The sequence below is a fragment of the Toxorhynchites rutilus genome, chromosome 3 (assembly GCF_029784135.1).
Source record: "Toxorhynchites rutilus septentrionalis strain SRP chromosome 3, ASM2978413v1, whole genome shotgun sequence".
Taxonomy (NCBI): domain Eukaryota; kingdom Metazoa; phylum Arthropoda; class Insecta; order Diptera; family Culicidae; genus Toxorhynchites; species Toxorhynchites rutilus.
Genome location: NC_073746.1, coordinates 298,785,621 through 298,857,709, shown reverse-complemented (window position 1 = coordinate 298,857,709; position 72,089 = coordinate 298,785,621). Strand labels below are relative to the sequence as shown.

The window sequence follows — 72,089 nt, the reverse complement described above, 5'->3', positions numbered from 1 at the left end:
TTGTGGAGTTGTTAAAGTACTTCATTTTAATCGATAGAAATAATCTAGTTTTATATAATTTTTCAGGATAAAATTAATAATAACACATTAAAAATCATTAACTTTTAAGTGTTTCCCTTCCAAAATGTTATTAAAACTCACTAATTTAGTTGTTTCACTATCATATCCTGTATTAAATTTTCTCATCTTTCAAATTAAAGCATCAGAATCGTCTTCCGTAGCGTACTTTTTAATGTAGAGCCAGTTTGAAGCAACAGAGTCCGAAACAAAAAAAAATGTTCTGTAACTCTGTCATTGTTGAAATTCGAACATATGCGTAGGAGGATTTTTTTCATCAAATATGATCGTCTATTCTGAAAGAATCTGAATATTTTTTTTTTCATTCCAGAAAGGTGTTTTCTGACTTTAAGGGGATGAATCAAAAATCAAATTCCTCTTTTATTTTCAAAAAACCAAAGATACATGCAAAAAAAACAAATAAATAAAAAAATTGTTTTGACTCGATTATCCGGAGTGAAAAAAAAATCAATACTCCGGATAATCGAGTCTGACCTGTATTCTGATTTGACCGTTCGCGAAAAAAACCAAAAAAAAAGAAGACTGCAATTTTTTCCAAATGTTCGGATATACAACAAATTGTACAAGAAAATAAAATTCCTGAGAAACGAAAAAAACGGAAAACAGAAACAAAACAGCAAACAGACAAAACGAGCATCCAAAAAAAATCGGACACGAAAGCCAAATAAAAAATTGAATGAATAAAATAAATAAAAAAATACACACGGGTTTCTCGCATCGTATCGTATCGTTAAACGTATGATACAAATTCAAAACAATATACAAAAACAAATACAAAAAACCATTTTTAGTCGATCTATCAATGTTTTGAGTAAATTAGAGAAGCAATCCATCGCAAATTATTGCAGAAGTATAAAATGCTATGCGTACCCTCGGCATGAGCGATTCGTAACTTTTTCGTGAGTTTAAATTCTCTTCCAATCGCAGATTCCACATTCAGAATTAATTTCCTCTCTGGTAAGCCCTCTCATTTCATACTTGCGAGGACCAATGGCTTGTACATTCGAAATACACAATAATCTAAAATGAACAACTGACAAAAAATAGCCATACCGACACGCTCATTCACTCTCCAATCTTCTGTGACTTCAATCAATACCGCTTTGACTCGAATTGGAACCATAGATCCAGCCCCACTCACCCCAAAAAAAACAACACGGTCAAACAGTTAATTCCACTTGAGTCCCCAAAAATTCCTGACGCAAACAGTGGGAAAATAAACACACCAAACCCCCCAATTGGTGGAGTACCTGCAATACCCTCGAAAATGATGGGTCTAACGGTGCTGGCGTGAATAAACAAATCCAGCTCCCCTCCTCTTGAGTGACAGCTGTTATGACAAATCTACAAAATATCAATTCCAAAAAATAGCAACAGAACAGCTAAGAAAACAAAGTAAATAATCTTGAGACACAGTTCGCCACAAACGTGCCGCTTATGGCACTTAAGGCCTCCCAAAACAAGGAAAAAATCCACCATGTCATCGACCGTCACAGGTTCGAGGCATAAGCTGATTGCCAGTTAATCGGCAGCATTCTCGCGGATTCATCTTCAATCGTCGATGGTGTTGTGACCTTGTACAATTGACCTGTGCGTCTCTTAACTGTGCCTAGCGCAATCAATTTTAAGACCTCCGAAAATGTGAGAAGTTGAACCACAAACACACACGGCCACAATCGAGCGGTACCAGCAGCAGCAAATCGGAACAAATTTCGGCCAGTCATGCCCGTGCCCATTGCCGTCCATTTCCCGCGTGTGATATATTAATCTTATATTGCTTTGTGGAATTTTATTGCTAGGTGCAAGCAGTGTCGTAATTACCGCCTCCGTCCAACAGCGGACAGCTCTATCGCGCCCCGCATCTGTTGCCCCTTTTCTCGGTGTGGACCTCCTCCAGCTGTCCAGGATGGCCCGAAAAATAGCCCCACCGAAAATTTACTGCTCCGTTGGCTTCCAGGTGAGATTTACTGGCGGTGGCCGCGCCAATATCTGCACACTGATCTTAATTATTATTTTCTCTACGGTTCTTGGATTTTCAATATCCCCCGGGACAGCACAACAGTGGCCCCCATGATTCGGAGGGCTATTGTTCGGGTAATAGTGTGGCCGTGTGGTCGCACCCGTGAAGTGGCTCGATCATCCCGTACCGTTGTCCATATGGTTCCGCCGCTGGCTTCCAACACCTGTGGTCCAAGCATCCGGTGACCGGCGAGCGTGAAATTGATTGGTTTTCTTCTTGAGCGCCGAGATGAGATTACGTGAATGCAGAGAGGTTTCTGGAGAACACAACTGTCACACATGACAGCGAGAAGTTTTTTGTTGTTGCTGATAGTGTCAACGATGTAAGTGTTTACAGTGTTACAACCAGCAGTGTCTGAATTTTCAGATGGGATCCGTTATTTTGATCGGACATGATCGAAGTTTTTGGAAATTCAAACAAAAAACTTGAATAGTTAATAATCAAGACTATAATAAAAAAAACTCACACCGTCAAATATGTGTTTTTGTACTCGTAAATATTCACACCATCCATGCCAAGTAAGGTAAATGATGTTGGTTTGTCCGATTGTAGGTGTTTCCACGCAACAAGCAAAGATTTTTTTTCATGAAAAACACATGTAATAAAGACGAGTTTGGATTTGTTGAAAAGCTAGTCTCTAGTTGCTAATAATACCAAAAGGCGTTCAAATTGTTCATTTTCTTATGTTTTTAAACAATTTTCTTCAAAGAGAAATTATAATCATGGTTTGTCCGAAAAAGCACAGAGAAACTTTATTTCTACCTTGCGCGAAGGACAACAAAACAAAACAAACAAACTGCTTCGCGCCAAGCGGTTGCCATAGAAATCATGTGGACACATCATGATCAGAATTGAGATCATCGAGATGCATTAATTACATGATTTAGATATATAAATCTGGTACAAATGGTGTGCAAGCATGATGTTTACAATATTAGTAAGTGTTATAATCCAGAAAAGGTCTGAATACGTACCAAATAATCATTAAAAAAATTTTGATTAATTTTGATTGATTAAAAGTTAGCTCAAATGAGGGGCGCATTGAAACCAACAGGAGGTGGACTTTATAAGCCTTGAAAACATGTGAATCCGTTAAAATGGCATATATAACTACTGTGAGTCATGAAAAAGACAATTTTATTTATACGCTTTGAAACATTTGAATACCTGATTTGACCAGGTGCGCAGAGCTAGAGCATTCAAAATGTGTACAAACCAAGATCATATTTTCGACAGGACAAACCAACATCGTTTACCTCACTTGAAATTTTCAGAAAACAATATTTCCTGCAAAAAAAATTGTGTCAGTAACTATAAAGCTGCTTTCGATAAAATAGATCATCGTATTGTAGTGGCTAAATTACAAAGACTAGGTTTCTAGTTGGACGCAAAATGTCTGTCAAAATAGGCAATCATATATCCAATCCATTCGACGTAACGTCCGGTGTACCCCAAGGCAGCCACCTCGGTCCGTATATTTTTCTTTTGTATTTAAATGATGTACATCTCTCCATCCGTTGTTCGAAATTATCGTATGCAGATGACTTGAAGCTTTTCAATTTAGTCAGATGTCAGGCTGATGCTCTGTACCTGCAATCTCAGTTGAACATTTTTGCTGACTGGTGCGTCACTAATCGCATGGTTTTGAATGCTTCTAAGTGCTCGGTAATCACTTTTGCCCGCAAACGCTCCGTTGTTCATTTTAATTATTCAATTTTCGAAACTACATTACGGAAAGATAATACTGTCAAAGACTTGGGAGTCATGCTTGATTCTAAGCTTACTTTTAAAGATCACATCGCATACATCTCAGCAATAGCGTCAAAAAGCTTAGGATTTCTCTTCCGAGTTACTAAGCATTTCAATGATATACACTGTTTAAAGGCATTGTATTGCTCTCTTGTTCGATCAACACTGGAATATGCTGCCGTTGTCTGGTCCCCACACTATCAGAACGAAATACAACGGATTGAAAACATTCAAAAAAAATTGTGCGATTTGCTCTTCGTGGTCTGCCTTGGAGGAACCCTCTGAACCTTCCTAGATACGAAGATCGTTGTAATCTTATAGGGCTTGAACGGTTATCCTTGCATCGTGATGTAGCTAAAGTGATATTTATTTCCGATCTACTGCTCTCGAATATCGATTGCTGCAATCTACTCAGTAGTCTTAATATAGACATTCGCCATCGTAATTTTCGCTTCCATAACTTTCTTCGTCTCTCTGTTGCTCGGATTAATTATGGTAGGAATGAACCTGTCAATAGTATGTGTAGGATTTTTAATCAGTGTTACAGTGTTTTGATTTTCATTTATCTCGCTCAGTCCTCAGAAAATTGTACTCTCGTTTATGTTAAGTTATTATCATTTTGTTACTTTGAAGTGCATTGTAGTTGGTCGTATTGTTATTATAATAAAGGGACTAGCCTCGAATTCAGTAGTACTGATTCACTAATAACCCATATATGTTTCGCGACTGTACTTTAATATAGAAGTGTAAAATGGCTCCTGAAAAAGACACAACGACAGGAACAAAATTCGAAAAATCATAACGAAAAAGACACATCTTTGAGTTCTAGACATGTTATGAAAAAAAAACCTCAGCTTTCAAGAAAAATATAGCGCCCTCTATCTTTGACCGAGAAAACTATGAAAAACTAATACAATCAATAATTACTTAAACGAAAATCCAAATTTTTCGAAAATGTAATATTTTTTAAAGAATACTAGATCATTGGCTTCAATTTGATATGTCGATAATCAAAAAACAAATACAATCAATAATTACTAAAAAAAAATCTTTTTTTTGGCAAGCATTTTTTTTTTTTAAAAAGAATACTAAATCATTGGCTTCAATTTGATATGTCGATAATCTGAATCGGTCTAGTTGTTCAAAAGTTATGAATTTTTCAAAAAAGTCTTTTTTGGAAAAAAAATTGATTTTTTTAACCATCGATTAAATTTTAAAATTCATAAGTTAAAAACGGAAGAAAAACACATATCTGATTTTTGGATATGTTAGGTAAAAAAATCCTCAGCTTTCAAGAAAAAATATTAAAAAATATAGCGTCCTCTAGTCCATTCGTGGCTTTGGACAACGCTATATACAACAAAAACAAATACAATCAATAATTACTAAAAAAAAATCAAATTTTTTTGGCGAGCATTTTTTGAAAACAGAGTAATTGGCTTTAATTTCATATGTCGATCATCTGGATCGGTCCAGTAGTTCAAAAGTTATGAATTTTCGAAAAAAGTTTTTGTTTTGGAAAAAAGGCGATAAAATTGATTTTTCGAACAACCCTGAAAATACAGGTCCAATATTTTGCGATAAAGACAAATCTAGCACTTTTCACGGAAATCTGGGAACCGGTATATCGGTTTGGCATGGAATGGCCGTATATATAAATGGATTTTCGTCTTTCTGTCTTTCTGTTTATCTGTTTTTCTGTCTTTCTGTTTTTCTGTTTTTCTGTCTTTCTGTCTTTCTGTCTTTCTGTCTTTCTGTCTTTCTTTCTTTCTGTTTTTCTGTCTTTCTGTCTTTCTGTCTTTCTGTCTTTCTGTCTGTCTAATTATTATGGACTTAGAAATTACTGAACCGATCGGCGTGAAAATTTGTGTATAGGGGTTTGTGGAGTCGCGGAAGGTTCGTATGATGGTTCGAGACTACTATCTCCTCTCTAAGGGTTGCCATCAGTGTTTGCCAAATGATCCATTCACTGAAAAAATCGCTTTCGATTCGAGATCCTGATTTTTAAGTCTCAGAGGGTGCAAACTATATGATTATTTAGCTAGATAGAGGCCAAGGGAAGGGTGGTTAGATTATATTTTACATTTTTAACGCTGCTATCATATATATTTTTATATAGACCGCATAGTTTTACTAGCAACACCGCTCTAGTGAGAAACAAAAACTCTCTCGTTTTATCTCTTTTCCGCAAATGGTGACCGAATGATGAAGTAATTTTTCTTGTATCATTTATTGCTTTGCACTTGTTTGTGCAGTGGGTTTCGCTTTAGTAGAACGGGACGATATATGCGGTTCAAACTTGTATGCTTCGAAAATGGTGTGCGATGTTTGAAACAGCTCGCATATGCAAACAACAGTCTTCGTTCCTCTCTTGGTTTAATCATTTAGTGTAACACAAGTGATTACTGTCATTCATACAACTATCTGAATGATCCACTCATATTTGGTTATATGTTCGTGAGAGGTTACTTGTATGACACATTGTGTATCATTCGATTTTGATCGAAATCCAAACACTGGTTGCCAAGCAAATGAAACACCACTTTCTGCATATCTCGAGAACTAATCAAGCAAATGGAACCAAATCTGACATGTGGACGTTTTAGGTGGCAAAAAATGTTTCTATGGTGGTTCGAGATTCCCCATCCTCTCTAAGGGGGACATGCCATATAAATGGAACACAAATTTCTGCATAACTCAAGAACTAATCAAGCAAACGATGCCAAAGTTGACAGTTGGGGGTTTAAGGAGGCAATAAACGTTTCTGTGGTGGTTCGACACTCCTAACCACTCTCCAAGAAGGATACAAACAAAACCCAAATGTCTGCATAACTCCTCTAGAAGAGGGGGTATCCCATACAAAGATCAAACGATTGTGTCACATTTACCCGAAACCCACTCACCCGAATGACAGTTACTCGAAAGACATTCACCCGAATTCCACTCACCCGAATGTAACAAATACCGGAAAGCGACAGCTACCCGAATGTAACATCTACCCGAATTGACACTTACCCGAATGCGACATTTACCCGAATGCAACAATTACCCGAATGTAACATTTACCCGAATGTAACATTTACCCGAATGCGACTGTTACCCGAATGTAACATCTACCCGAAAGCGACACTTACCCAAAAGAAGGATATATTCAAATAATACACAAATTTTACTATATTTGTATTTGTATTTGTGTATTTAATTCTCATTAGTGTTATATAAAGATCATATTTGTCCCATACTTTCATTTCGATTCAAAAAGTATTTTTCGTGGGAAGTACAATTCGAGAAATACTGACATTGAATAAAATCCTTTTCAAAATAATGAAAAGTGAAAGAATGCAGTTTTATAACGTATTATTAAGTCCATCCATTCTTATGGATGACGCAGCCCGTTTACGAGCGTCGGACGGCATACGTTTATCTGGTGCATCACGTTTGCAACCAAGCAATCAAAATGCATGACATGCATAATTAACCAGGCAAACGTAATGCACCAGGTAAACGTATGCAGTCCGACGCTCGCTAACGCTCGGTCGGACCTGACTTAACGGATCGTCTCCTATGTTTCAAACAAACGGGGCAATCGATGGAACACAGGTTTGCTTGCGAGAGGCCGCCGCTTCCGACGCGGGTCGGCGGCCTACTCGGATTGCGTCACCTCGGCGGCTTGGTGCCGCCTCAATTCCTTATCTTCGTTAAATGGGGACTTCGCCCCCATTACATTGATCTCAAAATAAATTTCATCACGAAATAATAAACTCATGATAAAAATTGCGCTGGGGCGGCAAATACGTAAGTACCATTTTTTCTTATCTATTCTTTTCACATTTTCATTAATTTTTTTTATGTTAAAGTTACCTGTTTAATTACCGGAATATTTCATAACCCATGCTCATTTCTGAATGATCTCTTGGTCTTAAAGAGTAATACGGAAAGGAAAGAAGACAGCATGTCAATTGTGCCTACACCAATTTCTAAAAATTACACAGCGAAGCTTTCAACATCTTTTTCGAATTTCCTAATTACTATTTCTCAGTTTACTTCGTAACTTCCTAACAGCAGATTCGACAAAACTCATAAACTGATTTGTCGGAATTTTTCCTTCTTCATTCGGGTAAACATCCCATTCGGGTAAACATCCCATTCGGGTAAACATCCCATTCGGGTAAATGTCGCATTCGGGTAAACGTTGCATTCGGATAAATATTCATTCGGGTAAATGTTCATTCGGGTATTTGTTGCATTCGGGTAAGTGTTACATTCGGGTAAATGTGCTTCGGATAACGTGTTTCAGGTGAATGGAATTCGGGTGAATGGGACACAACCGATCAAACACCATCCGCTCTATGCACTCTTCGTGTTTTTATTACCGATACAAACAATGTCAAATGTACAGATTCGGATTTTAAGCATTCGACTGTTACTTCGGACGCCACTTTCCTCAGACGCTCGAAGCATCCGAAGTAACAAAGCAGTCAAATCAACAGGAAGTCGCACTTCGGTCGTTTTGAGTCTTTGCTTTTTTTCAGGTTTTGTTATCAATTTTAGTGAAATTCAACGAGTGATAACAATAATAATGTCTTTAGCACGAAATGCTGGTATTTGGATTGTTGTTTAGTCGTTATTTAAAAAAATCGTATCGTGCAACGTGATTAGTCCAATGTTCAAACGCAGTCGATCAAAACGTCCAATGTAATATTTATCGCTCCGAAGCTTCAACTTCAAACTAAGGTCACGGAACAATATTTACGATTGGTTTTTCAGAGTTGTTATTGACTGCTAGTGGTGAAGGTAATGATAAAGATCGGTTCCTTTTAAACAATTCGCGGAACAATGTTTTGGTCTTCAGCTTCGTTTTTCTCGAGTTGGAGTAAATGTTACATTGGACCTTTTCAAAAGTTACGCAAGAAATGTTTTCTGCCAAGTGATCATATCAAAAATCAATTTTGGGCGGGACGAACTTCTCCGGGTCAGCTAGTATATGAGCTTGAGCTTGGGTAGACTGTACAATTCGTAGTTGCTCTCCGTGATTGACCTGAACCAACCAAATTGCACAAAGAACACGCAGAATGACGCTTGGGACTAGCAAATCATTCCTGTTGTGCAATTTTCGGTGATTCGAGCTTTACATGGTCAATAACGACGCCGGCCACGTCCTTACAGTCACCAGGGGAAGGGAAGGAATGTTAGTATGATATTCGCCGCCCGAAGGCCAGAAGGGTCGCCTCTATAGCGTGGTTCCCTAGCGTTTATCATGGAAGGGATAGTTGTTAGTGGGAATGGTTAAGAAAAATCAAGATTCACTGCGGTAAGTGATGTGATTATGTAAACACTAGCTATTGACTACTCGACGAAAAAAAAAACTTCATCTATTACAACGCGCAGCAGATATTATCTTTATGTAGCCTGAGAAGGAAAACCCAAACAATTAATTGGACCAGCTATTGTTATTTAATTATTTAACGCATCTTTTTTGCCGAAATTTCATCGCAGAAAAATAACTTTGGGGAACCTGAGAAGGTAACCGGAACGCTTCATAGAAATTAATAGATATAGGCGAAAATAAACTTTAGGAAACCTTAGAAGGTAACCTAGAGAACTTATCTAAAATTAATCAAAATTATATATAAATAATTTATAACCTGTTAATTATCGAGCGTATTCTGTTTCGATGTTTTTGACGTGGGACTACGTCTAACCGGAATATATGGAGGGTAAAATGAAAACCTAAACACAGAACATGCAGGAAAAAATGAAAGATTTCGAATGCTTATAGCTCGAACATTTCGTACTGGATAGGAGAGATGTTTGCATCACTTGATAGGGAATATTTCTACGCATCTATCGCAACTAACAAAATGTTGTTTTTCATTAGATAAACAATTGAATAACTGTAAAATATTAGGCGTTATCTAAACGCCCTAACTGCATCGTTTTGATTGGCCCGATTTACGGTTTCCCTAACACAGCCATCAAAACCAAGCAGCCTTGGGGAAATCGGCATTGCAAATACATGAAAGTAGGGGGACTTTTGTTCTCATCGAAAAATGTTCCCTAACACAGACTTTAAAACCAAGCAGCGAAATCGGCATTGCAAGCACACGAAAGCCTAGAGGCGAGTGAACTGAAAAGTTTAAACCCTCTTAAAGCCAAAAAGAAGAAAAAGAACACACGAAAGTAGGGGGAGCTTTTGTTCCCACCGAAATGTGTTCACTAATAGAGATTTCTAAACCAAGGTGCCTGGAGAAATCGGTATTTCAAATTCATGCAAGTCGGGGGTATTTTTGTTCCGACTGGAATGTGTTTCCCTAACACAGACTTCAAATCCATGAAGCGTGGGGAAATCGGCATTGCGAATTCATACAAATCGGGGGTATTTTTGTTCCGATTGAAATGTGTTTCCCTAACACAGACTTCAAAACCGAGGTTTCTGGGGAAATCGGCTCTGCAAATAAATGCAAACTGCGAGTACTTTTGTCCTCGCTTGCCTTTGTGCAGAGTGGAATATGTCTGTCCTAACATGATCTTCTAAACTTAGGAACCTGGGAAAATCGTGCAGCAACTAGAAGCGAATGAACTTCCCAGTTTCAAGCAAATTCGAGATTCGAGAAGTATGTACACTTTTGGGATTTAAACTTCAGAGGGAAATGTAAAATAAAATAATCGTTTGATAATTTTTTTTTGTCTTTATTGGAAAGATTTTCAGCCTTAGGCTGGTTCATCAAACGTTTGATAATTCTTCCGTACATATATTTTGTTCTAGTCATCATACCAAACGTAAAAGGTCCGTCATTAAATTTACTTGTAACGAAGAACAATCAATCACAATAAATGAATTGACTTTACACGGCATTTGTTCATTTTTTTCACTCACAGAGCAAATATATTGAACTCAATTGAATTTGGAAACTGTTTCATTCAATCAAGAATTTAATCAATACAAACGAATGATTGCTAAGCTAAGGTAGTTCCACGTGAACCTTGCGGTTATATCATAGATATAACCCACTAATTTTTTTTTTTTAAAAAGATGAAAGAATTATAAAAAGTCGACAGAATCGATGACCGCGAATGAAATCTATAAATAGAAAGTAATTATTTTAGAGGTTACAAATGCGTGGGAAGAAAGTAGAATCCTATGTTCCTGGAAGTCAGCTATTCTGCAGTGTGTGGATTCTTTCCTCGGTATGGTATCACCGCAACATTTTTTTCTTTCTTCGTTCCCTCACTGTATAAAAAAATTCCTGCTGCTCTAAAACGATAAGAACTTTGTCTCCGGCATGAGAGCGGCAAATAAATAAATCTCCGCTGATTCACTGCTTGCAATAATCACCAGGGATGCCAGGTTTGAAGACATTTCTTCATTGTGAAGACATTTGACCTACTGTGAAGACATTGGATTATGTGAAAACATTTTGAAGACATTACGAAGTATGTGAAGACACTTCAGTATGCTAGCGTATGTGGATTTTTGAGAGATTTTATTTCCATAAAATTCCAACTATTGGGAGAAAATATCATCAAAAGATGTAGGGGTTTTGTCTCAGTGACATTCGCTCGCCTTTATATAAGTGTCACCCGTCTACCTTTGCTCCCAGCAATCAACGGAGACTTTTGTCGCCTTTTGTAGCAACGAATTCAACAAACGAGCGATATCCACTTCAAATTCCGGAAAACTTCATGCGGTCTGAATATACATTGTCTCTAAAAGACACCAGTTCATCGAGCGCGGATGCGAGAATTCGAATGATTGTGACACTGTATTATTATTACACTGGGAATATACTATACAACAGGCTAATCCAGATCCCTCAAACGAACACTTCACAAATCGAAGGCTTTTCGGCTACATACCATCTCAACAATAAGTCCCATGGATATGGTCTAAGTTACAACCAAAACCTCGATACTGAAACATACAAATCTAGCTATCGAAGCTCCGTCTATGGAAGAACGGGGGCTACATTCACTCAATCAACGACCCATCAAGCCAACCATCACTTCTAAACTCACAAAATCTAGTTCGTAGCTGCGCAATATATTGTTCGTTCAGATCTACTGAAACAAACCTGAAAACCCTAGCAAAATTAATGGAATGCGCCATATAACAATTCCAGCCTCCTCCGACATGACTGTGAAGACATCCCCTCGTATCATGTGAAGACACTTGAAAAAATCACCTGGCATCCCTGATAATCACCGTACACTGATATCACTCGCTAAAAAGAGCCCATAACCAATATCTATTCAACACAGAAACGTACGCATGAAAACCATACAAAAAGATCTATTTTTGGATATAATTTGGATTCCAAAAGCGGCATACAATGCATACGAAACAAACACGGAGCATAAATATGAAAATGCAACCTGGAGTTCGTTCATTTGAGCATCGGATTTTACATCTGAGGGCTGGAATTCCGAGCCAGTTATTCATATTCCAGGAGGCAACTGAAATCGCAATTTAAAGATGTTTTGTTTCACGGGTCATTTGCTCCGATATTAATGCAGCGGAACTACATGTCCATTCATGTCAAGCTCTTGAGGCGCGGCTTCATCAGGAAGCAACCGCAAGAAGCCACAGAAATGCAAGGTGAACACAGTTTGTTTACATGTTTTTTGGTTGCAGAATGTATCCCCACAAATTGAATTCAGTTCCACTTTCTCCAAATCACCCAAAATCCATGGATGAATAAGGCTAAAGAAAGTGGGACAGTTCATTCATTTCTGTTCCCGAATCACTGCGTTGACCATGAATTCCCGTGATCTCCCAGTATCTCCCAACCGAAACGCACATCTATGTTGACTTCCAGACAATTACTGCAAACATGATAATAGTGTTATTAATTCTTCCCCGTCATTTTTCAGAGTTGTCGCCCTGCTGTTGGTATATCTTTCCTAGCTGAAAAAGCTGGAAAATTAGTTCTGCTGAAAAGAGCGTATAAATCGAGATTATACTAGGAATATAGGAAGGAGAAAGAGAGGAATTGAGAGAAAGAGAGTAATGTGAGAGGACTTAGCTTTGTTTAGCTCTCCGTGTTTCTAGCGTGTGTGCGGGTCTCATTCTGCAGCCCTATATTTTCTCCGGAATCTGCTCCGCACTACAAACACAACCGCGACGATGAACGACAAAGGGAGAAATGAACTCTTCTCCAAACTAAACATAACCAAACGAAAAACTTAAACGTAACACTTTTTTCACTTTCTAAATTACCCAAGAAAACATTATAGAAAACATTCATAATCCTTGGTAATCTCTTCTATAAACTGTTTCGGACATTTTTTGAAACACCACTTTTTCTATCACCACGAACGGTTGAGAAACAGAAGCTAGCAAGAAATAAAAACGGAGTGACTGAAAAACACATCTGTACTCAATGGCTGCTTCCGTGAGACTCTCTTCTCCGGGTCAGCTAGTATATGATAAACAAACTCGCCTCTCGCTTCAGTAAACGCTGTACCAGTACAGATAGATTTTATGATATTTTGAGCTCATTTAAAGTGATGTCTAGGATGTCTAAAATGTGCTGAAAATTAGTTTTGGTTGTTGCAGACATTGTCCTTTTTTTCATATAACAAAATTTATATCTGGCTCTTTCATTCATTTTTGAAGCAAGCAATGAAATTCCAATAAAATAAAAATGCGTTAACTGAAACAATCTTCAAAACAGGAATTCCCCATTTGACACTCACGGCAGTTGTGATACCAACTGACAGTTTTGAGCAAACTAAATTCAACCCCGAAGCAGGAAAGAATTCCAACACTTCTAGTCATCAAACCATCACCAGCGGCGGTCATCGAACCGTACTCTGATTTTATATTATTCATCACTTATAATTTGGCTCCCATCAAGCGAGCGGCCGCCAGCAACAGCAGCAGCTATGGGTCCGGTCGATGGCACAGAACCCGCCGAAGAGCCACCGAAAAACCCGATCGTCCCGCAGCTTCCCTAGCTTGGACAACGCTTCATTATATCATCGAGACATGCGCGCACAACAATTGACTCTTTCTGGCGGAGCCACCCGCCACTCGTCGTCACCCCCAACGACCCGGAAAGCCTTTTAACCAACCGTCCGTGCAGCTCTGCCACAACAATAAAGAGTATCTCCGCGTAACGAAACGACCCCCGAAAATGTCGATCGATCGATCGGTCGATCCGGCCGACGACCGAAGCGGGGCAGAAAATCTTTTAATAGACAATAGACAGCAACGCGACTCTAATGATGACAAGTCATCCGCAAGGCTCCGCCGCCGAGTCATTCATTTTTTTTTTCATTTTCGTTCATTGTACCCCGCTTTGACGGATTCTCTCCGCCGGGGGAGAGTTCATGGCGAGTTCTAGGCGGAGAAGACCCGCGTCTGACGCGTCTTCGACGGCTACCATTATCTATAATTTATCATAACTATCAATTTTTCGGATGGTTTTCGAAATAGCCGCACTAAAGTGACATGACGAAACAAAAGTGTGCGCTCATCTCGACGCGATGACGCTTTGAGGTTAGGTCGCTGTCCGGTGATGCGATTTCCATTATTTCGAAGGCTAAGCCAAACGTCTCGGAGACAACCAAAATCCGTCGCCGAATTAACGTCATGTTTGTTTCGATGGCTAATCGATTAGTGGATACAAGCAACAGTTGTGCAATAAAATGCTCAAAATCTTCATTGCATATGCCTCCTGGGTGGTCACAAAGGATCATCTCTCCTTGCCACGAACAGAGACATCCACAGCATGTCCCGAAAGTAATCAAAAAACATAACGCCGAAATCACGAATGAAATAAAAAAAAACCAAACAAAGGACGCATAACCGTAAAAAGCTTAGATACATTGATATTCGAAATCATCACCCAGCGCGTCGGCTTCGTTTGGGGTGCTGGTAATACCGCAGAAACACAGCCTTATCTGGTCGTTTTTATCATCAATTATATTAATTTTTATTAACCATGCTGTCATCCTTTCTCGGGCCGAGGTCCGACGTAAGCTACTCCTGGTTTTTTAGGCAATAGTCATCCGAGCGTACAATTTGCTTTTGTGGGTGATTTCGACCTTATCCCTAGCCTCGCACAGCAGGACTCCTCTGCACGACCCGCTTCAAGAAAGCCCTTTCTCTCCCTCCTCTTGCGCTAGATATTATTTCACTTTTGCTTATTGTCTCTATTGTCCGAATGGTGTTCTCCGGAGAGATATGGTGCAAATAAATAGGAAACTATCGAAAGGAAGCGAACCGATGCCGATGCCGATGGGAAGATGATAAAATATTAACAAGCTATGGAATGTTTCGGCTCGAGACTCATCTGGTGGTCGAAACTAGATCAGGACGAAGAAAACATCACCAGAGGTCGTCCTGTTGGCCATTTTCTTCTTCTACCCAGCGGAGAGATACACATCGATGAATAATAAAACGGCAGCAGCAACGAGCTCCAGCATCGAACAAGATTCGATCCCAGCTGTTACCGGTCCAATGGTGAGAGCTAATGAAATATGCATAACGGAAATGCTAGATGGCCACCGAAATTGTGCCTGGAAAACTATCGTTTGCCCGAAATAATGACTTTTTCGGCTGCAATTGGTTTGTCTTTTTTTCACTCTTGATGATTTTTTTAGTATTTTGAGTGTTCTGTGTTAAAACAACAATTGCAACAGGTTTTGTTCACAGTTTCACAATTGAGGGGCTTAGAATGCAATGGGTGTAAGTGACTTGATCGATTTCTCTTCATCAACTATTTCTTCAGTTAATAACTCAACTGCAAAAACGTTCCAATTTGAGTTTGCTATAGAATCCGATAGATGAGGCTCTGATCTGTCTTCCGCATTGTCAAATACAGCTGGGAATGTATTTGCAGCCAAGTTATGACCAAAAGAGAGAGTCGATATAGAGAAATCGATGAAATCACTTACACCCCATATATCAATTGAGGGGCTCAGAATGAAAGGGGTGTAAGTGATTTGATCGATTTCTCTACATCGACTCTCTCTTTTGGTCATAACTTAGCTGCAAGCTCATCTATCAGATTCTATAGCAAACTCAAATTGGAACGTTTTTGCAGTTGAGTTATTAATCAAAGAAAAAGTTGACGAAGAGAAATCGATCAAGCCACTTACACCCCTTGCATTCTGAGCCCCTCATTTATATTTGGTTGTTGCATAAGTTTCTTCCCTTTTTTATGCGAGATGAATGCACGATATTGCTCGTTTAAGGTGGGTTTATTATGTTATATATGAACCGTTGTGTTCCATAACCTGCTTCCATCTCGCAGGAAGCCTCATTCTGCCCTCTTTCCAAAATTGTTGAAGCTTATGGTGTGGTACCGATAACAGGTGCAGATTTTCGAAATAAATAGTACAGATAAAAAAATATTTCAGAATAACTATGACAAAAATCATACTGCTTGATGAATACTAACTTCCGTCAAAGATTCAATGGTATAACCTCTTTTTTTTATCCAAAATATATATTTTTATTAAGGCTCATATGGCGTCAGCCTAACGTGGCCGGGAGATCAATATTTCGACAATGTTTGCTTACAACTATGTTAGTAATATGTAACCGATTACTCGCGGTCGGCTCGAGGTTAGTATTACAAGTGTTCTCGCAATTGGGATGTTGCTGTCTCTAATGCTCTTTACGTGTGCCCGACACGGGATACTTCCTGGTATAACCTCTGTTGCTTTTTTTTGAGTATTTTTCCCCAGGTCAACAGATTGAAATGTTTGTTCCAGGCTGAAAAACCTGAATCCACGATGCAACATGATTTCTTTTTGTCTTACCATTCTCACTAATATCTGCGAGGAATCTAACATTGTTTCAATGTCCAATGCTACTATCAAAACATACTTCATGCGACTTTTGACGTAGGATTACGTCTTTCGGGAACATATTGGGGTACAAATTGAAAATCGAGAATCGAGACATCGTGAAAATTGTCCAATTTCAAACGCTTATTGCTCAGTCATTTCATGAAGGATTGATGAAATTTTTGCGTCAATCGATTTCGGCACTCAACTCCTATCCTAACGGAAATACCCACTTCTGATTGGTCGAAATTGACGACACATGCGGCGGGTTCCTAACAGAGACATCAAAACCAAGCTACCTAGGGGAAATCGGCATTGCAAATAAATGAAAGTAAGGGGAACTTTTGTTCCTACTGAAATGTGTTCCCTAACAGAGACATCAAAACCAAGATGCCTGGGGGAAATCGGCATTACAAATATATGCAAGTCAGGGGCACTTTTGTATTGCAAGTAAGGTGCGCGATACGATTAATTCTAGAAAATAAAATTTTGTCTTTTGTCTGTTTTGTTGTGTTTATTTTCACCCAACGAAAGTTTATACGGCGAGAAAAATTGGAAAAGTGAGAAAATATGAGAAAAAATGATTTCCAATATGCTCTACATATCGTATTAGGTGTTGTTAGTTCAATTAAAATTTTCATTGGGTTGAACAAACACTCAGAAAGTGAAAATTATAAAAGAAAATGACCTTTTCCATTTTAAATATGTTTTCTCTTTATTAAAGTAACAAGTTATTACTGATGAGAAATATTGATAATTGTGTTCGGTATTGGTAATTATCTGATATTACATTGGTGAGTTTTTTTTTTCTTTGTTTCATCCATACATAACACAGGAGGCATCTCGTCTAGAATCACAGAGGGCGGTTTTCATCATATCTCGTTCCACTTCGGCATCTTTTATCTGATACGCACCATCCAACGACTGTTTAGCATCCTTCTATCATAATCACTCGGTAAACACTGGTGGAGTGAACAAACAATACCGGACAACTAAACAAAACGGCCCTTTTCAGGGCCGCCAAATCATTACCGATAGCCGATAGCCTAACGGATTCCTACGTCAATTATGCGGCTTTGTCTCGGATACAACCCTCCTGTGACTTTTCATTTTTTATTCGAATTTATGTTGTTCATAGTGTAGCGTATACCCAAGTCAAGGCATTCAGCCATTTTTTAGCGGCGGCCAAATTGAATTTTTCAAGATCATGAAATACGCAGTTTTATTAACGACAGTAGAATTAAAGATATGTTCAACATTTCAGATCAATCCGTCAACAGGAACGGGGTCAATTTTCTATTAATGTGGGACAACCCTACAAAACACTCAAACATACATACAAACAGCGAAAGCTAAATGGAACCATTAAAAAGTAATGCTTAATTTGAGAACTGCGGTCATTTTGGATTTGGATTTTTAATGATCTACTGTGTTCTACCAGTTGAGCATTTTCATTTGATACCCATGGGTTCTGAGAAAATATGTTATCCGCCATTTTGTAGTAGCCGCCATCTTGGATTTGCATTTTTCAAAAATAACTGCATTCCACTAGTCAAGCCCTTTCATTTGATACCCATATTAGCTATTCAATATGGAATCAAGCAAACGAAATCAAATTTGGCGTGTGGAGATTTTAGGATGCAATTAGATAGTTAAATACCCCACCCCCCTCTCTAAGGGGGGTCTGCCATACAAATGAAATGCAAATTTCTGCATTAATCGAGAATTAATCAAGCAAATGAAACGAAAATTGGCATGTGGCGGTTTTAGGGTACAATAAATGATTCTATGGTGGTTAGATACTCCTTCTCTCTCTCTCTCTGAGGGGGAGCTGCCATAGAAATGAAACACAAATTTCTGCATAACTCGAGAAGCTAATCAACATATGTAACCAAATTGGTCTTATGGAGGTTTTAGGGAGCAATAAATGTTTTTTGGATGGTCTGATACTTCCCCTCTCTAAAAAGGGAGTGGAGGGTGCTGAACAACTCGAGAACTAATCAAACAAATGGAATCAAACTTAGCATAAAGAGCTTTTAGGGATTTATAAACGTTTCTATGGTAGTTCGACACTCTCCCCCCCCTCTCTCTCTAAAGGAGGGCTCCCATCCAAATGAAACACAAATTTCTGCATAACCCGAGAACTAATCAATCAAATGGAGCCAAATTTGGGATGTAAGCGTTCTTGAGTACGAGAAATGTTTCTATGATGGTATGACACCCCTTTCTCCCCTGGAAAGGAGAGGGGGTCCTATAAAAATAATGCACATATTTCAACCAAACATATTCCAACCAAACATGACAATTGAAAATTTTCGGAAAATTTTGAAGGAAAATGGGAAAATTCGAATTGTTATGTTATTCGATGTTATTTGCAAGTGGTTGAAAAATCTTGAACGAGAATTGTGTCTGAAAATAATCTGATATTATAATGACGAGTTTTGGTAGAAGTACTAGGAATATTATAGTAAAAGGTAATTTTAAAGGGTAGATTAGAAAATCAATCAATAATCAGTTCTGCGATTGGACAACGTGGATGTGATAACGAAAAATAAATTTTGGGCGGGACGAAGTTTGCCGGGTCAGCTAGTAGTATATAGAATAGGTACGTTCGGTTGAATTTCATTTTTTATTATCATTATCATTTTATTACACTCTTATTTCTCTAGCGCACCGACAGTTGAATTTGGGCTCCGCAAGAAACTCGACCGAATCGCTCTGGGCGACGAAAGTGTTAATTGGAGTAACTTTTCTTATTCTGAATTGCCTTCAATCGAATACCGGATAACTCAAACGAAAACTATATGTATAAACAATAGTACAAGGGAAATTTAACGTCATCGATTAAATTCTGTTAAAATTACGGAACATGTTCCGATTGATTCGCAACTCCATTATCTAATGCAGAGTTTGAATGTCACTCGCAGTGCTGCCAATTTTGAGTTATGTAATTCGCAGCATTTATTTGACAGACACATTACCACATTCTCGTTCTATTGTTAAAAACGAATCTCAAATGCATTGTTTTGAATACATTATCCACTATCTGAAGCAAATCATTGAGTGGTTCTAAAATCAAGAAAACTCCTTCACGTTTTTTTCAGAAACAACTTCTGAACCAATTCCATCGCATCTTGGAATCATATTCCCACAAAAAAAAAACAAGTAGTGGGTTATATCTGTGATGTAACCGCGAGGTAGACGTAGGACCACCGTTGGCTCGGTAATCTTTGAACCGATGAAATTCGAGTGGCCTTGTGAAAACAACTGAAGATGTTTGATACATGATCCATTTTTGTTTTCGTGAGAATAACACGAGATTTTTCATGATCACTCCATGCGCAGAATAGAAACTGAGGGCGCCACTTCATGGTGAAAACGAAATAAAGTCTATATAACCTTGCAGAAAAATTCATTTCGTTTTTATCGTGATGTGGCAATTTTTCATGATTGTTCCATGCGAAAGCAGAACAGAAACTGATGCTATTGACGAATTTATGTTAGATTTACAACCAGATGAGTGAAGTAAAATGATCATGTTTTGTTTTTTTGGTCGTTCAAATTTTTTAGGAAAATCAGAATTTATCTTCAAATTTCCCGGCTTAACGTATTCTCTTACGCTAAAAAGGTTAGAGAATGTATATTTTGAAGAATGGCTTGGTATAAGTGTTGTAACTTTATTTTTTTTCAACTAGATAAACGATGAGTAGCATTTCTTACGATAAAAATACTGTAAATCCTTCTTGTATCGGCCCTTACATTATCAATGATATAATCCAACTTAATATGATATCGATTTCATCACCATTATCCACAGTATTCATAACCACCTGTATGGATTATCAAACTCAAAATTTTCGAATATTATCAATGACTTTGGTCCTGTCGCGTGTTGAAATCAACGTAAATATACAAAGCCCTAACTTTCCTACCATATACTGAAGACATTTAATGTTTGAAATGAATCTAAGCGTCACTCTCACGTTTTCGAAACTTTGAACTTACACCCCGGTACAGAAATGAAAGACGTTGTCCTACGTCAAAAGATATCCCCCCTTTCCCGATACTGTTGATGTTGTTTCCGAAACCAACTTGAGGTGCAAATTAGCCTACCCTTCGAAGCAATATCTTCCAACAAACCAAACTTCAATCCTGCAAACCCGGGATGAAAGGACAACAAATTCTGCAACCGTCCGGGAGAAAGAAAAGGGTTAAACGCAGCCACACGCATGCAGAACCAAGGTACAGAAGAAAGCGGGGGGGTGGGACCAATTTGATTAAGAAAACAAAACTTTTAAACGCCGGTGATGCTCTGCTGTATCCACCAGGTATTGTTTTGTTTCTGGCCAAAGGACTGAGAAACAAAAAAAAAAAGGTTTCTAGTTGTTCCAGTTGGTGATCGGTCGGTTGTAAAGTAATCACAATCTGACTAATTTTCCTCGAGAAGTGAGTTTGCCAACAATAACAAAGTGTCTTCTCCGAGATAATTTTTTTTTTGTTTGTTGGTTCGTTTCTTTCCTCTTGTTTCTGAATCCAATCGCTCGCAATCGATGAAAGGGTTAAGAAACGGCACAAGATTTGGGCAATAAAAAAGTTATGAATAAATTAGGCAACCGCTCCAGAGCAGAAGGTTCACAGAAGCCAGCGTTTTACTGGGTTTTTTTTCGGGATTCATCGTTTTTCTTCATTTTTTAAGAAAGCAAGAGTTGAGTTGATTGTCGTCAATAAAAAATGGCCAGAAGGAAAGGGTTGTCATCAATAAAAGCACCTCAAACGATGCGAAAGGGTTGAAGGGATACCTGTTTGGGGTGCAGTCATTCTTTTGTTGTGGAATTTATGATGCTACGAAACCACGGAGTTACCTGGCTGCTTTCTTCCGGTGATTGAATGTTGTGTTCGGAACTAACACAGAGATGAGGTAACATGGATTTGTGTTGGTGACAGGATGTTGACAGTTGACGGTTGATGGTATCAGTTGATGGAGCCTTGTTCCGAGTTTTTCCGAAAAGAAGGACTGCTTTTCTGCGTTATCAGCCGATAGCAATAGGCGTGGACAGAGAGCCGGCCCTGATGCACCCGCTGAGTGAGAACCACTTCCGACGGTGTGTATTAAAATTACCACCGTGGATAATTCGAAGCGTTTCGAAAATAAACAATCCAATGCCTTTCTCGTTGCACATTCGCGTGCCACCCACCCTCGCTCGGCACAATGATAGCATCCATGTCAGGCCTCCAAGGGGTGGACGGACGGACGACTGACTGCTCACATTCTCCGGTGCAGGGCTAGGCAAAAGTTGAAATTTGATACATTTTATTTTCGCACGTCATAACTAATTGTAGCGGCAGCTGGTGCAGTTGCAATTGCAGTTGTTGCCAGTTGCCAGTCCGGTCAGAGAGTGTGTGTTGTGTGTCTGGTTGTGCGGCTTATACATACGCATTTTCGCGTCCAGCGGGCGATGATCGCAGGGGACGCTGCGAGGGTGGTTGGGAAAAGCGAACGAAAGTGCGCCATATTTTTCGCAGTTGCACACAACACCCAGCGAAAAGCGGCGGCTGCACATGAAAATGAAAATGATTCGCTTTTATGACTCTATACTCTCGTCTGAACGAGGCAGATAGTGATAAGGCGGCAGGGGGAAAACACGAACGTGCGGAGCTCCGCAGTGGCGTGGGTGAGAAAAATAATAAAATGAGCCGATATACGGCTTAAGCCGCCACCGCTGTCATCGTTTTAAAGAGCGATTTTTTTGCGCCGTTTCGTGAAATGATGATGCCACATGATGGTTGCGCTCACAGAGCACAGGGCTTTATGAAGGGTTGCGCGGTGACTGACGGACTGGTTGAGCAGAGTTAAGCCGATGGGGTGTTATCTTTATGTGTTTATTATTGCATTAAAGTATGATCTCCCGCAGCTCCGTAAGTTACACGCTTGGGAAATTGAACTAATGGCGGATTAATTAATTGACGCAATTGTGACTGGCCCCTAGAAGTCAATTTTGTGGGGAGCGAGCAGATAGCGGGAAGCGAGCCGGTTCAAGCTTAACATGCTTCGCCTTCAAGCCTCCCATTAGTGCTATTTTTATTTAACATACTGTATCGGAGGTTATACTTTTTCAATGGTTTGTTTTTTTTTTAAATTCATAGTGACTTTATTTAAAGTCTTCATCTTGATCTGCAGAAACAAACAAGAACGACGATTCCATGAAAGTCAATGACGAATCATGATTCGGTACACTTTAACTGTGTGAAAAATTACATCGTTTTCAATCGGAAATCAATCGAACGTTTGGCTTACACTGAGCTCCGTTTTACGAGACCATGGTACAATACTTTAACTGTGATGTTTTCGTTGGCATCGTTTGGTACAAATAAAATCTGTGAGCACTTAATTGTAATCATCCTTATTGGCTGTACAAGCTTCTGTTGTCCAATAAAATGTAAACCATTGTTTTGTAAAACATTACCTACACCGAGTTCCATAGTACGAATTCGCTCACAGAATGGTTCGAAATCATTAAACTTGTAGAACAGAAACAATATGGATGCATTATTTCCGCTCTACAAGCTATACCGAATACCGTTACAGCGAATGTCTTCATTCCTTGGGAGTCCACGAATCAAGCAATTTTTTTTGTGCTCATATGAGCGAAGCTGCTGATTAGTTAAGCCATCGGATGGAACAAGTTATAATCGAACAGTGCTATTTCTGGGGAATATCACGAATGGGGTAGAACTTCCCATTTGGGTTTTTCTCAAGTAGGTTTCAACGGGTTTAGCAACATGATGCCATGCGTTGTCACCCTGTAGAATCACTTCACGGTGCCTCTGCTCGTATTGTGCTCGTTTTTCAATCGCATCATCCATCATCAATCGTATTCTATCACCCGTCACAATGCACAGAAAACTTTTCTGTTTTAATCGCTGGAGCAGTTGTTTACACACCAAAATACGAGGCTCAACGATCCTTGGGTTTGAATCATGAGAAAACCAAATTCCTTGTTTTTAAAACAATCCTAACGCATGCAATCGCTTGGAAATGTCTTGACGGATAATTCCTGAAACATGCTTTTCTTGTATTTAACGCGGATCCTCATCGAGCAATGCTTCGAATTCAGGTTTTTAATCCTTCCTTCACGTGGACGGTCCTCAAATTCGAAATCACCGATTTTGAACCAACAAGACCAATCACGACACATTGTTTCACTTAAAGTAACTTCTCCGTAAGATTTTTGGAACTCGGAATGCGTTTTGGCCACCGTTTTCTTCGAGTGAATGAAGAAAAAAATCAACACTTAACGCAAATGACGATTATTTGGTACACAACCAGATATTTTCACACGACCTGAAGTATATGACAGCAAAACAAAATCACCTATGTGTCAAAGCGCTTTGCTTATAATATGTCAAAGCTTGGTTCAAGACGTTTCGTATATGTTGAAATCGACCAGCACTTACTGCTGAGCTGCCAATTAGCTCCCGCAAATCCTCAATCAGAATCCCGCGACGATATCTCAAAACCTGCAATACTAAATCTGATACCGTATATGAATTCCAGTTTCAAACTTTTAGAGACACATGGATCTTGCTATTAAGGTGGAACTCACCGTTGAATTGCTGAGGCTCGAATTCCATCAAGCATCAAGCAGAAACGGGTTCTTTGTATGCACGGAAAAAAGCAAAGAATAACCGGATATCCGGTATCCGGCCAATATTAGCTCTCCGACCGGATACCGGATATTACAAAAAAAAAAGATAATTTCTCATGATCACAAGACAAATCATATTTTTTTTCAAAAATAAGGCACTATTCTAGTCTAGAAATTTGAAGAAAATCAAAATTTTTTTCCTTCGTATTTCTGTAGTTTTAGGCATTCAAGAATATACCCTAGAAAGGACTTATCGAAAATCCTATTATATACCGAGTTAGAGTCATTTTAGTGATGCGGTATCTAACCTGCTACGGCCATAGCAATGAACTTCAAACGCGTTTTTCCCGAAACTAGTTTTTTTTTTTCAAACTGCCGTACACGATATCTCAAGTTCCACTGAACCGATTAATGTCGAAATTGTATTTTTTTAAATTTTACTATTTAAAATAAAAGGAAATGTTGTATTTCAAACGGTCGCCATTTTGTCAAAAAAGACGTTTTCGACATGTCCGAGGTTCATACGAGAGCGGCATATTTACTGATTCAGAATCTGTCCGATTTTTTTTTTGTTTCAGATAACCAGAAGGGCTGGAATCGTGTACGGCATGGCACAACTTATTTTTGAACCCTCTCACTTCATCACTTCATCTTCAGTGAAGAGCTCACTATTCTAGTTATGATTATTTTTTCTCAGTTCAGTTTTTGTTTCATTGTTAAATGATATATTGGATATATTGGATAGTAAAAATATCCTTTATTTTATTTTTAAGGAGCTCGAAGAAACATACGAAATTCGTGGCTCTACACTAGAATACCCCCTTAAATCAATATTACCTCATAACAAAAATTCATTAACACTTTGACTTTCATTTTGATTATTTCAACCGTTCGATTATGCTTCACTTCGAATACCAGATCAGCTTCAGAGAACAGTCTTTCACTGTAAATACTACTGCTAGGGGCTGAACGATAAGCTATAGCAAACCTTGTCGATTGGGGGTAATGCCAAGATTTGAGGTCCCTCTCGATTTTATTGCCGTTACCGAATGATTATTGTATTTGTTGGAAGTCTTCAAAGCTCCCTAGCGCAAGTGATAGCAAAAGTTATCTGGCATTCTTCGCATTTTGCGAAGTTTTGGATTTTATATGTATACGATCCAGCCCTTACTAAACATAGACTTTTCTAAACATAGCGTTGTGAAACGCTGATATTATTGACAATATTACGTGTCGAAATATTAAGAATTCGGATTAAATTGACCTTGGCTTCTTCCTTCGTTTTCCTACATGCTGCTCCTGATTTCCTTCCCGCTCTGCGCTTGTGATTCAATACTAATCGTTCATTGAACATATTTCACATCCTACGGTTGACGGTTAAATATCAAAACCCCATCTTTTGCCCCCAGAGCAAGAGCAAAATTGTATCACACATCTCCACATGACTCACATCCATCTTGGTCGAAGCAAAATTCATAGCTACGCCATTCACAGGACATTCGCATGCAAAGTAGGATTCAATTCCATTTTAGAAGCGAAACAAGGATAAAATCGCCACTATGAAGGTGGAAATTTGTTGATTTGGTGAGGATACCCTCAAATTGAATTGTTGCAAATTACCTTTCAATAAACACAAATAAACTTACATAGAAACAATTGAACATCATTCACTGCTGTTTTTGGCCCAAACACACACCATAAAATTGCTCAATAAAACATATCATGATCGCTCGATTATGGTTCATTTAGCAGTAGCTTTAGATTCTAGACAAGCCAGCTTGTTTATCAAGTCGAAACCCAATCGAGAAGATTTTTTTTTTTAATTTTTTGCCCTCCACTCACCCCCATTTTTTTATTCGTTTTATTTTGCATGTATTTATGTTTTTTGAATATAAAAGAGGAATTTGATTTTCGATTCATCTCCTCAAAGTCAGGAAACGCCTCTCTCACATGAAAAAAATAAATTTATCCAGATTCTCTCAGTAGTTAATAGACGATCATATTTGATGAAAAAAATCCTTCTACGCATATGTTCGAATTTCTACAATGACAGAGTTATAGAACTTTTTTTTTTTGTTTCGGACTCTGTTAGCTCAAACTGGCTCTACATTAGAAAGTACGCTACGGAAGACGATTCTGATGCTTTCATTTGGAAGATGAGAGAATTTAGTACAGGATATAGTAGTGGAGTAACTAAATTAGTGGATTTTAATAACATTTTGGAAGTGAAGAACTTAAAAGTTAATAATTTTTAATGTGGGATTATTAATCTTATCCCAAAAATTTAAATTCAACTAGATTGTTTCTATCAATTGAATCGAAGTTCTGTATCTACTCTACAATTTGTTAATTGACATCCAACTTCTATCTTTCCTCATTTGGCTGCAATATCGATATAAACAGTTCCTGGCGAAAATTCAAACAAAATCTTCAAAAATCACGATTTTTTACCCCCCCTGTTCATGTAATAGCCACCTCAATTTTACCTTAATATTGAACATCCATGCTTTGGAATGAATCTTTACTCATCAAATGAGGAAAGCATATCAGCAGTGGAAGACTTGTTGACTTTTTCCTAATTTTTATGATATTTAGTACGGTTATAGATATAAAGGATGTGTCACATCAAATTGCATCACGGAAAAAACGCTGTAGAAATTCGCCCAGTAGACCGATCCTTTTGAAAATTTTAGACAGTAAAATAAAAACTATTAAACAACTTTTGGCATTTTCTTTTTATTCATAATTCGAGCCCAAGCCCGTATGCTCGCACCTTCCTCTTTACCCCGTCCATAAGATTCTGTACAACGTCAGGTTGTAGTTTTTTTTGAACAGAAATCCATTTTCTCTTGAAGTCCGCCTCCGATTTGACAACTTTTGGGTTCTTCCGGAGGGCCTGCTTCACTTGACAAATTCAGCTTATTGGCGACATCCCGGACCGAACTTCTCGGATCACGTCTAAACTGCTTAACTACGCGCTTGTGATCTTTTTCACTGACGGAGCATCCATTTTTGCCGTTCTTCACCTTCCGGTCGATGGTTAGGTTCTCGAAGTATCGTTTTAGTACTCTGCTAACCGTGGATTGGACGATTCCCAGCATCTTACCGATGTCCCGATGTGACAACTCCGGATTCTCGAAATGAGTGCACAGGATTAATTCACGACGCTCTTTTTCGTTCGACGACATTCTTCCAAATTTACGAAAAATTGACAGTGAAGCATGGCCAACGTGATCTATACACTCTTATCTAATTATAAGCGAAAGCTGAAGATATAATTCCTAAAAATTAAATTTCTACAGCGTTTTTCCCGTGATGCAATTTGATGTGACACACCCTTTAATAGCTTAAACGAACAATTTGAGGAACAAAATAAAAATTTCAGCATGTCGCAGCTTGGTTCAAATCATTCCAAACAGATTTCAAGACAAAGGAGAACGCCCTATTACCTTGCTGTAATTTATGCGAAATTGATGTTAATATAGTAGAAGCACAAATGCTTCTGAGGTTATGAAACAAGTGTTTTTTTTTTCGTTTGTGGAATATTTGGCGCCAGCATAAAAACAATAAAAGGTGTAAAGATCGTCTTATAAACAAAAATGGGTTCTGTATCCAACCCTATGTACATCATTTGATTTTTTTTTTATGATGCACAAAACAGCTCCTGAATCAACCATTAATGTTCTCGGAATAGAAAGTTATTCTATCATTTCAATGAAAGCAAACTCAATGCTTTCAGAATTGCTGCAGCATCAGACAGCAGTTCTGCAAATATGGCATTCGCTTCGAATCCGATTTAGTAGGGTGTAACGATGTGAGGAACCAGATTTAAACTCTACTGAGATTTTGCATCACTGTATATCATTTTAAAGCAGAGATCATATATCCATATCAACCTCATCAACAATCGTTCCCAGCTGCATTAAAGTCCACCTAACCCCTTCTTTTCTTCCGCCCAAAACAAGCCTTTCGTCGGAATATTTTCCGTACGCGTTTTAAAGATCAAAATAATCCCAGAACCAACCACTGAACTGGTTTAAATTCTGCCGCAGCAGAAGCAGGCGAAATAAAAGCAGGAATCTATTTTTATTTCCTTCCCATAAAAAGGAAGCAGAGCGGAGATGAGTACGCAAAGTACGGCAAAGTACTCTCGGGGCCCGCGCGCCTCGCAGCCCGTTCCGTGGTGTCTTCTTCCTTGGCCCCAGCGCGCGGCAAGTGCGCCTCTCTGTTCCAAGCCCCGGTCTGCCAGCCAATATGGACAAACATCACATACACACCAAAAGAGAGAGAGAGACGCAGCAGCAGCAGCAGCACCCGAGACGAGAGGAGCAAAAGAGATATCATTCCGAAAACCCTCTCCGGTGGTAATTGGGTTTCGGGGAAGAGGGAGCGAGACCCCGGAAACGGGATCTCGAGCAGAAAGAGACAGAAGTTGCCATAGAGCCCGTGACCACAGAAGTACACGACGAAACACGGGTGGGGAAGGGATATGTTAGCTAAGCTCTCGTGTTTTGTGATATATAGATATACACCGTGCATATGTGTGCTTTGCGCTTGATTCTATACACAATGTGTCGCACAGCTTCTGCGGTGACCGCAGCGCACCGATACGGGAGATCCTTCCTTATTTTTTTGCCACTATATCCTTCTGACCAAGCCGCCCGTGAGAGTGTGTGCGAGTACATAGGAGTGACAAAACAACACTCGCGCAGAACGATCCACTCCCTCCGAAGCGGAGTGTGTCACTCTGAAAATGTGTCTCTTCGGGAAATTTTAAATAAATAAACATAACGACAGAACGACCGGGAGTATATAGTAGCGCTCTGTGTGAGTGTGTCACACAAAAGTTAACGACAGCCCACAAAATTGTCACTCGCTTATATCCTTCCGCAGTCCAGTAGGCGACGCGGTGTGACTCTGTATTGGTGTCAACCGACAATCGATGTCGCACTGTCGAATGTGTCACCGCGACGCGCATATAATCCACCCCACTCCAACCCACGGCTGTATGGGTGTCGCCTAACCCAATAGGTTCATCATTGCATCAATAGCTTCCCCCACCTCTTTTTTGTTGTTGTTGTTGTTGTGGTTGTTGCTCTGTTTGAATTCTGCTTTGTGTGCTTCGCGTTCGCCGTAAGCCCATCAACACGATTATCGCAGCAGTGTCTGTCAATGTTATTATGTTGTTTCGCTTTGCTTCTGGAGCTCTAATTTGTCTCTCGGTTGCGGCGCTACGTCACCCTGTGGTGGTGTGCGTTTGTGTGGATTTGCGGGAGTGAGAGAATGAAAAGAATCTGCGTAGCTCCCTCGCCTCCTTCACTCGGTTGTTCTCCCTCGCACACTTGTCGCCTTCGACAAATGTAGTGGTGTGTATAAGGCGTATCGCACTTGCTCCTCTCATTCGTTCGGTTGCGTTCGTATGTTTGTGTGTAGGTTGCGAGCATGCTGCTGCTGCTGCTGCGACACCTGACTTCGCTCTCATCGTCACATCCGAAAGTTCAACAGTATTATTGAACCCGTCTAACGAGTGAGTCACACAATCCTCCTCTCAGTCAGGTTTTGAGCGATTGCTTGAATTGAACGGTTGTACAAAAGTCCGGAGGAGACTCCATCGAGCGAACGAGGAACCAGGAGGCAGCTCTGATCGCACACAAGCTTCTTCGCGCCGCTCTTTTGGAGTACCAGTCTAGCTACATTTTTTTTTTCCTCCACGGTGTCGAGGGTCCTCTCTCACGCTCATTTGCTCGCGCTGATCATCCGCGCGTTGTCCGTCCGTCCAAAAAAGGTGGTGCAGCAGCAGTTAGTCGCGCGGGGTCGGTACTGTGCTACGGGCCGATATTGGTTTTACTGTGTGGTACTGTGTTACTGTTTGAGAGTGTACCGCTGCACGCGAACCCGGAGACCGCTCCACACACCAGCAGCAGCAACAGCAATTGCCTTAGTGTACACACGAAGAGCGCCGCGGACGGAGTTTCAAGTGTCGCAACCCCCCAGGACGGGAAAAAAACAAGCAGGAAAAAAAAACAAATATCGATCGTGATAAGCGGTGCAGGAAACAAAGAAAAACAAACAGCCAAAAAGTAATAACAAAACAACAACCGAGAAAAAGTGTCACAAAAGAGAGTGATTTACCAAATAAAATAAATATCAAGTGCACAAGTGCGTGAAAAATTGGGCAGCTCCCTGTGTGCGTGGGTGTGCAACCAATGAAACAAACCAAAATGAGAAGAACAAATAACAATTGCCGAGTTTGAGAATATTTTTTTTCTAGTGAAAAGGTGTGACGCAATTCGGATCCGAAGGCGTCGAAAATCGTCGAGCAAAAAAAGCAAAAAAAAAAAAGTTGCGTTTTAAATTATAACAGCCACCAGTGGCAACCAGAGTTAGGAGTTAGCTTGTGGATACACCTGTGAGACACACGGCTGGCCGTTTAGCCCGAGAGAGAAAGGGCCGTTTACTGCCAGCAGTGATCGCATCCTGCAAGTGATTGTGTGCGAATGAAAGTAGCAGCGATGAGTTGCAAATCGTTGTGGTGAACATCTCAAGTCAATTGAAAAAAAAGTTTGAACAGTAGCGAAAATTGTGAGGGCTGAGCGAATTTTTCGAGTCCTGATTGCTGCGGAGTCGAACTATCCTGAAAGGTAAGCTGAATTCCGTGAACACCGTGTGTGCGTGTAGATTGCATTGGATGAAGAAGGCGTGAATCACTGATCGTTGTTTTCTGGTGAAAAAAAAATCGAAAAAGGATTTTTTTTCGGATCGGAAATATCCTTGTAATTCGCAAAATGTGATAAGAGCAAATTGCTCTCGGGTTCTGATTTGTGCAATTGTTTATGGCTGACATGCCGATTGGACTTGAACAAAAATTGTCATCGCTGATATCAGCCGGAGACCACTCTGAAGATTTGAAGATATCTAGGTGGTCTAATGGCTGCTATTGTCCCTTTTCAAAACAAATGGTCAATATGAAGACATATTTCGCTATGTTCAATTAGTGTCATTGTCAAATAACTTGAAAAAAAAAGGCCGCTGAACCTATTATAAATAGCACCCATTGAGTAAAATCATTCGAGGAAATCACATCAAAGGTTGGCCGATAATACCGATCGCGGTTAGTTTGTTTGTCGATCCCCCGATACTTGTGTTTGCATGTTCTTGTGTTATTAATATATTTTCAACTCAGCTTCAGTTCCATGTTTTATGATCACCATGGTCGCCGGTGCAGCACAGACCGTGCAGTTGCACTTCGTGGTTGACTAACAACATCCTCATTCCGAATGGCGCTCGAATCCGTGATCTTTGTTCGATAGGGTTCGATTCGGGCAATGTCGGAAAAAATTATGAAGATCACCGTCAAGCGAAAATGTACTTCTAATCAAGCCTATTTTTTAACCCTTCACAATGAAGACAAATTTACGCGAATTTTTGCGAACCTTTTTCGCCAACCAATTGGAACGAAGCGCGGAAGCACTCGCGAAAGAGCGAAAAAAGATGGAACTTCCCAAGCTTTTGCTTGAATTCGCGTTACTTTGACAGTAGCCTCTGTCCACATCAGAAAGCTGGTACAAGATAATCAAGATAGGCGCAACAAGATATAAAAATTTGCCTCGGCTTCACATCAATGGAATATTCGAGCTTGCTGCAGAATAATAAATATTTTTTCGAATTTCTGTTTATACCCTACTGAGTTTTCTAATATGGAATTGTATCCATATCGAGGTATACCGTTTTGTCTCAAATTCCGAACACTTCATTTTTAAATGTAAATTTACTCTACTCTAATATTTTAAATAATTGAACAATAAAAACCCTGACATTCTTTGTGGTATAGGCTTCATTTTAACATCATTCACAGGTATCGATACTACCTACAGCTTATAATAATAAGCATTTGCATAAAAGTGACTGTCAAAACCAGCGATAGAATGTGTGCGTTAGCAAATTCGAAATTTGAATCAAGTTTCGAAGCACAAAATCCACTTCTTTAGGAGTGTTATATTTTTCAAAGGAAGAATAGCTAATTCGCTTCAATTTCTGATTTCTTAATTTCTGAATCGGTCTAGTAGCTCAAAAGTTATGATTGAAAAAAACATACTTTTAGTTTTTCACAATGAACATGAATCTGTAAATTAATTCTATGGTGCCCAAATGAAATAAAAGGCTCTACTGTATCCAAAAACCACATTAATTTCGTGAAAAAGTACCATTTTGGGTAATGAGACACTGTTTAATGACCAACAAAGGAATTTGAGACAAAACGGTACCTGAACTCACATTTGTGAGTAATATGAATTTATTTCACCAATCTCGTACAACTTGTTTTCGTTGTAGGAACGATAGTTTTACAGATTCGCATGATTTCCTAATTCAATGTGAATGACTTTAGCGAAAACATTTCGCAGGAATCAATTCCACACCTGAAATAGTCGCTCATTCTGAAACAAACTTTATGAGAATGAGTGAGCTCGTCACGATATACACGCACATGCTGGTCAAATTGGCGATTTGAAATTTGAGCAGTCAGTGCAGAAAAATAGCCCATCTTGAACGCAAAAAGATGTAGAATCGGATATCTAAATGGCACTGAATTATATAAACAAAGTCAGAGTTGAGACTCGCATGGAGACCAGAATATTCACAATTTATTTCGTAAAGTAAAGGAATGTCTAATCAGTTCTAAATTCAAGAATGTTGAAAGAACATTCAGCTAAGATGGTGTTGAATCCTAATCTAGTGAATGTTCCGAACTCGTTACACAATCACAAGTGATCCATTCTACTATTGGAAGTCTCCCGACTGTCCCGGAAAATACTTTAAAAGACATTGCGGATGGAAAAGCATCTTCTTTGGACAAATCGTGTGATAACTTTGCACATCTGTTGTTGAGACGTTAACTGAATACTGCTTTCTCCTAAATAAAACAATACTTCTCATATTGAGTAACATGAAACAAAAAAAAACTTCATTCTTTATACATTTCACATTCTCACAAAAACTCAATTAGAAAATTCCATCATTCTTTTGAATAGCATCAAACTAATAACAATAGTAAACTTAGTTCAAGTAGAAATAAAACTCCACCAACCAATGATAAGTGGAGTACTTTGCTTAGTGCTGGGAGCTTCAAGATCAATTTCTCATTGCACTTGGCACTTGAAATACACCCAAAGCGTGTTGTTTTGCTATCAAAATATCAACGAAGCACTAATGAAAACGACATAATGAAGGGCCATTCGAGGGAAGAGTCAATTTGAACATGATGAAAATTACAGAATTGAGCTTCTTGAGGAGGAGGACTGAAATTATAACACAAACAAGTGACAGTGTAAAAACTCAAATCTTGCCGACGAATGCTGGATCAAACGCATGAACGCATACTCAGGGCAATAATTCCGATCTGCTGGTATCAGGTCGGCCCAAAAACATCTTCGTTGTCCACCAAAGTCCTGCCCCGTTAGCTTACAACGGTTCTCTCAATCAGGAGAGACATGTAGATATTCAAATAATAATTTCCGTAAAAAATCATCGACATCGACTTCGGGGCTTTGATGAGTCCAATATTATATAACACTTAAAAACTACAGTGTGTAAAAAAAGTTGTTTATGAAATCGATTCCGCACTTGTTGAGGTTTCACATGGATGGAAAACTCATTCTGTGTTTGTTTCAATATTTTAGAACATGATAAACTATCGAGGTTCAATATGCTTTGTTTTCAATATGCTCTGTCAATTCGAGTAGTCGTCTTTGTCGGACGATTTGCCGGTGGCATGTTATATTACAGGACGGACTCGATCATATACAGAGAAAAAAAATCCGAGACTTTATATAATCGAGTCGAGAAAAAAAAATCATTCGTTTTTAATGCATCTACATTTCGTTTCTCTCACGTACGTATAACTCATCATCACGGGAGAACGGCTGATCAGATCTACGTCGTCCATATATTCTGTAAGTTTGTCTTCACCCAAATCAGAATGATAGTGTACTTTGGAAAATATTTGAGATGATTAGAAAAATTCGAAAAAATTGGCTATCTTAAAATAAAAAGGGAAAATTCGAAAATAAGAGGTACGCATATATGTATGTTCCGGTGTGAAAAACATCATTTAGATCAATTTTACAGATCTGAACGACAACATACAAACTCTCTTGAAGTATATTCCTTATGTTTGCCAACCAAAATATTCTCTAGCAATACATTATATGGCAGGACAACGTTTGCCGGGTCAGCTAGTTGAATATAAAAAAAGAATTGAGAAAATTTAGTACAGGACATACTAGTGGAACATCTAAATTAGTGGATTCAAATAACATTTTGGATGTGAAAAACATAAAAGTTACTTATTTTTTAATGAGTTATTATTAAGTTTAACCCAAAAAATTAGATTAAACTTGATTGTTTCTATCAATCAAATTAAAGCTCTCTAATCGCTCTACAATTTGTTCTTTGACTCCCAACTTTTATCTTTCTAAATTTCGCTATAATATCGATATAAACAATTCCTGGTGAAAATTCAGGCAAAATTTCCAAAAATCATTATTTTTACCCCACCTGTTATTATAATAACCACTTAAACTTCACCTTAACGATGAAAGGCTACACTTTTTTTTTCTTAAAATAAGTAATATTTGAATATCAAGGAAAAAATTTCGAATTGAATCCAAAATTGTATGTAATCGAGTCCGAAGTGCATCAGTTTTCCTACATTCAGGATGTACATTTAGAAGTTAAATCGGGATTAATATGGTTCTCAGGTCAACGGGAGAATCTTTTTACATATGTTTTAACGCTGTACCACACAATAATTCAGTTCCCCCTTTTTTAGCCGCATAAAATTTGGGGTCTCCGTGGCCGTTATTCAATCCCAGAATTCTCCAATGATAGATCTTCTAATACGCCCTTTTCAAGGCATCGATTCAAAAATCAAACAATGTGCACAGAAATAATTTAAAAATTTTTACTATAAGGAAAACTCGATTGTGTTTTATTGTCTCTAGTGTTTGATTACATCTTTCTTCTTTCAAATTCATTGATACAAATGAACAAAACTTTTTTCTTGGGGTAATATATTCGTTCAGCCGCATGTTCAGTTGTGGCCTAAATATGTTGTCATATTGTCGTTCAGCTGTATAAACCAGTTCGGCTAAGAACTCGCAAAGGTTTCCTATGGTATTGGAATCTAAACTGCAAGTTGACCTCTCGAATCGAATAATAACGAATCCTTTGATCGCTTACAAATGTGAATCTCGTCATTGTCCAAAATCTCGCGCTGGCCTCACCCCGTCCTTCTGATTCAGATCATGCCAATAGATCTGAAGCAGTCCGAGTCAACCAGATTGATCTTATTTTCGTCAGAAAATACTACATTCCGCTATTTTGCCCTTCAACTTGTCCCGGTTCTGCTCCTGGTTGTTTGTAAACTTTGTCTTCCTTGCGAATTTTTTCTCTTGGTGTTGGGTGGATTGTTCAAAATGTGTGCAATGTGTCTGATTGTTACTAAAACATCTTGTTTTGTTTTCATTTACTAGCAGTGTAGCCGATAATTTCATGTTGTCTTGTCTTATTTGGTTGTCTTAATCGCAAGGATATTTTAGTGCGACCATTTGTTGAGGGTTTGATGCGATGTTTTGATATTGTTTGATATTTTTTAGACGAAAATTTCAATAGACTTTCACCAATCTTTCAGCTTTTGATGCGAAACTTTTCTCCATAAAGCGATGTTTTTATGCCTAGTCCCAGCTTTTAAAAAACAACATCAAGCCCAATTGTCCCATGTTGATATTCTATTCATAACTTTCCCACCATATATTTTTTGTAGATCCATATCAAAGAAATCGGTTGAAGCTCAAGCATGTCACGCTTTCAGCAGGGCTTATGAACTCATTTCTAGTTTGGAAGAACGAGCTAATTATCAAACAAATAAAAAAAAGTTCAACAGAACACGTGTACACCTTGTTAGCGAATGCCTAATAACAACGAGATTTATATTCTGCAAAATACTGCAGATCCCTTCTTCATAAAACGATGTTTTTATGCATAATCTTTCGGATAAACACAAAAAAAAAACTTATTGTTTGTTCCCAGTATTTAAAAAAAACATCAAGTCCAATTGTCCCATGTTGATATTCCAGGCATAACTGTCCCGCCATGAATTTTTAAGTCTGTAACCAAGATTGATTGATTCAAATGAGGGGATCTTTTCACATTTCATTAAACAATAGTTCTTTGCTTATTAAAAAACCACGTATATTGCTAAACTGAAATGCTTAAAGCATCTGGTAGACAAATATTTTTTCGGAACATGGGACAACTATACGTAGAACGGCAGTCTAACCGCCACAAATTTCAGCTTCAATTTTATCTTCTGTTTCATCTTCAATTTTATCTACTGAGAAAAGCTGATTGCAAGAATTTTGTTTGATCTTTTGCTTCAGTTTTATTTTTTATGCATTCAACATTGTTTATTTTGCAATCAATTGTTGAATCAATCATCTCTCTCTTTAAAAAGTGTATTCTCGATAACATCGAAATCGGAAAAGTTAATTAGAACATTCGAAGAATTGTGTCTAGGACACGACCGTATTTTCAACGTAGGACTACGAAATTATTTTATTCAAAGCACGTGTTCATCACTCGGGATATAATCCCAAAAAGGAGCGAAACTTGATAATTATCTCTTGAATGAATATTCTTTTTGGACCTGGGAACGGCCGAAGCAACCCTCTCATTGCTTTTTACAAAAGCCAATTTGAAAATTTTAAAACTAATTCTCAGCTTTAACGAACGCTCTTGACTTCTCGCTGGCTAGAGCGTTACTGAAATAGAAATCGCAAATGACATCCTTCATAATTTTGCCTCGTGAATTGATCCAGCTGGGAAAGGCACATGGAAGTTTCCTTTAGTTAATCATTAAATAGTTTGTTTCAGAAAATAAATACAGCGCGGACTCGATTATATACAGTTTTTGAATTCTTTTCACTGTATATAATCGAATCCTGTATATAATCGAGTCAAAAAAATTTTTTTTAATTGTTTTTTTTGCATGTGTTTTCCGTTTTTTGAAAATAAAAGAGGAAATTGATTTTTGATTCATCCCATTAAAGTCAGAAAACACCTTTCACACATGAAAAAAATATAATTTATCCAGATTCTCTCAGGAGGTGATAGGCGATCATATTTGATGAAAAAAATCCTCATTTCAACGATGGCAGAGTTATGGAACTTTTTTTTTTTTGTTTCGGTCCCTGGTGCCTCAAACTGGCTCTACATTAGAGAGTACGCTATGGAAGACGATTCTGATGCTTTCATTTGGAAGATGAGAAAATTTAGTGCAGGATATAGTAGTGGAACAACTAAATTAGTGGATTTAAATAACATTTTGGAAGTAAAAAACTTAAATGTTAATGATTTTTAATGTGTTTTTATTAATTTTATCCTAAAAAATTATATTAAACTAGATTGTTTCTATCAAATAAATTGAAGTTCTTTAACCACTCTACAATTTGTTCTTTGACTCCCAACTTCTATCTTTCCTAATTTGCCTGCAATATCGATATAAACAATTCCTGGTGAAAATTCAAGCAAAATTCTCAAAAATCACGATTTTTACCCCACTGTACATGTAAGAGCCACTTAAACTTTACCCTTACGTTGAAAGGTTACTTTCCTGCTTGAAATGAGCCATATTTGAATTAAAAAAAAATAATTTTTTTCCAAACTGTATATAATCGAGTCCAAAATTGTATATAATCGAATCACATATAATCGAGTCTGTATATAATCGAGTCCGACCTGTAATGTTCTTCATTACAATAGGTGCGTGGAAATATTTCCAATCGATTGGTGCAAACATCTATGTGATCTATCAAGTAATTTTCTAGTTATAAGCGTCCAAGATCTTTTATTTGTTTGTTACGTATTCATTTTTCAAGACTTTTATTTTACATCCTATACCTTCTTGTTGAACATAGTCTTTCATTGTAATTCGCACTGATTGATTTTTTTTCTATTACAGAGGCCTTAAACTTGAAAAAGACCTATTAGAAGATCAATCAATGGAGAGTCCTAGTATTGAACCCACGTTTGTTCGTTTAGAATGCGGACGCGTAGCCGTTATGGCTACGAAGACCCTCTATTCACACTGACCATAGGAAACATTATTATTTGTTCTTCTGTGTGGATAAGCGAATTTCATTCATTTTTATGCTTCAGGAATGTCGATCAACCGTTCTAACGTTGTAATCTGATGTTTCACAATGCGTTATTGAATTTCAAACTAATGATTCTCCCAGCTTTGAACAAACGCATCTATTGTATATCGATTTTTTTCCGATCAACACCGAAATTCGGAAACAGAATTGGAAGCATCACATAATTGTTTTCTTCTATATTTAGCCAGTTAAATTTTAGTGTTGAAGAATTTCCTAAGAATAAAACAGAGATTCAGAGTTGATCTGAAGCTTTGTCCTGACTGCAAGATACTAAAAGATGTTCTTAAGCGGGAAATCTAGATCCGCGCGATCACGACCGCGCAACGTGGTGTTATTACATGCAGCGCTACCTTCCGGTCGCCCTCCGATTCACCGTGTGTGTGTGTGTGTGTGTGTGTGTGTGTGTTACGAAAAATGTCAATTCCGCTGATTGACATATCAAGTTCGACCGCTGAGCCGCCGAGTAGAAATAACACCGATCGCACCGATTGATCGGGCCAAGACAGTGCGGCAGCGGTGGTGCAAAAGCCGGCGACGATCAGCACAGTGAAGAGAATAACACGAGAGAAAAGAGCTGTCCTGGCGTGAGATTCCCAGGGGTGAAATGGCAAGCAAAACAAACCCCAGTTTTGCTAACAATGGTAATCAGCAAACAAACAAAAAATGGGCGAAAAGAGAGCACACGGCGACGATATGTCAAACCGCTGGGTTAACGTGGATGCAATAATAATTGTCAGTGCACCAGTGGCCATCGGTAGGCGGCCAGGGATCGATGGAGGATCGCTGGAGACAGGGGTGCGTGTGTGTGTGTGTGTGTGTGGGTCGCTTCTGCTTTTGCGGCTTTAATTGCACAAACAAACGATTATATGTGGCAACAGAAAATGCGGCCGCTGGTGACTGGCGGCCACGGCGGCTAATCACTGATACAGAGAATGTATGTTTTGCACAAACAGAGCTGTCAAATTGAAAGTTTATCAGCACAGTGCACAGCGAAACAACAGCCAACAGGCACTTTACAGTTGTTTTATTAGTTGTCAATCGCCCGAGCGGTCCCCGGATCTTGTTACGTCTCCCTCGCATCGTCGCCTCCCCCACCCCCCGCACACACCCCACTGCTGATCCGGAGTGACATATTTGTTTCAGCGCGCTCTGTCTCTCTGCACTCGCGAGAGATAAGAGATGACGCCTCTTTTCAGCTTAAAGGGCATCGACAAAAAGCGGCTTATCGCGCTGGACGCGTTACGGCTGAATGCGAAAATAATAATTGAATTAAGTCCGGCGGGGCGATTATCAGCACTGGTGGTGACAGTTTCTGATGGCGAAAATCGCACACAGCACACACGATTGTGCCCGGTCGAGTGTGCAAAGTGTGCCGGTACATGATCTCATTAGTCCGAGCCAGCAGCTCGCTTCGCGGCGGCGTGCATTTGGACATAATTATAGACCAAGACCGGGTGGCGACCTTGCGGGCCGCCCTACCGTCACAAATCGTTCCCGCAAAGTTCCTTTCACACATTCTAAGCGCGCAAAGCCAGAGCGATACCGAATTGAACCGGGTACCCCCGCAGCAGCAACATATTTGAAAGTCGATCCGTACATACGCACAACCGGGTTCGATTAACCTGAACCAGTCACGACATTTTCGGTCAAATGTGAAGATGCCTAGATAAACAATAACATTCCCGCGATGATGTGACAGAAATATCCTCTCACATCTCAAACGCGGTCCAAAACGGCGGTGACAGCGCGAGAGAAGCAGACGCAGAAAAAAAATATGATGTAATGTTGTTTTGATTTGTCACCGAATGTGTGTTTCATTGTGTTTATTTACTCTTCGCTGCGTCGTCTCATCTCCCTTTCTATCTCCACTGGGCTCAGCGCAAGATATCCAACCGATTTGTTATTGTTATTACTGCTGATTTGTTATTGTTAGGGCCAGCTTTTTTTTTTCGTTGAGTCTCTTCCTCTTTCTCACCTTCTATTGCTCTAGCTAAGTCCGCAAGGAGACGCGTTCTGTTGTCACGCACAAGGGGAAAAAAATGTGTACTGTCATCTTCATCTGTTTACGAGACTCGAGGCGAAAAAGAAGGCCCCGATTTGTTAAGGTGCATTAAACGTTTTCGTTGATCTGTCGAACCCAACCCCGAGATCGGATCGGATTGGATTGGGCTGGCGTTTGGTGGTTCGCTGTCCGCGATCACCGCGGGTAGCGTTTTGGGCCGCTAAACGCACCACTCCTGAACCGCCGCGGATCGATCCCGGCCGGAATATGATTTGTCATTGCCGCTCGCTGACATTTCAGCTCTCGACTTATTCAGGTGCTCTCCCACCGAAGTTTTACGACAAACTCCCAGAAGCCCGGCTGTGGCTTCTGTGTGCTCCAGCGCGATGTTGTTTCTCGGGCGTCTTTTTTTTACGATCTAGTCTCTTCGCGCCGTATTTGGGCAAACTGTGAAATAAAATTAACCAAAACCAGCGTGTTTTCGGGGTTTCTCTTTATCGCGCCCTGGAAAGCCGTGCGCGAGGGGTGGCGGGTGTCAAATGACACTGCCGAATCGACCTTGAAGCAGTGTCTCTGCGTCAAAACAGAGATCCGTCGTGATCCATCCGAAGGGGAAGGTGCGTAATTAAAACTCTTCAGAACCCATAACACATACGGATCAAATGTGAGCTCACATAAAACCGTGGAATAATTTGAATGTTGTGAGCCGCGCTTGGGATCGCGATTGAACCTAACCAAGGTTTCAAATCGATCGCGTGGAAGATCCCCCTCAGTTGGCGGATTGTTATTAATATTTTATTGAACGCGCAAGAAAGCGTCCGTCCGTCCTGCTAGGGACGGACCAGAACCCATCTCATCGTTTTTATTGCCCACCTTCGAGTCGCGTCCGGATGCGAGAGAATGTCGTCGTTTCCATTCCGTAAGCCTTTTATGACAGTTCTGCCATTGTCCCGAAACAGACGATTCATCACGAACAAAGGTTTCCCAAAGTTTGCGCTGTCGTTGTCCCCGCGCGCCGAGATGGGAAAGACACGACACAGAGACAAAAAAAAGTTGGTGACCAATCATAAAAGGACGGAACGACGCGACGGAGGAAAATAAATGATTATAACAAAACGTCGGAATTTTTAATTTATCCCTGCTCTCAGCGCTGTGTGTCACAGCTTCTGGGGCTTTGGGCTGTTCTTGGGCAGCTTTTTTTTTAATTCCTGTCCGAGCCCCGATTCCACCGGTGGTCACCATAAAACGGTGATTTTTATTCCTTTATGGTTGCAAGCAGGGCGAGGGGACAAAGTTGCACTCACAAGGAACTGTGGGAAAAAAGAATCTTCGCTACCCCAAAGAACGAAAAGAAAAAGCCAAATCGCGCCGGTCATCATCAATTTATGACGTCGATAATAAGCGCGCTTCTTTCACTGCCCTGCTGTCAAACTTCCGCCGACGGCGGTCGATCGCCATTTTGGCTGGCCACAAAATGGTGTCCATCCGAACGCCACCCGGAGACAACAGCCGTAATCCCTGCGGCTTATCTCGTGTGGGGCGATCTGCTCTTTTCGGGTTTTGCTCTGTTAGGTGCTAGCAACAATTAATCTTTTTTGGACGTACACGACTTTGGGGATTGTCACGTTTATCGGCCGTGTTCGCACTCCTCTCGAGCGCGCACAACACCCCTCTTTGGAACCGGGTCCGAAAGACACAGCAAACAGAAAAACGGCGAGCGTCTTGATTAGTTGTCCGGTTACGGCGATTAGACAATTTATCAAATAATTAAGAGTGAACCATCGGATGACGAACGACAGCAAAGACGACGACAACGGCGCGTTGGTCACGACGCGGAACAACGTAGAAGAGATGAAAAAAAAACGCTGAAACATCATTATGGCGAGATACATATTTCGTTCTGTTCTTTTTTTTTATTATTATTTTTCATTAAAAATCCATCTTACAGTTCGGCAGTGTCAAGGCTGGCGGCAGCCGCACAGGGAATGACACACCAATTCATGGGCTCTTCCGCGTTCAATGTGCCCCCCGTCAATATGCCGTCTCACAGCCGCTGCCGTGTGGACCTCACCGCACCGATCCCATGACCAATTTCGATTGGCGACAAGATCTGATCCAACGCCACTCGCCATCGGGCGGGTTTATTGAATTACCTCCACAATGGTACGCTTCATTAATCTCGTATTAATCAAACAGACTATAGTTCTGCCACCACTCGACCGTAGCAAAACGACACCGCAAAGTCGCCTCCCCCTCCGTCCCGGAAAATTGCCCCGGTAGACGATGCCAAATTGAAATTCCAGCAAACACCATCATCCAACGAGATACGGTCACATTTTAATCATTACATGACTTAATCGACCCGAACGAATGGGAAAATGACGCTGTCAAAATGACACAACAGCCGGCGGGGTGACGCACAGCGCGAGGGGTCTCCCCGTCCTTTTCTAATAGGCATCCTCCCTCCCCCTCCACCGTTTTGCAGACACTTTTCGTTGTCACTTTTAGCGCGAGGACTTGGCGCTCTCGCATAAATATCCTATTAATTATTTTTTTTCCTTCTTCCTGCCTGCCTGCCTGCCTGCCCGTGTCCTCATCCCGTGTCCATCGTCGGCCCGATGCGATCGGCCCGGATCGGGTCGGACATTGTTTGATTACACCTCTGAAAGCGGCTCATTTGTCATAAAACAGAACCGGCTCGTAATTCATCTTTCTTGCTGCTCCTCGCCTTTCCGCCCCCGTTGCGCCTCTGCGCGGGCTCCAGAATAGGATTAAGTCAACACTGATTGAAATCGTTTACTCCAGTTTGGTTCGGACGATAGAGAGAGAGAGAGAGAGGGGGGGGGGGCGCCGATAGGAGGACCGCCGTGGTCAGACGGCGCGCGTTTATATGTATGTGATTTATTCTTTGCGACCGTTTTCCCAGAACCCATAAAAGAACCCGCGACCACAGCCGGCTGTCCCCGGCCTGTTCGAAATCGAAAGTCGAAAGCTGTTCGTTGGTGCTCTTGGTCATCTTCTGCTGCTGCTGCTGTTGCTGCAAACCGATCGCGACACCGATAGCGCTCCTGAACTCTTGGAGCCGATTGACGACGCGGTGATGGGGTCGTAAAAATGCTCATCGAAATCGATCGAGTTTTAGTGTCTCTTTTGGGTCCCGCTGAAGACTGGGCTTTATTTCTGCTGTGCTCTCGGTTAAGTTGCTTGCATCGTGCATCCAAACCGTATGATGGGTGCTGATTGCAGATTTCAGCGAGACTCGATCCGCTGTTCCCGGGAATGGGCGCTCGTAAAGGCTGCCCAGCAGACGAAGTTTGCCCCGTTGACGCGAAATCAGTATGAGAGCTTTATATCTGCAAAATAAGTAACAAAGTAGGGGCTGTCAAATCAAAGAGGAAATAGATGATACTAATAAATATTCAATGATATGTAGTTCAAAAAAAGAAAATAACTATCGATTGTTAAACAATTGATAAGTCAAATATTATTTTCTTTAGAGTCTCAAAATTAAATATAGGGGAATGTTTGAAGGTCGATTATTTTTCATATAAAATACACCCATAAAGTATCATTTGGCTCAATTCCCTCGAGGTATAAGAACTATTATTAGAGGAAATATGGGAGAAAAGGGGAATAGGGAGAAGAGTGGGAGTGAAACTATTTCGAGCAAGAGACTCAGCTGTACAGAATGAAGTGATGCCTCGGACTCCTAGAGCCAAAAAATTCTATCTATATTTTTTTTCTTATTCATACAAAATACTTAGTAATTTCAGAGGCAGAATGATAATGTTGTAATCTTTTTTTTAATTAAATTAGTAGATGAGCGTATCATTCAAGCTTCAATGAGTTTCAGAACGCAAATAAACTTGCAAGCTAAGAGCAAGCTTGCGTGTATGTATCAAATACAGATTCAGCTTGTACGAACTTAAGCGCGTTTTTGTTGATTTTTAAAAAAGTACAACAAATTTCTAGTAAAATATTTGTCATTTTTATAACAAGTTGGTTCACGTAACACAAAGGGTCGATATCGACCACTTTGAAAATCTCTGATCTAGATAGTAAACCAGTCGGCCGCAATAATAATAAAATTACACGTATTTCTATTTGAATTACTTCCTCTTGAATCGTGTTATCCGGATTCCCAGTTGTTAGTTTACAAAATTGAAATAAATGTTTAATTAAAAAAGCAATTTGACTTATGACACTAAAGATACTAAAATATACAAAACATAGAAAAATACGAAAAATATGAAAATAAACATGTCAGTTGTGAAGCATAGATGGTGCTTGTTGTTTCAATAATCATCCTATTTTATAAGTTATGTGTAATATCTCGAAATGGTGTTCGTTCCGTCATGAGTAAAATTTTCTATAACTCTTCTCGAGGGCATACTTTAGACAGTATTAGTACAGGCCGGACTCGATTATACGAATGTCACTATTTATATTTCGGGAATTGGCAACACTGATGTCATGTGAGTCCATCTGACGGTTCCATCGTAAAGTTTGACATTTTTGACGATATACGTACTCAGAACATTTTGTCATACGGACGCTATTTGTTTATTTTATATTTAGTTGAAAGTTTGGTCTCGGCAAAAAAATGGAACTGAATCGTGAACATTTTCGTGCGATGATTTTTTACGACTTTCGACGTGGATTATCACAACAGGAGTGCGTCAATCAACTTAATTTGACTTTTGGCGATGAAGCTCCATCAAAAACCACTGTGTATCGCTGGTATAGTGAATTCAATCGTGGTCGTAGTTCGCTGTCCGACGAGTTTCGTGAAGGTCGTCCAAAATCGACTGTAGTGCCAGAAAACATCGATGCTGTGCACGAAATGATTAAGCAAGATCGTCATGTAACCTATTGTGAGATTGAGGCATCCCTAAGCATTAGTTCCACCAGCATATATGCGATTTTACATGAATTTGACAATCGCAAAAAAAAGGCTCGTGTCGATTGGAATAAATGCTTTGAAAATTGGTTTAAGCGCATGTGTATCGATCATTGTGGCGAGTACTTTGAAAAACAATAAAAATATATATTCGCAGCTTAACTATTTGTTTTTGTTCCTATTCCCGAAATATAAATAGTGACCCTCGTATACAGACCCGATTATATGAGGGGTTTAGAATGAAAGGGGTGTAAGTGATTTGATCGATTTTTCTACATCGACTCTCTCTTTTGGTCATAACTTAGCTGCAAATACATTCCCAGCTGTATTTGACAATGTGGAAGATAGTTCAGAACCTCATCTACCGGATTATATAGAAAACTTAAATTGGATATTTTTGCAGTTGAGTTATCAACTAAAGAAAAAGTTGATGAAGAGAAATCGATCAAGTCACTTACACCCCTTGCATTCTAAGCCCCTCATATGTGATTCGATTATATACAATTTTGGACTCGATTATATACAGTTTGGAAAAAAAATATTTTTTTTTCATAGCTCAAATATGACTTATTTCAAGAAAAAATGTAACCTTTCAACGTTAAGGTGAAATATAAGTGGCTGTAAAACAGTGGGGTAAAAATTGCTATTTGTGAGGATTTTGCTTGAATTTTCACCAGGAACTGTTTATATCGATATTGCAGCAAAATTAGCGAAGATAGAAGTTGGGCGTCAGAGAACAAATTGTAGAATGGTTTGAGAGCTTAAATTTGATTGATAGAAACAATCAAGTTTAATATGAGTTATTGGGATAAAATTAATAATTACGCATTAAAAATTACTAACTTATATATTTTTCACTTCCAAAATGTTATTAAAATACACTAATTTTTAAGTTTCACTACTATATCCTGTACTAAATTCACTCATCTTTCAAATGAAAGCAACAAAATTGGATTTCGTAGCGTACTTTTTAGTGTAGATCCATTTTGAGGTAATAGAGTCTGAAACAAAAAAAAAGTTCTATAACTTTGTCAGTGTTGAAATTCGAACATATGCGTAAAAGGATTTTCTCCATAAAATATGATCATCTATCACCTCCTGAGAGATTCTGGAAAAAAAAAATTTTTTCATGTGAGAAAGGTGTTTTCTGACTTGAGGGGGATGAATCAAAAATCAAATTCTTATTTTCAATAAACGCAATCACCTTCTCGTTTGAATAAACTCTTTTTCCCGTCAGCCATATTTTTTTCAAGTTGGAGAACAAATGGTAGTCCGAGGTAGCCAAGTCTGGAGAATAGGGAAGATGCGAAACGAGTTGGAACCCCATTTCCATTAATGTTGAAGTGTAAGCTGATGCGTTGTCGTAATGGAAAATAATTGGGCCATTCGTGGGCGTTTTTCTTGCAGCTCGGTTTTCAAACCGTCCAATTACGATGAATAAAAAGCACCTTTAATAGTTTTACCCTTCTCCAGATAGTCGATACGGATTGTTCTCTGTACCAAAAGGCAGCCGCCATAATCTTTCCGGTCAAAGGAACGGTCTTCGCCTTTTTGGCGCAGGTTCGCCCTTTATAATTCATTGTTTAGATTGTTCTTTGGTCTCAGGAGTGTCATCCACAGTGACAAAACGGTGCTCAAAATCCTGCGGATTCTTCTGGAACACCTGCAAACCGTCCTTGCACCACTTCACACGATTTCAGTTTTGGTCGATCGTGAGCAATCGCGGCACCCATCCGCAGCTACCCGCAGCTTCTTCAAGTCCAAATGTTGATGCAAAATATGACGTGCCCGTTCGTTCGAGATGTCCGCAGCCCTAGCAGTCACACGCACATTCACCGTTCTGTCATTCATCACCATATCATGGATTTTATCATTGATTTATAGAGTAGTAACCTCAACAGCTTCACTTGTGCCGATATGGACACTCCGAAAATTTTAAAAGCATTTATAAACTGTTCTTATTGAAGAAGTTGACTCTAATGTTTATCAAGCCTAAATAGAGGCTTCTGAAACGTTTTGCCTTCCATAAAGTAATGGTCAAGTAATGTGTTCTCCCAAGAGATGTCAATAATCAGACATAACCTCGTAACGCGTCAGTAGAGTCACCGATGACACTCTTTCACTGGATATAAAAAGTTAATTCTTAGGCCACGGTGACACTGCTTGCAGCTTCTTACGAAAATGAGAGCTGCACGAAACCCATACAATCGTGAGACATTGCTTCCCCCTTGCTTCGTTGGAATTCGGCAGCTTCTATCGCACAAAATTGTTTGTTTCTCTTCGTCAGTTATCGTATAATAAAATTTTCGTGCGCACTCCGCCTTACACGAAACTGCCAGTAGAACTCGACTTTTTTTTGTTTACAGCGGCCTAGGGTATGTTTCGCTTAAAAATGACGACCCTTTCCCAATCCGCGTTGATGACATTGAGCTTCGTTTACTAGTTTAGGAGAGCGTTTACAGAACAATCGATTTTCAGGCAGAAAAAACACGTTCTTAAAATTAAAATTATGAATGAAAATCAACATTTCCGTATCAAATTAGTATTCTATTTAAATGAGAAGCACTTTTTTTGCAGGTGATGAAAAAATATCATAAGAAAATAGTTTTTGAAGAGAACTTCATATTATAATAAACTGTTTCAGTAACAATGTCGAAAATGTATAGACAAATGGTTAAATAAAAGTGAGAAATACGTGTTTCAAGTAATTAAATAACAGGTTGTAGAAAATTTTATTCAAATTTTAATTTTAACACTTTAAAAGCGGCTTCCTGTCATCTAAACCGATAGAGATTACACTAACGAGTTTGGGACCCAAATTATGGCCCCTAATTGAAAGTCGCCACCAGACGTCGACACTGTTCCACTGTTATCACAGTGTGTGTATATTTGAAACATATTGGACGTTTGCACTAGCCACGCATACAGCAATACAATGGCAGTACGACAACCCGAGTGAAAATGTTGGTTTTGATTAGACAATGGGTGCGGCTAGGCATATGTTAAGACAGCGAAGTTCGTCTAGGGACGTTTGTGTCATCTCAACAGAAATAAGAAGAACTTATAAAACAGCGGATCTGATTGAAAAAAAGAAGATCGTCTTTGAAGTAAAAAATCAAAAATACATTTATTGCTCAATCTAATCTCCCTCTAGTTGAATATAAGATACAACTTCGCCAAAGTTACTTTAATTCATCTCAACAACAAAATTTGAGTAGTTAAAATCGTAACTTTTCTTCGAATACCACACATCAAATATCTCGTCCAAATTTGCTCAACATTTTGCAGGACCTTTGTATGTTTAAATGCACAGAAGAATACTTTTTGAGTACTGTCGTTTGAATATACCCGGTGGACAAGTACCGAATTTTTTTTAACCATTTTACTTGCAATTCGGACGTAAGTTACATGCTATGCTTTCTTTCTTCGATGTTGCGTTGCATCGAGAAAGAAATAAATGGAGACAGAGGGGTAACCAATCTGAACCCCTGCTCTCCCCCTTTCTTTCGTTCGATCAATTCGAAAATTAATCACAAAATCAATGAGAATTTGGGAGTCATATTACTGCTGTGCCGATTGCTAGCGCCGCACAGCGGAAGCTTTCTGTGCAAAGAAATACGGGTTCGTTGAATAGAATAAAGGACTGTGCCATGAAATATGATCGATGTTCCTCTCTTCTGATTTAAGTGGTGATTTTGCACATGTCATGTTGCATCAAGCGAGGCTCGGTGGTTTCAATTTTTAGCAGCAATCACGATGGCGATGGCGGCGAGGGGATCCAAATTGTCTTTCCCAAGGCCGGAAGATGAGAGTTTAGGTTTATTTTCCCAAATTTGTTTTTTTCAAGACGAATGAACTGAAAAAGATCAAAAGGAATGGAGATGGAATTGAGAAATTGTGTAGAAATAACATAAAGACTCATCAGAATCCAACGAAAATCGAATCCAGCAATAACAACGCTAATAACAACATCAAAGGTTCTTTTCAGAACCACCAATATTTTTCCTGAAGAGTTCATTTTTCCCGTGAACTCATTCATTTTCCGGGTAGTGAAAGAACTTCCCAACCATATGACTCAATCGTTCCCTTGACCAGTGTGATGGAGCAATATCATGCAACAAAAGCACTTTATGTTGCCTTGATTGACACTTTTCTCGTTTTTACCCTAAGCTCGATACAAATTGATCATTTGTTGACGGTAGCGCTCAGTAACGATAGTTTTGCCAGGTTCCCCATAGTAGATTAAACTCTTCTGATCCACCAATGTTGATGGTTCCTGTGGGAATACCCATGATCTTTAATGCTAACATTACGCTGTCTAAACATTACAAAACCGTTCAAACCACTGTAAATCGAACACAGGGCCCTGCTTCCGCCTATCTCTTTCTATGTGCTCGTATGATCATCACAGCTATCAGTGGGGTTCAAAAACTATGAAAGTACCCTCAGCTGACGTAGCTGTCAGTGAAGTTCAAAATCAATCAAACCGCCTACGTCTCAGCTGTTTTGGTGCTCGAGATGTTGGCATCAAAAACATGAGCTGATCAAACTTAATCACTTGTCAATACCAAGAATCCCCAGTACAAATGTCTTTTGATAAGCCACAAAAAAGATTCATCTGCTACATTGTACTGTAATATGATTGCAGTTCTCACTCGTCGTAAGAATCGAACAGTCTATGTAAAAAAGGCGATACACTTGCCCGAAAAAATCCACAATCATTATCAGCAATCAGTTAACCGCAGCGTCCAGTGTAAGAAAAACATCGACCATCTGCTGCTCTAATCAAATGTTATGATGATCATGGCGCGCGGTGATCCAGCGTGTTAATGATTTGCAGAAGAAAAACGAATACCAACAATGAAAAACAAAGAATCGGACTCCGCGCACGGAATCAAGCGCAAGCCCTGGTAGCGGCAGCTGTACGTGATGGATGACTGTGTTTGAATTGATTTCGAAACCTCGTCTCAACGCGTAATGTCACGTTCGGGCGAAAATTACCAATCATCAAATATGACCGCGATCTCGTTTTGGTTCGATCGGCGTCCATTTTGGCGTTTTTTTTGCGCGTTTTATGTGTACTATATGGTCAATGCGGCGGCGACGGCTGCTGCGGCGGCTACAAGTCTGCTGTCAAATGTCACTGCCGACGAGGCGGCCGCTCTGCCGAAGAATGGTAATGGCGTTTAATTGGCGCGCCGCTGAATCAGGGGTCATCCCCATGCAAAGTGCTGTGCCAAAAATATCAAAGTGCAAACGCATCTTTGGCTGTCATTATCGAATAGACAGAAAAAAAAGTTCCATTTTGCTTTCGGATGCCGACAATGGATCCGAATGCAATCAGCGGGGCGCAATGATAGGTTTTTCGCTGCGCCAATGGAAAAACTTTTCCCAGTCGATACCGCGAAACGTAACGCCTAGTGCGCGCCGCCGATGGGCATACCCACTAATCACAATCATGTCGATCAGTGAGCATTTGCACGGCTAATAACATTATCATTTATCGCGAATGTGGAATTAATGCGTGGCGTGGTTGTCTCTGTTTCTACACCCCTCTCCAACATATATCTACAGTACTGGACCAAATAAAGTACGCACCTGCGGTACTTTCAAACCTTATTATTTTTGCTAGAACCTCAGGTAGATGGATATTCAAAGTGTTCTATCCAGAGATCGAAATGCTCGCCGATTTGAGACGAAAAACATCCGTTTTCATCCACAGGGAAAAATAGCTGAGAATATAGGAGGCGAGAGAATGTTATACGCTCACTTCGATTCTCGCGAGAAACGCAAAGCCGATTTTTATTTTTCGGTGAGTTATGATTGCCGAAAAATGGTTTCGTTTTCAGTGACTCCTTGATGCCGATAATGGTTTTTCACTTCTTCAGTACAGCTGAAAACATTGCATGAAAATATGCGGCAATATTGGGTTTCATCGTGAAGTGAACATGAGATGGATTAATATTTGTACAATTCAGACGCTGTCCAAATGCAGTTCGTTTGGACGCTGTCCTAACAGATTAACGTTGGTAAAGTTAGCTATGATTTTTCGCTCCATATTTTCAGTACCAAATGAGAGACGAAAAACCATTCTCGTTGAACTTCCGAGAACGAGATTTTCCACATCTCTTTCTCTCTGAAAAAGAATTTTCGGTGAAAACGAAGAGACGAAAATATCAACAATACACGGTTCATCGAAATCTAGATTGATTGATTGAATATTTATCGTGCATCCGATTGGCTACAGCGACATGAGAACGATACACAAACTAAGAAGAGAGTTTATTGGGAAATTGTTATTTTTCATCATTTGATCCAAAATGAACCACAAATTTTCTATTGGATTAAAGTCCGGGTTTTGTGTTGGCCATTCCGATAGCTTAATACAGGAAGCACGGAAGTACGCAGTGGTTTTGTTAGCGGTTTGTTTGGGACCGTTGTCTTGTTGAAAACTGAACCTCTTCTCTAAGCCATTCTACAAATCTTTACCAGATATCCTGTTTCCGGAACTCTATCAGCTTGTCGATGAAATTTTGGGGCGAATTTGAGGCTGCAGAAATAAACATCAGCCAATAATGTATGCTGAATACAAAGTAAACAAACCTGGTAACGTTTCGGATCAAGGGTTATAGATGGTTATAACCCAATTTCTGCAGTCTTCTACGCACAGTTCGTTCAGAGATATTTATGTCAGCATTTTCACGAATCACTCGGCTGGTAGCGATGGGATTTTTAGTCACTTCTCGAGAAATTCAGCGATCATCGTTGGTCGTAGCTTTCCGCTTCCTTCCTCTACCGGTCCAATCCGCTACGGTCTCGAGCTCTTCATGCTTTTTGCATATTTTTCGTGCTCCTGTTTCACTTAAACCGTATTTTCAAGCAATTTCTCTATAAGAAAGACCTTCCTGACGGGGTTTAACTATAAATTTACGGATATCTACGGAAACTTGCTTTTCCCTCATATTATCAGATTGAATCGAGCACTAATAATGATAAACAAATAATCAAGCACATTGTTCTGACGTTTCTTTCCAGGGATAGGAATCTTTTTAAATTTTGAGGGGTAGAGCACTATTAAAAAAAATCTGAGCTAGGAAATGATAATCTAATTATGTTATTAACAATGCCTATCTAATTTTGTCAAGTACTGTATCACTCGGGGCTCGGACTAAAAAGACGCGTGCAGGGGAAAAAAAGGATGCATCCGAGCACACGAACGCGAAATCACAGACCGAAAGCATCGGCAAGCACCGCCACAAACACACCAATCACGACATCTGTTATTGAAAGGTGCGCCTCTCGAAGTCTTTTTTCTCCTCGGCACTATCTCTTGTCCAGCCGACGCCACCAGACCGAACTTAATTGCCGCTCATCATCATAGGAGGCGCTGCTTTCTTTGCTAATTGTTTAGCGCGATTCCGCGCGCGCTTCCCGCCCCTCCCCAAAACGAAAACAAACCACCTCAAGCACAAGCGTGTAAACAAAACAATTTTCGGCTTACCCATTCTCTTGTCACCAACGAGCAACGCCACCAGCAGCAGCAGTAAAATTAAAAGCCTTATTAAGCACAAATTACACATAATTGGAATCCTCCAGACGCGAACGCGAATGGAAGGGAACAGAACGAATTTTGGTGGTCCATCAAGTTTTGGTTTTCCAAACTTGTTTTCGTTGGGTCAGAATTTATTTCGTCACAACAAAATTTACTCGTATCACGCTAGATACGAGTAAGTTTTGTTTCCAAAATCCATTTGTTTTACACTTCTCGATCGAAATTCAACTGCTGCTGCTGCGGGCGAAAGGGAAACAATACTAATGAAGCGCGTCGTCGCCGCCTGCTGCTGCTGCTGCCGCCGTTGATGATAATGATGCTCTAGTGAAGAACTGTCAAATGCTGACGAAAAGCGACCCGCTCGAGGAGCGAGGGGCGCTCCGCTGGATATTATGGTGGGAAAGAATCGTTTTATAATGAGCTTGCATGTGAAGTGCTTTTTAATAAACTTAATATACCTGTTTAGATTTTCTCCCGCCCGCCCGACACAGTCTTGGTTTTTTTTCTACCCGAGTATTTTGGGAGGCGCTGTCTGTCTGGACGAAAAATCCCGCCGATGGGGGGTTAGTAGTCCCTGAAAGACCCCTCTGATGATTCGGCGCACGCAAGCAGGAGTGCCAAAACGCGAGCTTCGCGAGCCGATTGAATTTGCATATCAAAGTGTTCGTTTGTTCACTGATGTTTTTTTTTTGGGTGGGTTCAGCCCGGTTTGTCGGGAGAGTGGCGCTGGAGCGACGATTTACATCACTAATGAAGCATGTGCGAATTGATTGTGGCGCGTCGGATAAATCATGGCCCGGGGATTGACACCGCAGCGCGAGCCAGAGCGCGATCTGAAGTAATCATGTTTGTCATCGGCTCTAATGGTTCTAGGATCCCGAAGAAGAAAAACCCGAGTTATCTACCGGAAATGAGTCTAAGTAAATTCCACCCGGAGATGTTCTGATGGTGGTGATGGGGCTTTGTTTCGGTAGGGTTAAGTACATCACATTCAGACAATTATCCGAAGAACAATCATCGTAATTGTTTTCAATCTTGGAAACAGAGTGAAACCCACAGACAAACGACACATCTGCCCGAGAGTTGTTCATTTTTATCGTCTTCTACTTTGCTTCCCATCGATGAGGAGGACAATTTTTGATGTCTGTGTGTATGTGTGTGTGTGTTAATCGTCGCACCGCGCAAGGTTGCTGGGCAATCAAATTATACGTAATTTCGTTACGAAATCTGGTTCTCGTCTGGGTCATAAAACATAAGCTTGAAAATTAAGGTGCACGAAAGATTATCCCAGGCGTAGAGGGAACACAGGGAACTGGCACAGCGATCTGATTTATGGACGAAGATGACACTTAATTAAGGGGTTTCGAGTGGCTCCTTTCGAGACTGTCATCCCCCGGCAGCAGACTAACGGGCGGTGGGACAAACAAGAAGGCAGGACAAACCAGGGCAGGATTTTCAGCCGTCAATGTTTGATGATTTAAGTTGGAATCGGATTGCAGGGGGCCATTGCACCGGCGAAGAGCACAAAAATACGGACGAAAAAAAAGCGATGACAGAACTTTTATCTATAAAAGTGTCTACAGGTGGAGACGAAAACAAATTCATTAGGAAGTCGCCTCTTTCCGTTTCTTGGCGGTGGTGACGACGCCGAACTGAACAGCTGTCAACAGCTGAATGGGCGCAGGAAGAAACGAGCCAAAGTGTCAAAAATTAATAAGTTAAAGAAATAATCGTTTGCAGAGTACCGTTTTTTGTGTCCATTTGCTGCAACGTGATTGACAAATTTGTCCCCCCAATAGCCCAAAAATACATTAAAAATTAATTCTTCCATCGCAACGGTTGACACCTTGCCACTTCTGGATCAGGCCACCGAATGCGGCGGTCCAATTTTATTGATTTCTTCCCCCTCCCACCAGTGATCCCGCAGCCAGAACTAGCTGGCAAGCGCTCCCACAAAAGGCCATAAAATGGTGCTCACACACATACCCACAAATACCAACGAGAACCGAGCCGTGATTGATACTTTTTGCTGCCTGTTTTCTCCTGGTTCAGATCGCCTTACTTAATGCGGCTTAAGACCGTGTCTTAAACGCGTAGCTCCTGCGGATATTTGGGAGCATAATAACTGTCAAAATAGATTTCATTACAATAGATGTCACCTCTGTCTGGCTGCTGGGCTGGGACACCATACGAAGCGCAGGAACACAGAGCTATACTAGCAAAGTCCGGGGCTCTTTTGAGTTTTATTGCTTTATGGCTTTGAATTTTTGAACTGTCCGTCAGCGTTCGCCGCGTTGACCATGACCGTCTCGATCCGACTCGATCGACGGTCGATCGATCAAATGAAAAAAAACCGCGGCGATCTTGGAGAAGGAGGAGGAAAAAATCGCGCACGCACTTTGGATAATGAGCGAGCATGAAGTAATGATCCTCCGAGCTCCGGGTAGTGAAGGAGGGGGAGAGCGAGAACGCAATGCAGAAACAGGTTTTCCTCCCCACAAGCCTGATTTTTATGAGCTTCGATAAACCTCACGATGGAGCCCGATCGCAGGAGTGAGCAATAACAAATAGTAATAATCATGCAGCTCCAGTCTACTTTGTGTCCTACCCCGTGTCGCGATGACAACAAATCAAGTGCAGCGACATCTTTCGAGTGCGGGTATTACCTTCCTTCCCCTGCCATTCGCGCGTGTCACGCCTGAATACAACTGTCATTACACACAGCACCGGACTGGTTCTGTAATTACAGACCGACAGCAGCGCCTCCTCTCACGCTGGCTCCGCATTCAATACCGATGACATGCGACACGTTGGCAGAGGAAGAGTTGTCAACCTACACGATGGCGACGAGGAAGACGAAGACCAGGCTGCTGCAGTTTGACGCGGAAAAGCAGTCACATCATTTTTATTAATAGCCACTCAATCAGCGTGCCATTTCTTGCGCGCGATCAATTTGCACCGCACACCGGTCGTGCTCTGTGGTCGTTTCGTAGAATTCCACCTCGTCCAGGTCCCGCTCTGTCTGCCAGAGACCCGGTTCTTTCTGATTATGATTACCGGTCTCCCTGCCCCGGCGTTCGACACGTCGTCGTGTCGACCGCACACCCCGCACACATGCTGTTTGTTTCGATGAAGAAAAATGATTTACTTTTAAATGTCATTACACATCATCGACGCGGCATTTCGTTTATCTTCACCCCCTTCTCCTACCTATCCCTTCCACCCGACGAAGGTTAATCTCGAAATAATTGAAAAGCACATTTGTGCTTTCCAACGGCGCAATGTCTTCTTCTGCTCGCTCGCAACAGGGAGGAACGGAACTGTCACTACTGCCTCATCAAATGCCAAGTCCCTTTCGCTAATGGCAACCAACCGATGTTGCACCGCGCGCTATTCAGCTCTTGGCCTCTCGCCGCCTTTCCTCTCGCCTCACGCCCAACACAAATTGACAGATCGACAAACGAAACCCAAATGACATCGCTCGCTCGCTCGGTACTGATTTCACGGTGTCAGCTTAACAAATGTGTGACATTACCATTATCATTATCCGCCGGTTGTCGCTTTTGTCGAAAGCAAATTGCCGCTCGAAGAAGACGACTCAATTGCCTATTTGTCATACTTGCCACTTTATTACGGGTGAGAAAACCAAAACCGAACCCGGGGACAAAATTCGATTCCGATGATGCCACCGTCTTCACTTTCAATGAGGGCCGCCCTCCCAAGTGGTGAAAGTGAATTCGGAGATCGAAAGCAAAACCAAAAATGGCGCAGTCATGCAAGCACACACCGCCATTGTTTCGCTAATTTGACAGCTCTCACACAGCCAGGCGCCGGCGAAGGACGGACCTTAACCCCTGTTGAACCATCGCTGCTAGAGCGTGTTCCCAAAGGGAGCGCGCGCGATCCACCTTCGCTAAGAGAGATGCTAATAAACAATAAATATGTGTGATTTTCTTTCTCTCCAAGATGATTATACTCGGAGGCATTGTGTGTGTCGCCCCTCGACGATCCCCCAGAGGGGCTTGGGGGTAAGGAGAAGCTCGCACGATCGCGATGGCGATGATCATATCGAGATAAATGATGCTTAAACAATAACCCAACTAAGCAGGCGCTAATCAGTGCCGAGGGTCGCTGCACTTGTCGCTTCCACGGTGCACTCAGCTTCCGCCTTCCGTTTTTGTTGTTGTTGTTATTTTCTTTCTTAATTTTGACAACCGTTCACGGTCTAATCATATTTTTTTCTCACTCTCTCTTCATGCAATGGAAAGAAAGCGTGCCCGATATCGAAAGAAGCAAACACGCCGTTGTGTTTTCTTGCTCACTCGTTAGCATTAACGGGTTAGCCGTATCCTTGCCGACGGGTAAATGCAATTATTTCTCATTACTTATTCGCCTCCGTCGAAAGGCCCCTCGTGCGCCCCGGCGAAGGAGCGGCGAATTTCGTGCGCGCCACAGCCACCCCTGATCGATTGCACTCGTTTTCGTTTTAATTTCGCTACTCGGCCCAGCCAACTCGACGGGCAAAAATCGAATAAATATTTAATTTATTCTCATTTCTCTTCATTTACCTTTCGAGTGTGAGTTAGCTCCCAAACGCGGGGCCGAATCCTTAATAGTTTCGTTCAATTAGGAGTACCCCCCCCCCCCCTCACCAATCGTATTTCTGGAAGCGAAAGTGGCATTTCTTCTGGGAGAAACGGAACCCTTTTCGGTTGGTCCCTTATTTTACAACGTTTATCCGCACAACCAATAGCCTCCAGAAATCACAGAATTACTGCCCCTACCTGGACAAGACACACAAAACGTCATCAATTATTCATCGTTCTGCGGGGCAACCATCTGTCAGAGCCGGAGCCAGAGCTCCAGTTCTTGCGATGTTTATTTCGAGCGCCGGCGGAAACTTATCATAAACATAACCTCAATATGTCTCTCTGGCGTTCACAAAACCCTCTCGTTGTGTCCCGCGCTGGCTTGGGCGATCTAAAACAAACAATCGGTAGCGAGAATGACAATCCCATTTACACAGAGCCGCGGTTTAGCGCGCGGTCGCGGCCGGGACATCTAAATCACATTAGCGCTACAATCAATCAAATTTCCGGCCGCGTGGAGACCGGAAAAGTGCAGTTTATTTTTATTGAAAATATCACTTTAATCTGGCTTATCTTCACATGCCAGCGACAGTCACCCGCCATAAACAGATCAACCGTCCATTTCCGTCTTCCTTCGAGATGACACACTCTAAAACGTTTCCACCTTTCTTCGGGTTTGCTCCCCGTCAGTTCGAAACACATCGAAAATCAAACATACGATCGGATTCAGTCAATTAGTCTGACAAAAAAAATTGAATCACGAAGCGAAAACATGTGCTTGATGTGAGCGTCTAAAAATTGCAACTCATCCCTTATGGCGCACTTTCCTTCTCTCCAAACACGATCGGCGTTTCAGCCTGAGCACGATTTCACCCGAAAACGAACAACAACAACAAAAAAACACCCCGTTGATAACCACTTCTTCTAACGCAACGAATCTCTTTTTTTTCCACTTACAGAGCGATTGAAAAATGACACCCAACACTTCGGTCGTCTCCGTCGTCGTTAGCCAGCTGTTGAACGGCTGAACAAACCAGTCGACACACGACAGTCCCAGTCCCAGTGAATCAATCGAATCGACCGCTGTTTTCCACTAAACAAAGGACAAACAAACAACGCCGCAATCGCCCGACTAAACCCCCCAAAATCGACCCAAATGGTTATGTCTCCAAGCAGACGACTATCATCGCCAGGAATCGCCACGCATCCGATGAATATGCATCTGAGCTCGCTGCAACACTCTCAGCTGCAATTGTCCTCCCAAATGCATCAGAAGTTGGCCGCCGGACTAACGCCGAACCATATGAGTGGGTTTTTCAAGAGTCCGTCTACCTCCCCGAGCAGCGCCAATGCTAATATGAGCAATAGCGGCAGCAGCAGCAATAACAACAACAATAACAACAACAACAACCACCTCCACAGCGGTAGCAAGAATCAGAGCAATAGCAACGGTGGTCACACCCAAACATCCAGCATGCCGTCGGCAACCGAACTCTCGTCCCATCCCCTGAACCGTCTGCAGTCAATGCAACCGTTCGATTTCCGCAAGCTCAGTGCGGCCGCTGCCGGACTCAGTGCATTCACGGCCGGTCTACCTCCACCAAGGCTGAGTCCAGAAGCCGCCGCAGCACATCACTTCAGCCAGCAGCATGCGGCCGCTGCGGCAGCGTACTCTCAGGCGACCGCCAAGCGTCGCGAATCGCAATCCTCCGAAGCGTCGCAAAGTGCACGCGAACACGCAGCCGCCGCGGCGAATTTCATGAATCTCTCGATGGCTGGCCACGGTCTGCCGTTCCAGATTCCACCACCACCTCCGCCCACATCGGTCGCCATGTCGCTCGCTAACTCTCTGAACCATTCGGCCGCCGCTATGGCAGCCGCCGTGTCCGGAAACCCTCTCGCCGCAAGCTTCGTTGCGCAATCCTTCCCCAATCTGCTGGCCGCGTCAGCTGCCCGTGAGCAAGCCCGCAGCAAATCTCCGCTGTCCTCGCACCATCACCATCCCCATCACCAGCAGCAACAACACCACCACCACCACCACAATCCCCATAAGAACCCCCACAAATCGGATAAACCATCGGACAAATCCGACCAGGAGAAGAACCACCATGGCAGTGGGGAGAACGTATTGAATCTCAGTCGAGATTTGGCAGCGGCAGCTGCCGCCAACCAACACCTCACCCGACAAGGTCTTCCCGGGCATGTGAGTCGCCTTGCGGCTGGTCTACCGCCGGGAGCTCACCTCAAGAAACCCCAATCACCAAACAAACGCCAGTGGGGAGCACTCCCACCCAACCTGGGCACTCAGTTCGTCAACCCAGCTACCGGCAAGAAACGCGTCCAGTGTAACGTGTGCTTCAAAACATTCTGCGACAAAGGTGCCCTGAAGATTCACTTCTCGGCGGTACATTTGCGCGAGATGCACAAGTGCACCGTGGAGGGCTGCAGCATGATGTTCAGCTCGCGCCGCTCCAGAAATCGCCACAGCGCAAATCCCAACCCCAAACTGCACTCGCCCCATCTACGCCGGAAGATTTCTCCCCACGATGGACGCAGCGCGCAGCCTCATCCCATCCTTCTGCCAACGGGTGGAATGCAGCTACCGAACGGACTCAACCCGCTGCACCACTTCGCACCCTTCCCACTGATCCCACCAGGCGATATGCGTCACCCGTCGCTTTCCGCACTCGAGTTCAAAGCCAACATGGAAGCTAGCATGCACCGGCGCCTTCAGGAGCAGGAGAAACACCGCGAGCGGCATTCGCTCAGCCCGGAGAACTACCGCTACCGTAGCCCTCTCGGTGACGCCAGTGACAAGTACCTCTCGCCTGGACAGCACCACCTCGGGGGAGGTAGCTCCATCGGAAGCCATCTTGATGACGATGACGACGATGACGATGACCCGAACGGAATCGTGATCGACGGTAACGACGATGATGACGAAATGCATGGCTTCGACATGTCGCTCAGCTCGGAATCGGAGGATGTCAAGTCGTTCCGTCACTCGGGTACCCCCGAGACCGAACACGCGGAGTACGAAAACGAACGGCTAGCCGAGGAGCGCCACGATTCGCACGAGAACGAACCGCAAGATTTCAGTCTGTCGAAGATGAAATCGGAGAAGTTGTCGATTTCGTCGGACGGAGATGACGCTGCGAGCAACGTGGATAGCAACGAAGATTCGTCGGTTAACGAGTCGTCGCATGCGACGCGGGATGACATGAACGCCTTCCTGTCGATCAACAAACGCAAGCGGAAAAGTACGAACCCGACCCGATGTGCGATTCCGTCCGAGCGATTGTCCGCCGGTTCGGGACATTTGTCCGATGAGAACGATGAGCGGGAAGTGGAGGAAGATCAACCGGAGCCGTTGATCAAGAAGATCAAGATGGAGCAGCAGAGTGATAAACAAGAGTGCGAGGATTCGTCACGATCCAATGGTCCGAGCAGTCACCCAGAGCAGGAGCCTCTGGTGCGGATCAAAACCGAACCCAGTGAGCATCAGGACGAGGCCGAGAATCTATCACTGGATTTGTCGAAGAAGCGTTCAACGCCCGATGTGAATGCAAATGAAAAATTCACCAAATATTCGATAGATGTGAAACCCGCGTCGGAACTGATGGAGAATCCGATGTCGTTGGTGCATCCGAAGCGGGAAAACGAATCGGGTGACCAGGAAGCGGAGGATTTGCGACGCCCGGGCTCCGCCGATAGTAAAAAGAGCAGTGGGAGTTTGGATTCGGCGAACACTTTGCGGCGGTTGGAAAATCTGTCCCAAGGGCCGCTGAATGAGATGATGCTGCAACGGGGTGGACTACCACAGTTTCCTCCGCTGAGTTATCTCATGAACGCTGCACCACCCAGTCCTGCAAGATCGCGAAGTCCTTCACCAAATCCGAGGTCCAGCCCCCACCAGGACGTTGACTCCGATGACAATGTCGACTACTGCGAAGAGGGCAACTGCTTCAGCGATCCCAACGTACCTCTCGACAAAGATAACCCAAAGAAATGTTCCGCCTGTGGTCGGATGTTCCAGAATCACTTCGCGGTAAAGACTCACTATCAAAATGTGCATCTAAAACTGCTGCACAAGTGCAATATCGATGGCTGCAATGCGGCCTTCCCATCGAAACGAAGTCGCGATCGCCACGCATCGAACCTAAATCTTCACCGCAAGCTACTGTCCACTAGCTCCGACAGCAGCGAAACCATGCTTCCTATGGAGAAACAATTCACCGCATTCCCGGGACCACTTCAGACGGAATTCCTCGCCAGACTGTACGCCGACTCGCAAAAGTTCCCGATGAACTTGGAGGCCTTCAAGAGTCACCTCCCGAATGCGGGTGCTTACGCCGATCACTTCCTCAACGGGTCCGGCCAACGCTTCCCTCCAGCCGCAGCCAATCCCTTTCTGTTCCCCCCACTGGGTGGACTCGCTGGCTTCCCTGGACTCTCGCAGTTCTCACATCTCCTCCCCCACCCACTGAACGGTATCTCGTCCCAGCTAGCCGGCGGTCGCATGTCCCGTTCCGACTCCCCCATCTCGGCCTGTTCGCCACCCACAGCCACCAACATTCCATCGCCTATGTCCCAGCATCAGGATGCGGAACAGGATCGGCCCACGGCGAGCACCTTCCTAAGCCACAGCCGTTCGCCGGCGGCCACACCTGCCGAGGAGGCCCGCCGGAGCCAACAGACGCCGGATTCCTTCTCGTCGTGACCGTCGCCAGCGGTAAGATCCGTGGCGGAAACGGACAGCTGGCAATAAACCCCCATCGGAAAACGAAACACAAAAAAAAAGAACAAAAATCGTCTTTCCGCTAATCTCTATTAGATTTAATTGAGGCGCAACCACGCCAAGCAATGTTATCTCAGCAATGAAGCAATTCAAGAGAGAAAAAAAAGCACTCGAACAGCAGAAGTTTGTTCAATCTAGGACCGATCGAGGATGATGATGATGATGGTGATGGAGGAAGTCTCTCCTCTAAAAAAAAAACGTGATCTCGTTTGACTCTCTGTTTTTTTTTTTCAATTATTGTGTAATTTAACGTTATCGTAAATTAGTTTCCGTCTATCCAGCGAACTTTCGGCGCGGAGGCGTTGTGGAAAACTATAAAAACAAACGCGGTAGCCGCTTGACCTGATAGCGAGTTCAGACGTAAATCACACTTTACTGAAGTGACCAGTGATATATCTATAATTACTAGAATTCCGGAGGCGTCTGCCCGGCTCCGAAATTTTGGAGCAACCGCTTTCGAGAGCGGTGAAGAAGTAGGACAAAATAAAATACTGATTTCGAATTTCTTACGGTTAGGATTTTAGCAAACTTTAGCAAACATACAAAAAAAAGTGGTATAAATGAAAAGCAAACCGAACAAATAAACAAAAATGTAGCTTTCATAAGGTCGTAATTGTAAGCTTCTCCAGTTCCTAAAACTCTTCAAGTAGTTTTTTGTTGTGTAATTTATTTACTTGAAATGGAAAACTTTCCCAAAAACCAACAACGAACAAACTGATCAACGGAATATGATATTGATTTTATTAGGGTTTTATATATACGAGTACAGTACTTTTCCTGTCAAGAGTGTATTATTTCATCGAGCTGTCACCAACACCAAATTCTTGCACGAATGCACCCCGCCGCCGCCGCGAGCGGTGGAACGGGGCTAATTCAAAGCAGAAGAAAACATCAAAGAATCTTAACGAAATGAGAACGAAACTCTAGCTTAAGTATTTTGTAGGAATATATTGATAAATGGTGGAACGAACTTTTCATTTATGGTACCTTCATTATATTTTAAACATGAATATTATTTTTTATTTGCTTTAAGTCGCACTGACACTGACAAAACGGTGAACAATGAGAAAAAAAGAGAGAAAAGGCGAATGAATCAATAAAAATGTGCAATATTTTTGTCCTCTTTTGTGCTCTAGATAAATAATAGTCTCTTAGGGTAATTGATGACGCAAGCATAGTTACAATACTAATTGTAGTAAGTAAAAAATAAAAACAAACAAAAAAGCAAAAACATGTTAGATTTAATCAGTCTGAAATAAGAAAGAGAAGAAAAGCATGCATGAAATATCATAAACAAGTTTTTACCGCCTAGGGAAAATTATCGCAACAAATACAAAGCATTGTAAATAGTCTATAAATATTGGTCTATGAAGGCGTAGATAATTACTACAATTGATATTACCGGATAAGCGAACTTCATTCTAAATGAAGACCACGAACATGGCAACAAACAAATGAAAGAATAAAAAAGAGATACAGTAATGTAAAATACAAAACAAGCAAAACCCTTATTCATACGATAAACGAAATGCAAGTTGAAATATCAAAAATATCAATAATTATACGAGGAAAAAGCAAACAAGTATCTTTAAAACACCCCCCACTCTTCTGAAAAGTTTCACCGACTTTCGGCTAATTCTCTAGGCTTTTTATTTTTATTTGTCGCGATCGCACCACTGCAACCGATCGACAAATACCCCGCAGGCTGTTACAAATACAAATCGCGATAAATCTATCAGTTTTTATAATAAAAACCATTTATATTTATTTTTTAAAGTGTCCCTTTTTAGGCTCGTCCCAGCAGGCGAGTGAAGTGAAAACAAACTGAGAAAAATCTTCTTGAAAAAAATGTGAAAATAAATTATTTTTATTATTACAAAAAATAAGAAACAACATGTCTTATCTTTACTCACCCCCCGGTCAGGATGACAAACACTATCAACTCTTCCGCACTATCCATATTTTATTTTATGTCGTCGTCATGGTTTCGCATCATTTTGTCACGCCCTGGCACTTCTCTCCACATTCGCACAAAAACACACACAAACACGGACAGCGATTTGATTTTGGAGCTGTCAACCTTCCCAAGGCCAACTGGATTTGCTCCAACACGATTTGAATGTCCGAGAAAATTCCGATAGCTTCGACAAAACAGAAACGAGAACGAGAAAAAAACGGCACAACAAATAACTTACAACAACACTCGATAAGGGGAGGGGGATGGCTTGAAAGTAGTACCTCAATCACGCCGCCACCGATGCTTTCAAGTGTCATTCCGAGCGTGCATTCTTCAAACGTCATTTGTATTACAAATACAATTTTTTTTTCTTCCAAAAGCAGTCCCGATAACTCCCCGTTCCGACAGGCAGCGTGACACTTGACAGCTGAACGACGAACGATGATGAGGACACAATCCTCATCGCTTCATGTCTGCTGGATTCTCTTCTTCGGCTGCCGCTATATTTCCTGCATACCTTCGCGAAGAATACCGGGCGAAAACAAAAGGGTTGTGCGATGGGGAGTGGGCCAGCATATTGAGCAGCAGGAGGAGCAGGAGTAAACTGAAGGATTGATTCGTAGTCGCGGCTGTCACTGTGCTGTTCCATTCGATCCGTTTGCTGACGTATTTTTCGTAAGTCTGTCCCAATAATGAAGCACACCAAAAAACGGTTCCTTTCGAATGGGAGTGACAGTCTTTTGATTGTAGAAAATGAAGCGAGAAAGAGAGAACAGAATAAAACAAAACAAAAAACGGGAGCCAATATGGCGTGTCCGGGTTGATGGCTTACAAGGATTTAACAAGTCCATTTTGACAATCTCTTACATGCTACGGGTTCGAGGAATCGATTGTTGCACCATTTGGGTGCCCTTCCGTTGTCATGAACATTATTGGATGTAATTGTAAATTGTTTCGAAAGTAATTTGTTTTCTTGTTCGTTTAACCTCATAGTTTTGGGAATAGGAAAATTTTAAAAGAAATCATGGTTTACCAACAGACTTCCAAAAAAGGGTAGACTAGAATAAAAAGCAGATAAAAATCGTTTTTTTTATCATTCATAATTTTACAACATCATCTTGAACAATATTTAAAGATTTAGAATAGGCAATTAATCGAGTCGAACGTCAATTTGTGCGTCTGATTGAGGGTGGAATGATCCAAACTTCAATTTCAAAGTCAAAACACCTCTCGTTTAATAGGTGTGCACGTGTACAATGATTACAAAGTTGACCAAATTTTGATACTTCTACCCCTTCATTCCGGTATTGCAATCGGAATTTTATGTTTACAATCTGATTCTGATTAATTTCGGTGTTGCAATCGGAATTTTAGAGTAACTATTCATGTCTGTACTATAAACCAGTATACCAACGAGTGATTCGATTGACTCGACCGCTCAAACGCTACTGACTCATCTGTCAAGAAGTTCATTTTGATTTCATTGTTTGTTTTATTTGTTTAAAGCATCGATGCTAGGCAGCGCAGTCTGAATGATCATAGCTATGTTAAATTCTAAACTAAAACCCTCGATTTCATTTTTAACGTTCTCAAAACAAAACAAACAATTGTAAACATTGAACTTCATGACTCCAGGAATGTCAGGTGTTTGTTCTAAATGTCGTCACAAGGAACTGTCTTCTAAAACAAATCAAAAATTATGAATGTTAGCCCATGAAAAGACCGCGTTGTCGACAACGACAACATATGTCAACGGAATTACTTCATTCGAATCGCTTGATTATCACTTCGAATAGTATTTTGTATTGGGACGAAATTTTAGTAAATGCTGATTAACGTGGTTTTGCACTGAAAGCTAAGGTGGACCGTTAATATTCCGATACAAAAACGAGAAATTCCACCAGTTCCATCCCCAATCAGGCAGCCGCTGACCCGACCCTCTCTCTTGGTTTTATAAAACTTGGTACTTATGATGGAAACTACCTTTTGAAAATTAATGAACTATTTATGAAAAATAACATTTTAAATGCACTGTTGAAAAATCTCACTCAAAAATTGAATTCAATGTTATAAAATGTTCTATCTCAAAACAATGATTGATGTTTTGGACATGATGAAAGTCACAGCACAACTAGTGCCGAACGAACTTTTGACCAAAAATGGCACGAATGTGATTAAACCAGCACCATTCTCTAGAGACTTTGACTTTTTTCCTATTTCCGAAACTCAAATTACAGCATTGAAGACGTAAAAACGAATTCGCTGCATGACTAAAGGGAATTACCATTATTTACCGAGTTATAGTCATTTTAGTGATGCGTATGTAATTTGCACCCGTGGCCGAGTGGTTAGCGTCTCACATGATCATGCCGGGTGTTCGGGTTCGATTCCCGTTCTGGCCGGGGGATTTTTCGTCAGAGAAATTTCCTTCGACTTGCACTGTGGTCACGCGTATTCTAGAGCTTGCCCCTCGAATTACATTCAAGGCGTGTTATTTGGCTTAAGAAATCTCAACTAAGTATTAATGAATGACGCTACCCTGGGCCCTGTTGCATAATTAGCCTAATCAGTTTAGATACAAATTACAAGTTACAAGTCTAGGAGCTAAAAGTTCTAATATTTTGCGTTGCATAATAATCATACATCGGTCTAATAATATTAGTACTTGTTTTATTGAAATTGCGGGTCTACTTGAAGTTGTATTTTTTTTTTTTTGACGTAGGACTACGTCTTTCATTTCTATACCGGGGTGTAAAATCAAAGTTTCGAAAACGAAAGCGTTACGCCGGAGACCGAGATTTTGAGCGTTAATAGCTCCTAAATAACTGAACGAAATGGTATGATAAACACTTCATTCGAAAGATAAAATGTCTACGCGTTCTATACTTGTTACTTTTTGATCCAAAAACTTGTTTCAATAGTCTTAAAATTGCTTTCAAAACAAGCTATTGAAATCACCAATCAGTATATAAGCGAGCGCCGCTCGGAAATCCACTCAGTTCTAATTGAACAGCGATTGGAGCATGTTGTCGCTGTTGTGGTGAAGCTCTTCGTTTATCATGAAAGCGCGGATGAACGGTGCCACTAAGCGCCTGTTTGTGCACCTTAGGCCAGAAGAGAATCCATCAGGAGGAGAGTGATGCCACAAACGGTTCCCCGGGACGAGTTCGGAGCAGCCGCCACACACACACATACACGCGCGGAATTCTTCGTTTGGATGCCATTCAGCATCGAGAAAATTCCGGAAAGATCTAATCATTTCTGGAAAATAAACTGCCAGTTCCTCTGGGAATTTAAAAATACATTCATGTGAAAGAGTTTATTCGAATGTTTTCTATCCATGTAACACTGTGACCAAATACATTTAGTTTTGTGATTTTTCAATCAATCGCAATGAACAGGAAAGCTTCTGAAGATTATTCTTCCCCATCAGTAGGATATTTGCGTATCCAATATTGTATGCGCCCGCAATCGATTATTGCTCAGTCGCCGAAAGTTCCGAGCTCAGAGAGTTCATTCCCCTCTAGTTTGCCTTCCAAATTGCCATCGTAAACCACGCCTTCTCTCGATTCAATCACGCACAAAAAGCATACTTAAGCGATATTCTGGTGGTGAGACGCATTCATTTTTCGTGAGGACATCGACAAGACAACATCGTTGCTGAGGGTGCTGGACGGCGAAGGATCGAGATCTGCCCTGAAACGCAAGCAGTTTGTTTGAAACTGTGAGGGAGCACAGAGAAGCCGATCCTTCAGGAGAATAGAAGGTGACCATCGAAGCAGCCGCTACACATACACATACACGCACGGAATTCTTTCCGTTTGGATGCCGTTCAGTATCGAGAAAGATCCGGAAAATAATCTGCCAGTTCCTCTAGGAATTTAAAAATACATTCATGTGAAAGAGTTTATTTGAATGTTTTCTATCCATGTAACACTCTGACCAAATATGTTTCAATCAAGTGCTATTAACAGGTGGTTATCGAATTAGTATTAACCACTGGTGGGCTTCCAGTATCGAGGAAAATGTGGAAATATCCAATGGTTGCTGGAAAATAATCTGCCAGTTCCCCTTGGAATTGAAAATTACATAAAGGCGAAAGAGTTTATTTTAATGTTTTCTATCCATAAAATATCCATATAATACATTTGGGTTTGTGATTTGTCAATCAAGTACAGTTAGCAGGTTAGCTTCTGAAGATTATTCTTCAGAACAAGGTTTTTCGTATTCTATATTGGATACATAAAACCTTGTGCCTCCAACGTAACGCTCTCGTTTTCGAAGTCCCCCAAATATTCATTTATTCATTCATTCAGAATGGATTGAGATTCAACTTCAAACAAATGATCTCTAAATCAACGATAGTCCTACGTCACCCTTGCGGTTATACCATAGATATAACCCACTTCCTGTTTTTTTTTTATCTGTATTATAGTGATTTTCAACTCATTTTGGCTGATTCGTCACTTGTACTTCCATTTTTGGAAGAATGTCGGGAGTGAGAATTGAACTCGTGACCTTCAGCGTGAGAGGCATGGATGTTACCACTACGCCAGATCGCCTCCTCACTTGAAGTTGTAGAAAAAAGTGCAAGTCGAAACTAATAATTTGCTATTGTATTTTGTTTATATAACATCCACTTGTAATATGTAACACTAATAATTAGTGTAAACAACTTGTAATATTACAAGACTAATATTATTAGTAAAATTTCGATTATGCAAGAGGACACAAAACTTCAAGCGCGTTTTTCTCGAAATCAGTTTTCACAAGCTGGCGCACACGATATCTCAAGTTTTGCTAAACCGATTTATTCCAATTTCAAAGTGAATAAATCTTTAAACATCTCTCTATTACTTGATCTAGTAAAAAATATATTTATTTAATTTTACTATTTTAAAAAAAATCGTCATTGCTGTCTATTAGGTTCTACGTATGCACCTGTGAGTTACAATATTCATACATCACTACGACACAAATGCAGCGTTCGTTCTATAGACACTGTGGAGAGACGAAATATTGCAGCTTAAGCTGCTACCTCTGATAACATATTTGGAATAAAAGGAACGATTCGTGATTTATAGTACATAGCCTTGTCTATGGCTTTCATCAATGGCATTCCACCATTTGTATTTCAACTTTATACCACGTTATCGACCGTGTGAATCGAAGGCTGAGCATGCAGTGATTCATCTACGGGCGCTCAGGAGATAGCAAATACTGCTGTTCAAGCGCGCCCACTAAGCAATCTCAATTATTTGGCGAATCATCAAGGATACGGTAAGAAGAAGAGAACTCCAGGTAAATCGAAGCTCTCTGATCGGGATAAGCGAAAAATATCCAGAACAGCTTCGAATACTTCAAAATCGTTTAGGCAAATAAAGCAAAAGTTCAATTTAAATATTACTCGGGTGACTAATCGTCAAGTTTTGTTAAAAAATCCTAACATAATTAGGGCTTTCAAAGGTTCAAGTTCCTCATCTTACACCATCTCACATCGGAAGACGTCCAAGTTTTGCCAAAGCTCACATTAACCGACAGTGGGACATGGTATGTTATGACAAAAAATGTAAAAAAATACATTTTACTATAAGGTACACCGGGGCAAGTTGAAACGATTTTTTCGAAGTTCAATGTTTCTAAAAACATCAATTTTGAAAATGTTTAGTTTTCATATCAATTGCTTCAACTTGTCCGTAGAGAGAGTCCGGATTGAGCGGTGATGCGAACAAGATGTGCCCGTTGCGCTTGGTGCTGGAGTATCGGTATTTGTGCGGCGTTTCGTTTGAAAAATTATTTTAATCTCGTGGAAAGTGTTCTTCTGCCTCGGCATTTTTGAATCCAGTAGTGTTAGCTAATAATACCAGGATTATTTTACGAAAAAGTAGAAATGAAAAAATTATTTGCCCGGCGAATGTTTTCATTTTCTCATGTTTAGTGTGGTCGCGTTCGCTGCTCTCTCGATTTCTTGTTGCTACTTGTCCCTTTTCGTCGCGTGTTCATCGTATGTGTCAGTGTGTGTATATGTAATGAAACCATTTATATGTGTTGAGTTGTGTTTTATTGAGATGATTCCGGTTATGTGAATATTGCGCTGCAGTGTGTTGATTATTCGAATTTTCCGATGCTAAGTGTGGTAAAAAGTGTATTACTGTGCTAACCGCGTGAATCGACTGTATGTGTGCGTTAAAGCTGCGCAAACAGTCCGTGCATTGAAGAATAATCCAATCGGTTTCAAATTTCCAATTGGAAATTGATGTGTGAAGTGAATAAAAATCGCCCAGTGCGAAAATTTTGGGTTAGCTTTGTATTTCAGTTTCTTTTTTTATTTTTACGATAGTAAAGTGCGTGTGTGAAATGCTTACGTTTCGAGTGGTTTTTAGCAAAATATTTGGAAATTAGAAATCGAATTTTTGCAGTGATTGTATCACCATGCCCTAACAGATGGACTATGGTTTCTTATGACAGTGTTTATATTTTGAATCCATATTTAGTTTCATATTTTAGATTATAGATTATATATGTATAAAGTATTTTTGTGTTCAGTGCATGATACCAGATGTTAGAGGTGATGTCTTTCTCTGGAGAAAAGAGTGGAAGCTTTCTCGGAGAGAATATGAGAAAGAGAAGAACAGCACAGGGTGTACCATGCAATGAAAGATAAGTAGTAATAATAAAAAATTAAATTAAAATTTAAAATCACAAATCATATGGTTCAATTTAACGGAATATATCGTCAGTATGATCGGTTTTGGAGGGGTTCTCTCGATTGCCTTCTCGGGTGTCCCGAGAATGGCTCTTCGCCGTCGTAATTAGATATCTAATCGCAATGCCGCAGAGTAGTCTTTCGGAGACCTGAGGGAGAGTTGCCGGGAGAGCTCCTCTGGGACCAATCGAACCGGCGCAAAAGCGTACGCGCGATGAATAACGGAAAATGTCACCGGGACGTGTGTTTCCGGAGAAGTTTTTTTCGGTGACCTTCTTAGGTTTTCCAAAGATAGCTCTCCGTCACCGCGAATGAAGATCGATACAGAGTACACTTGTTTCTAGGAAAGTTTTCTCGGTGACCTTCTAAAGTTTACCAAAAAAAAAAATTACGAAACATTTCGTCGGGACGATTACCTTTAGATGAGTTCCGGCTATTACCTTGTCAGGTTTCTCACTGCTAACTCTTCGTCGACGCTTTTTAATTTTACACGTTCTCCTTCTCAGGATACCCAAAGATAATCTTTGCCGCGTGTTGAGATTTTTTGTTCCCAAATGAGATTTTCAGATATTTGTTTCGCGGAGTGGTCGATAGTTAGCGTTTACATAATCACATCACTTACCACAGTGAATCCTGATTCTTACCTCTGCCCACTAACAACTATTCCTCCCATGATAATCGCTAGGGAACCACGCTATAGAGGCGACCCTTCTGGCCTTCGGCCGGCGATTATCATACTAACATTCCTTCCCTTCCCCTGGTGACTGTAAGGACGTGGCCGGCGTCGTTATTGACCATTTAAAGCTCGAATCACCGAAAATTGCACAACGAGAATGATTTGCTAGTCCCAAGCGTCATTCTGTGTGTTCTTTGTGCATTTTGGTTGGTTCAGGTCAATCACGGAGAGCAACTACGAATTGTACAGTCTACCCAAGCTCAAGCTCAATTGCTTCAACTTGTCCGTAGAGCGGGGTAAGTTGAAACGCAGAACTATCATGAGTTTAATGTGCGGTTTTGCTTCTCGAACTATCTACAACTGATTTATGAAACACTAAATTGAAGGAATTACATATGAACATTT

At 40.9% G+C, this 72,089-nt stretch overlaps 1 protein-coding gene across 1 annotated transcript; it reads left to right on the top strand.

The window, feature by feature from the left end:
* The first annotated feature begins 29,812 nt into the window (after positions 1 to 29,812).
* On the top strand, positions 29,813 to 64,189 carry LOC129778339 (uncharacterized). Its single transcript, XM_055785205.1, has 2 exons — positions 29,813 to 30,932; positions 58,507 to 64,189. Exon 2 carries the CDS (start codon positions 58,704 to 58,706, stop codon positions 62,265 to 62,267), a length of 3,564 nt encoding a protein of 1,187 aa, XP_055641180.1. The 5' UTR covers positions 29,813 to 30,932; positions 58,507 to 58,703; the 3' UTR covers positions 62,268 to 64,189.
* Positions 64,190 to 72,089: the final 7,900 nt, after the last annotated feature.

Bases quoted from the DNA above. Each gene is read 5' to 3' on its own strand.
- LOC129778339 (XM_055785205.1), top strand. From the start codon at position 58,704: ATGGTTATGTCTCCAAGCAGACGACTATCATCGCCAGGAATCGCCACG.